Source organism: Babylonia areolata, chromosome 35, assembly GCF_041734735.1.
Source record: "Babylonia areolata isolate BAREFJ2019XMU chromosome 35, ASM4173473v1, whole genome shotgun sequence".
NCBI lineage: Eukaryota > Metazoa > Mollusca > Gastropoda > Neogastropoda > Buccinidae > Babylonia > Babylonia areolata.
In genome coordinates, this window is record NC_134910.1 from 13,480,257 (window position 1) to 13,550,256 (window position 70,000).

General features: G+C 43.9%; 1 protein-coding gene and 2 long non-coding RNA genes across 5 annotated transcripts; 1 reads left to right on the top strand and 2 right to left on the bottom strand.

Moving 5' to 3' along the window:
- Positions 1 to 5,326: 5,326 nt before the first annotated feature.
- On the bottom strand, positions 5,327 to 6,335 carry LOC143278081 (uncharacterized). The gene is made up of 2 exons (XR_013053823.1): positions 6,196 to 6,335; positions 5,327 to 5,505 (listed from the first exon to the last, which is right to left on the bottom strand). It is a non-coding gene; the product is annotated as an uncharacterized LOC143278081 (long non-coding RNA).
- Positions 6,336 to 6,767: 432 nt separating this feature from the next.
- Positions 6,768 to 17,057, bottom strand: LOC143277803 (uncharacterized). Its single transcript, XM_076582705.1, has 7 exons — positions 17,038 to 17,057; positions 16,201 to 16,232; positions 14,138 to 14,430; positions 12,081 to 12,260; positions 10,484 to 10,735; positions 8,514 to 8,866; positions 6,768 to 6,779 (listed from the first exon to the last, which is right to left on the bottom strand). The coding sequence occupies exons 3-7, from the start codon at positions 14,376 to 14,378 to the stop codon at positions 6,768 to 6,770; spliced, it is 1,038 nt and encodes a 345-aa protein (XP_076438820.1). The 5' UTR covers positions 14,379 to 14,430; positions 16,201 to 16,232; positions 17,038 to 17,057.
- A 14,792-nt stretch (positions 17,058 to 31,849) lies between these two features.
- Positions 31,850 to 59,112, top strand: LOC143278095 (uncharacterized). 3 transcript variants are annotated; one of them, XR_013053827.1, is made up of 4 exons: positions 31,850 to 32,012; positions 48,871 to 48,985; positions 50,514 to 50,733; positions 51,312 to 59,112. It is a non-coding gene; the product is annotated as an uncharacterized LOC143278095 (long non-coding RNA). The 3 variants fall into 3 exon arrangements; XR_013053825.1 differs by lacking the exon at positions 51,312 to 59,112 and having other exon boundaries at positions 31,852 to 32,012; positions 50,514 to 50,774; XR_013053826.1 differs by lacking the exons at positions 31,850 to 32,012; positions 51,312 to 59,112 and adding an exon at positions 34,646 to 34,977 and having other exon boundaries at positions 50,514 to 50,774.
- The last annotated feature ends 10,888 nt before the right edge of the window (positions 59,113 to 70,000 follow it).

Sequence of the window (70,000 nt, forward strand, 5' to 3'; positions counted from 1 at the left end):
TTTGTTGTTGTTGAGGTTTTTGTTTTTGACTCACTTGTGTAAACAAAGTGAGTCTATGTTTTAACCCGGTGTTCGGTTGTCTGTGTGTGTGTGTGTGTGTGTCCGTGGTAAACTTTAACATTGACATTTTCTCTGCAAATACTTTGTAAGTCGACACCAAATTAGGCATAAAAAATAGGAAAAATTCAGTTCTTTCCAGTCATCTTGTTTAAAACAATATTGCACCTATGGGATGGGCACAAAAAAGTAAATAATGAAGCCTAATTATATGCAAACTGCATTTACTGTTATGTTTATAATTTTTGTATTCTCTAAACTTGGCACTTTGATCTGATATTCTGACCCAACAACAAGAGCAGTCATAATTATCATTTTTTGTTCAAACAGGAACTTCTTTTGCTAAGCATGGAAGTTTTATTTATTTTGCAAACAGTTAACGTTTTGGTGCAGATAGTAAAAAAGGGAAATTACTCTGTAATTAATGCTAGGGGACTTAATTTGCTTTAAACTGATCTTTCTCATCTTAAACATTACATTTTGAAATTATACTCAATACATAAAAAGCTTGGATTTTTATTTTATTTTATTTTATTTTATTTTTTTAGTGTATCACAAGTGAGTCTTGAAGGCCTTGCCTCTCTTGTTAAGTTTTGGTATGAAAATGTCAGGTCAGGGCCATAGCCCTTGCTACTGGTACCATGTAACCCAGTACTACCTGCCGCATGTGAAGTCTCCCAACGACGGACCAGGCGGAGGAGGAAATCTTTCCCAACGGCTCTGTGAAAGCGGAAGAGGATGACCAAAGGGCAGGGGGAGATGGAAGTCCCCCTAGGAGACGGAGCTCCAAAGAAAAAAACCTGCACCTGCCGAGGCCGTCCTACACGTGGCAGTATCTGCACCTGTGGGACTGTGAGACGTCGGTAGGCGAGAGAGTGGGGAAGGGACTGCACAACTCCTCCTCAAGGCAGAGAGAGGGAAAGAGACAGAGAAAAAACAACAACAACATGCATACATACATACATACAAGAGAGAGAGAGAGATAGACAGAAAGACAGACAAGAGAGAGAGAGAGAGAGAGAGAGAGAGAGAATACATACATGCATGCATACATACATATAAGAGAGAGAGAGAGACATACATACATACAAGATATATATAGAGAGAGACATACAGACAAGAGAGTGAGTGTGTGTGTTCGTGTGTGTGTGTGTGTGTGTGTGTGTGTGTAAAGCATTGCCGAGATTTCGCACAGCAGATTTTTTTTCATAATCACTAGGCTGCAGAATGACAGACAGACAGACAGAGAGAGAGAGAGAGAGAGAGAGAGAGAGAGAGAAAACATACATACATACATACATACAAGATATATATATATATATATATATACACACATACATACAGACAGACAAGAGAGAGAGAGAGAGAGAAATACATACATTCATAGATACATACATACATGCATACAGACAGACAGACAGACAAGAGAGAGAGAGACATACATAAGTAATACATAAATACATACATAAATATCTCTGTGTGTGTGTGTGTGTGTGTGTGTGTGTGTGTGTGATAGGGACACACTGTTCCACACGGCAGACGCCACGTCCTACTACAGTCACTTCCTTTGTCTGCGAGGTGCGGTTGCCGTGGACGTGGACTTGATCGTTTGAGTTTTGTTGTTGTTGTGGTGGTCGTTGTTGTTGTGGTTGTTGTTGCTGTTGTTATTGTTATTATTATCATTAATGTTATTGTTGTTCTTGTTGTTATTATGGTGATGATGATGATGATTATTATCATCATTATTATTATCATCATCATCATTGTTGTTGTTGTTGCTATTATTATTATTATTATTATTCTTGTTGTTGTTGTATTTGTTGTTGTTCTCGTCGTCGTCCCTGTTTGGGGGCCACTTCCTTTCCCTGTTTGGGGGCGACTTCCTTTCTCTGTTTGGGGCTCTAGCCACTTCCTTTCCCTGTTTGGGGCTCTCGCCACTTCCTTTCCCTGTTTGGGGGCCACTTCCTTTCCCTGTTTGGGGCTCTCGCCACTTCCTTTCCCTGTTTGGGGGCCACTTCCTTTTCCTGTTTGGGGCTCTCGCCACTGCCTTTCCCTGTTTGGGGGCCACTTCCTTTCCCTGTTTGGGGCTCTCGCCACTTCCTTTCCCTGTTTGGGGGCCACTTCCTTTCCCTGTTTGGGGCTCTCGCCACTTCCTTTCCCTGTTTGGGGCTCTCGCCACTTCCTTTCCCCGTTTTGGGGGCCACTTCCTTTCCCTGTTTGGGGCTCTCGCCACTTCCTTTCTCTGTTTGGGGGCCACTTCCTTTCTCTGTTTGGGGGCTCTCGCCACTTCCTTTCCCTGTTTGGGGGCTCTCGCCACTTCCTTTCCCTGTTTGGGGGCTCTCGCCACTTCCTTTCCCTGTTTGGGGGCCACTTCCTTTCCCTGTTTGGGGCTCTCGCCACTTCCTTTCTCTGTTTGGGGGCCACTTCCTTTCCCTGTTTGGGGCTCTCGCCACTTCCTTTCTCTGTTTGGGGGCCACTTCCTTTCCCTGTTTGGGGGCTCTCGCCACTTCCTTTCCCTGTTTGGGGGCTCTCGCCACTTCCTTTCCCTGTTTGGGGGCCACTTCCTTTCCCTGTTTGGGGCTCTCGCCACTTCCTTTCCCTGTTTGGGGGCCACTTCCTTTCCCTGTTTGGGGCTCTCGCCACTTCCTTTCTCTGTTTGCGGGCCACTTCCTTTCCCTGTTTGGGGGCTCTCGCCACTTCCTTTCCCTGTTTGGGGCTCTCGCCACTTCCTTTCCCTGTTTGGGGGCTCTCGCCACTTCCTTTCCCTGTTTGGGGGCCACTTCCTTTCCCTGTTTCGGGCTCTCGCCACTTCCTTTCCCTGTTTGGGGGCCACTTCCTTTCTCTGTTTCCGGCTCTCGGCACTTCCTGTCTCTGTTTGGGGGCCACTTCCTTTCTCTGTTTGGGGGCCACTGCCTTCCTCTGTTTGGGGGCTCTCGCCGCTTCCTTTTTCATTTTGGGGGCCACTTCCTTTCCCTGTTTGGGGGCCACTTCCTTTCTCTGTTTGGGGGCCACTGCCTTTCTGTGTTTGGGGGCTCTCGCCACTTCCTTTTTCATTTTGGGGGCCACTTCCTTTCCCTGTTTGGGGGCCACTTCCTTTCTCTGTTTGGGGGCCACTGCCTTCCTCTGTTTGGGGGCTCTCACCGCTTCCTTTTTCAATTCGGGGGCCACTTCCCTTCCCTGTTTGGGGTCCACTTCCTTTCCTTTCTCTGTTTGGTGGCTCTCACCATTTCCTTTCCCTGTTTGGGGCTCTCGCCACTTCCTTTCTCTGTTTTGGGGCCACTTCCTTTCTCTGTTTGGGGCTCTCGCCACTTCCTTTCTCTGTTTGGGGCTCTCGCCACTTCCTTTCTCTGTTTGGGGCTCTCGCCACTTCCCTTCTCTGTTTGGAGCTCTCGCCACTTCCTTTCCCTGTTTGGGGGCCACTTCCTTTCCCTGTTTGGGAGCTCTCGCCACTTCCTTTCTCTGTTTGGGAGCTCTCGCCGCTTCCTTTCCCTGTTTGGGAGCTCTCGCCACTTCCTTTCCCTGTTTGGGGGCCTCTTCCTTTCTCTGTTTGGGGCTCTCGCCACTTCCTTTCCCTGTTTGGGGGCCTCTTCCTTTCCCTGTTTGGGGGCCACTTCCTTTCTCTGTTTGGGGGGGCTCTACCTACTTCCTTTCCCTGTTTGGGGGCCACTTCCTTTCTCTGTTTGGGGGGGCTCTACCTACTTCCTTTCCCTGTTTGGGGGCCACTTCCTTTCTCTGTTTGGCGCCACTTCCTTTCCCTGTTTGGACAGGTTCTCAACCTCCTGCGGGCGCTTTGGACTCACCATCAGCCTCAGCAAGACCGAGTCCATGTACCAACCAGCGAGTGAAGGAAGCAGGGCTCAATTTCAGGAGATGTTTTCCCTTGCAACACCTGTGGGAAGTGCTGTGCATCCAGAATTTGCCTATTCTCCCATATGAGGACACACATTGACTGATAAACCTGCCTGCCTACTCATCTGTCGGCCGACGGGAGACTCCATCATCAAGAGAGGACAATTAAATAATCATAACTCCTCAGAAGTAAATCAAATAATGTTAACACCTATAGAAAGTTGAAACAAGAAATTATGGTAGCATTAACAGCAACAAAACTGTAATCAACTGAAACAGACACACACACACACACACACAGATTCAAAGATATCTTATTCCTGTAATCCCTTTAGGAGCATGGAGGGTGTAAAAGCTATCTGTAACAAAAGAAATTGTAGAAATGCTCAACAATGCAACAAGCACAAGGGATCACCGAGATTTTATTCCATACTAAAATTAAGTGGCCACAATTGCGACCTTACACAACTTTACTTAACTTGATCAATTTACTTAAATATTTAATGAATCATTTTTGTTCCATAAAAACAGTTTACAATAACTGTTAATAATAGGTATAATATCAATATCATGGCCTTCTGTCTACAAGTCAAGGGGGGTGAAGGAGGGGGAGGAGGAGGGGGTCAAATTTTAAAGGACTGTTTGGGAAAAAAAAATACAGAGCAAGTTGTCTGAAAGTATCAAGGTCATTTGTCTTCATAACGTGTGTCACACACACACACACACACAATGTATGTATGTATGTTTGTGTGTGTGTGTGTGTGTGTGTGTGTGTGTGTGTGTGTGTGTGTGTGCATGCTGTGTATATGTGTGAATGTTTCAAGCGTTCACACTGTATGTATCTATACATGCGAGTGAAAGACGGTGAAGGGTCACAGTTCCAGAGAGGGAAGGTGGTGCAGACAGCTGTTACATCTACATGAAGGTTGCTAAGATAGGGGGCTTGAGTGTCAGCAAGTATGCAAATGGGAGGTGGCGTCTGGTGGAAAGAAGCAAGAGGAGTGAGTGAGGGGTGTAGTCTAGAGAGGGGATGAGAAGGGAAGGAGGAAAATTGAGGTCGTGTCTGTGTTGACTTGATTTTAGTTAAGAATATACTTCTACAGAATGGCTGTTTCCTTTTTTTTTTTTATCAGCACACAGAACCTTAACACTGAGATGAGGGGAAGAGAGAGTGAGAGAGAGATGGGGAGAGAGACAGAGGCTTGAGAAGAGAGAGAGAGAGAGTGGGGGAGAGATCGCAAGATTGCAATCAAAGTACAGGTGGTGAGGGGACCAGGATAGCACTGTAGTGATTTTGACAGCTCTGCCAGTGGGAGTGGAAGGATGAGGTGGGGGTGGAGGAAGGTTTGGGGGGGGGGGGAGGAACTGCACACTGTCTTAGGATGGAAGAATTACACCCATGGGTGTTACTGTGGTGTAATGTGGGTTTGTCCCAAACTCAGTGATGCCTCCTTGAGAAACTGAAACTGCAGTTACGTGGACCGTTTCCTCTCTCCATAAGCGGCTTCACGTCTCACTTCCAACCACATGTGAGCCAGCTTGCCATCTTCTGGGAAATTTCACAGTCCATTGCATGAGGAGCATTCCTTCGGATAGCCTCTGAGGAAAAAAGAAAGGAAAAAAAAAAGACCAAATTAGAATCAAACTGAGCTTTTGTCAAAAAGTCAATAATATCTGCCTGCAAAGATTACAAAAAGAATTTCTGCTGCATGTCTGCTGTGTGTGTGTGTGTGTTTATTTACATTTATTTTATATAGTATTGAACATATTTGCTGCATATCTGCTGTGTGTATGTATATGCATGTTTATTCCCATTTATCAATTCTATCATTATTGTTACTCTTATTATTCATATCATTTTTTGGTCTTGTATATTCATTTGTTCCACTTATGTTCTTTTTTTAATATGCTATTTGAATTTATCAAATCATTAATTTAATTACCTATCAATGGGTGGTGGCGGGGGGACAGAGAGAGATGATGAGAGGAGCACACTCATCAAAAAACTTTGGGCAGTGTGGGAGTGGGGGGGTGGATGCGGGGGTGGAGTGCACGCAGTAGGTTGGGGAGATGGGAGTCGGGGGTAGGGTGTGGGGCCTGGGGGGATGTTAGTGGTGGTGGTGGTGGTGGTGGTAGTGATGGGAGTGGGGCAGGGGTGGTATGGAGGGAGACAGACGATGAGGAAAAGGCACCACGAGAAGAAGGCAGGGCGGGTCCACCCCTCCCACCCAGGGACCACCCACCCAGGGCCCCGCCCAACCACCCAGGGCCCCACCCACCCACACTCACCAAACGCGACGCGTCGCAGGGCAAGCTTCTTGAAGCTCTGCTTGCCGTTCCTGCCGTAGTGGCTGCAGCAGAGGGCCAGCTGGGTGGACAGCAGGCACGACATAACGCGGAACACAGCGTGCCCCAGGTTCCTGCCACCCACCAACGCCAGGGTGGCCACCTGCAGACCAACACAATCATAACAGTTTGACACGACCAGATCAGGCCCACCCTGGAGGTGCTCACCTTTTGGGCCAACACAATTATAACAGTTTGACACGACCCCGATCAGGCCCACCCTGGAGGTACTCACCTTTTGGGCCAACACAATTATAACAGTTTGGTGGAGGTGCTCACCTTTTGGGCCAACACAATCATAACAGTTTGACACGACCCCGATTAGGCCCACCTGGGGGAGGGAGGGGGGTGGAGTTCATTTGTCATGAATGCCTTGATCTATTTATTCATTCATTGATTTGGCCACTTTCGGGCCGACATATATATATTATATAACAGTTTGACGCAACCCCGATCAGGCCCACCCGGTGGGGTGCTCATTTGTCATGCACGACTTGATCTATTTATTCATTCATTTACTTGGCCACCTGCAAGCCAACATAATCATAACAGTTTGACATGACCCCAATCAGTACCAGGAGGTGCTCATCTGTGAAGCATTTATTTTTTTGTTTAATCATTAATTAATTAATTCATTTTATTTCTATTTATTTGTTTTTGTTTATCTGTGTATTCATTCATTTGTTTATCTATTTATTCGTTTATTCACAGCCTAGACAACCACACAGCCGTTTGTTTATCTATTTATTTCTTTAGCTATCATCATTGTTGCTTACAGGCTTCTGCCTAGATGACCGCACAGCATTTATCTATCTATCTATTTACTCATTTGTTTATCCATTCATTCGTTTATTTATTCATCATTGTTGCTTACAGCCTAGAAAAAAACACGGTGCTGAAAACAGTGGTAATTATAATTGATCCCATGGAACCTGTAGAGAGAGAGAGAGAGAGAGAGAGAGAGAGAGGAAGAAAAAAAAGCGGCGTGGGAGTAATGCCACTGAAACAGTGCATATGATGGGGCAGGAAAATAATCAAAAATTTTTTTTAATGAAAAAAAAAAAGCAATCATACAAAAATATAATAATGACAACAATAATCATCATAAAAGAAAATAAAAGAAATTTTTTTAAATTTTGATTCATCATCGATTATTATCATTAGTATTCTTCTTATCATTATTATCATCATCATTATTATTATTATCATTATTTCCCCCCTGCCTTTTTTTCACCACTGGTAAGTAGTTTCATAGAAGGCTAGGGCTGTACCCGTTGGGTGTATTCCCAGGGACCGCTATGGCAGCCAGACTGGCCTAGCTGGAGATGCGAACACACCAACAGACTGCAACCCATCTCCCCAATCAACTAATAACACATCCCTTGGCAACCGTGTTAATGCATCCAAACAGCAGCCTTCCACAAAACGAAAATTTTTCATCAACATATTGATGTTGGTCATCAAGTGGAAGAAGATTATCATTATTTTGATTGTTATACTGTTACAAATATTTACCAACGCAGCCACGCTCACCAGGTTCATTCATCATTGTTATCATTATCATGATTGTTACACTGTAACTTATCTACCAACACAGCCACGCTCATCAGGTTCATTCATCATCATTATCATTATCATGATCGTTACACTGTAACTTATCTACCAACACAGCCATGCATCATCATCATCATGATCGTTACACTGTAACTTATCTACCAACACAGCCATGCATCATCATCATCATGATCGTTACACTGTAACTTATCTACCAACACAGCCACGCTCACCAGGTTCATTCATCATCATCATCATCATCATGATCGTTACACTGTAACTTATCTACCAACACAGCCATGCATCATCATTATCATGATTGTTACACTGTAACTTATCTACCAACACAGCCACTCATCAGATTCATTCATCATCATTATCATAATCATGATCGTTACACTGTAAGTGTAACTTATCTACCAACACAGCCACGCTCATCAGGTTCATCCATCATCATGATCATGATCGTTACACTGTAACTTACCTACCAACACAGCCACGCTCATCAGGTTAATCCATCATCATTATCATTATCATGATTGTTACACTGTAACTTATCTACCAATACAGCCACGCTCACCAGGTTCATTCATCATCATCATCATCATCATGATCGTTACACTGTAACTTATCTACCAACACAGCCATGCATCATCATTATCATGATTGTTACACTGTAACTTATATACCAACACAGCCATGCTCACCAGGTTCTGCCGCAACTTTGGGTCCTCAGCCAGCTTCTTCTCCAGCTTCCTCAGCTCCTCAAAGGAGTTCAGGGGAAGGCTGACGCCCTCAGGCAGCTCACCAGCCTGCCCTGCAGCCGCCACAGGTGGTGCTGATGGACCGGAACCTTGGGAAGCCCGGCAGCTGCAGCTGCACCTCCGGCTTGGGGCAGATTGCTGACGCAGTCTTGCCATGCCGGTGTGCACTCCCGTCACGGCCTCCACGTCTTCCTCCTTCATGGCCACGCATTGGCGAATGTTGTTCACCATCGCTGCCATCATCATTGGCGTCACCATCGTCATCGCTGCAACTTCTCCTCCTCCTCTTTGTTCCTCTGCAGAATTTCAACAACAACAAAAAAGTTAATAATTTTTTTTTTTCATGAATTAGATAAGTCAACAACAACGACCACAACAAATTAAACTGCAACGAGGGTAAACAAGACAAGAGATTCTAGGGCCACTGCTCATCGCCTGAATTAAAAAAAAAAATATATATTAATATATATATAATAATATATGTACATAATAACAAATACATATAAAATTTTATATACATATATATATTTTATATAATAATATATGTACATAATAACAAATACATATAAAATTATACACACACACACACACAGAAATTCACAGATAGATAAAATGAAAAAAAAAAAAAAAGAAATAAAACAAACGGACAAACAGAGAGAGACCATCTCTCTGTGCCTGCCTTCAGAATAATTTTTTTTTAGAAAGACGGAAAAAAAAACATAAAACATTCAAAAACAAACACAACGGAACAAAAACTGACTAAACAGAACCAACTGTTGGACTATCATTCCCAAGTGCCTCACGGAGATTTTCTGTATCATGGAAAAAGAAAAAAAAACAAAAAAACAAAAAAAAACCCAGGAATTTTAAACAGGATAAAGAGGCAACTGATTCTAGGACCATTGCTTTCTCCTGACCCTGAGAACTAAAGAAAGAAAATTAAAAAAGAAAAAAAAAGAAAGAAAAGAAGAAAAAGGAAAACAAAAGAGCTAACCGATGACCATTATAGAAGGCACTGTGGCCGGGGTTTCAGAATTACATGTCCAACACTTTAACCACTGAGCTGCTGCACCCATCATGCAGCAAAACAATTTCTGCTTCAAGTTGTCAGAGCACGCAGACTGTCCTGATCCATACTTGCTACGCAACATCACTGTAAAAAGAAAAAAATGAAAGAAAGGGAAAAAAGGCAGCAGATGCATGGCCTGTACAAAAAACCTTACACAACAATCAGACCTTGCAAGCCTACCATAGAAGCGTCTTCTCTGCTTCTTCGTTCGTGGGCTGCAACTCCCATGTTCACTCATATGTACACGAGTGGGCTTTTACGTGTATGGCCGTTTTTACCCCGCCATGTAGGCAGCCATACTCCGCTTTCAGGGGTGTGCATGCTGGGTATGTTCTTGTTTCCATACCCCACTGAACACTGACATGAATTATAGGATCTTTAACATGTGTATTTGATCTTCTGCTTGTGTATACATACAAAGGGGTTCAGGCACAAGCAGGTCTGCAAAAATGTTGACCTGGGAGATCGGAAAAATCTCTTTCCTTTGCTTACCAGAAGCCATTTCCGAGATTCAAACCCGGGACCCTTAGATTGAAAGCCCAATGCTTTAACCACTCGGCTATAGCGCCCATCCTACCATAGAAGCAAAAACAATGTGTGAACTGTTAGCACCAACACTCTCCAAGCCAACAAAAGATTTCAGAATATATTGATGATTACTCATCATTTCCCTAAGTACGACTGGCAATCAAAGTATGGTGGGAAAATACCAGATCAGTTGAAATTCATGGACTGGATAGAAAATGACAAAGGAGGTTTCTTTTTCTTTGTTCTTTTTTAAAGGGTTGCATGCAGGGAGGGTTTGTACTAAATGGGATATAAAGCTACACAAATCGCAGCTCACCAGCCTGCCCTGCAGCCGCCACAGGTGGTGCTGATGGACCGGAACCTTGGGAAGCCCGGCAACTGCAGCTGCACCTCCAGCTTTGGGCAGATTGCTGACGCAGTCTTGCCGTGCCGGTGTGCACTCCTGCCACGGCCTCCATGCCTTCCTCCTTCATGGTCATGCGTCGGCGAAAGTCATTCATCAGCTCTGCCATCATCATTGGCGTCACCATCGTCATCGCTGCAGCTTCTCCTCCTCCTCTTTGTTCCTCTGGAGAATTTCAACAACAACAAAAAAGTTAATAATCTTTTTTTCATGAATTAGATAAGTCAACAACAACAACCACAACCAGTATCAGTAGCTCAAGGAGGCGTCACTGCGTTCAGACAAATCCATATACGCTACACCACATCTAAATGGGATATAAAGCAATACAAATCGCCGCTTATTCAGGTAAGCAACCTGCCATGCATTCTGAAATGAAGTTGTCTAAATCGGTATAAAAAGCTCCCCTCTTTCGCTGGGTCCAGTTTTGATGTGGATGATGGGTTGAACATATTGGGAGAAACGTTTAATAAGACACCCGTTTTCATATCCTAAGAGTGATCGATCGCTGTCAGACTGAAGGAATCTTAACGAGAAAGAAATTACCCTTACCTTTCACAGAACAACGCCGAGTCGAAGGGAGTGGAAATGAGAAAGAAATTACCCTATCCTTTCACAGAACCACCAGCCCTGTCAAGGGGAGTGGAAATGAGAAAGAAATTACCCTATCCTCTCACAGAACCACCAGCCCTGTCAAGGGGAGTGGAAATGAGAAAGAAATTACCCTATCCTTTCACAGAACCACCAGCCCTGTCAAGGGGAGTGGAAATGAGAAAGAAATTACCCTATCCTCTCACAGAACCACCAGCCCTGTCAAGGGGAGTGGAAATGAGAAAGAAATTACCCTATCCTCTCACAGAACCACCAGCCCTGTCAAGGGGAGTGGAAATGAGAAAGAAATTACCCTATCCTTTCACAGAACCACCAGCCCTGTCAAGGGGAGTGGAAATGAGAAAGAAATTACCCTATCCTCTCACAGAACCACCAGCCCTGTCAAGGGGAGTGGAAATGAGAAAGAAATTACCCTATCCTCTCACAGAACCACCAGCCCTGTCAAGGGGAGTGGAAATGAGAAAGAAATTACCCTATCCTCTCACAGAACCACCAGCCCTGTCAAGGGGAGTGGAAATGAGAAAGAAATTACCCTATCCTTTCACAGAACCACCAGCCCTGTCAAGGGGAGTGGAAATGAGAAAGAAGTTACCCTATCCTTTCACAGAACCACCAGCCCTGTCAAGGGGAGTGGAAATGAGAAAGAAGTTACCCTATCCTTTCACAGAACCACCAGCCCTGTCAAGGGGAGTGGAAATGAGAAAGAAGTTACCCTATCCTTTCACAGAACCACCAGCCCTGTCAAGGGGAGTGGAAATGAGAAAGAAGTTACCCTAACCTTTCACAGAACCACCAGCCCTGTCAAGGGGAGTGGAAATGAGAAAGAAGTTACCCTAACCTTTCACAGAACCACCAGCCCTGTCAAGGGGAGTGGAAATGAGAAAGAAATTAAACTAACCGTTCACAGAACCACTACTCCCGTTGAGGGGAGTGGAACTGGCCAGAGAGGAGAGGTGGAGGTCCTCCCTAATCCTCCGCTCTATGGTCACCATCATCCTAGATATGTCACCGCCGTTGTCATCTTCACTGCGGTCATCCTCTCTGTATCTTGGTCTTTCGCCCTCCGTTTGCCCGTGTGCTGAAACAGACACAAACTACTAATGCACAATCGTGAGTGGAAACCGTCTCCATGCAGGCTTGATCCCGTAAGTCAGTCACTGCTATAATTCTCTGAAGAAGGGGAATGAGGAAGAGGAGCAACCAGACTCACCTTTTATTCAATCAATTTTTTTTTAAAGTGGTAGTGATTCACTGACTTTTTATTGAATCTTTTTTTCTTTCTTTTTTTTTAAGTGGTATTGATTTCTTATTGATCTTGCTATCATGTCTGTCCAATATGTTGTGCGTCTGTAAACATTAAAGGCAATTTTCTTCCTAAAATTATGTTTAACTACCATACTTACCATGACCCACTTGTGCAGGCTCCGGCAGGGGTCTGACATTCCTGTCCTGAGCCTCCCCTTTGCCCCCCTGACTAGCACCCTCTTTTTACGGCAAATCACCGCAACCAGCGCAGTGTGCAGGGAGAACAGAAAACGGGATGAACGGGAGGGTCTTAAATGTGGGTCACAGTAAGTATGTTAGTTAAATGTAATTTTAGGAGGAAAACTGACTTTTAATTACACATACTTAACCATGACCCACTAGTGCAGAATGGCACGACAAAGTGGAGGGCTCATCTGTTCTATCACCAGTGCGCTGCAATGGCCTGTTGTGTGACCACTGCATAGGCAACGCCTCTTGAGCCGCCATCCCTAAAGCGATAGACATCCCTCAAGTAGAATTCGATGAAGGTAGAGTGTACTGTGTCACCTAAGGATATTGGTGCAGGCAAAGAAGACTGAGGTCCACAGCTGTATTGTGTAACACAAAGAAAATCGGGTTGGTGTGTTGAATCCACACTTTACTGACAGCCCTTTGAATCAAAGGGAGGGAAGGAAACACGTACTCTATAGGGTTGTCTCACTTCAGCGTGGTTGAGCGTCAATGCAAGGAGGTGCACATGTGGTTTGACCTGATGATTCCACATCGGTTGTGGGCCAAGAGTGGAAGTGATATATGTGTTCGAAGGAAACTGTGGCACAAGACAGAGGTAGCCCACCATGTTGGGCTTGCCTTAGGCATGACAGCCGGATCTGTAGAGCAAGCTGACAGTTGATGGCCCCCCCCCCCCCAACCCCAAATGACAGGCCTCTGGCTGTGTGTGGTGCGCACTAAGTCTGGGATGGAGCCAAATGGGGGCAGGGAGGAAAGTGGCTCTAGATGTGCTGTACTGGCCATTTACATCAAATCACTGATCTGACATACGTTTACAGTATGGCCAACAGCAAAGTGAGAGCTGTATTATCAGTGGTTTCTAAATTGCAAAGGGAAATCATTTGCAGCTTAGTCTTTCATGAAGGACTATGCCTCTCACACTAGAAGTCAAACTGCACTGGGACGTAGTGCTGTAGCCTTGGGGGCTAACTAGTCTTTGGGATCCATCCCAATGGTGAGTCCTAAGGCCCTCTTGATCGAGGGAGTGGGGATGCAACTTGGGCAAAACACTCTCTACTATAAACTGTATAATCAAATTCCAGCCCGGATAGTCGGGACAGCAGTTGCCTCCTCTGCTGTTCTGATGGCCACTGTCGTACATGACTGATTAACATATACTGGTCCTAGAAGGACACCAACCAGCATGGAAAGGTACACCAAGGGCAAGTCTATATGCTTTACAGTCTATGCTTTGAAGTGTGTGTCTGTGTGTGTGTGTATGTGTGTGAGAGTGTGAGCATGTCTGTGTGTGCTGTTGTTTTGGGGCTGTTTTGTTTTTGTTGTTGCTGTCATTTTGTGTGCCATCTTTTACTGTTCGGCTCATGATCTCCAGCTAAGTGCCTGAGAGTAAACCTCCACCACTCTTTAACTCACTCAGATGAATTCTCCCCCCCCTCTCTCTGTCTCACACACACCCACCTCCACACAAACACTCCCGTGTACACCAGCGAGCATGGCGAAGAGCACAGACTCTGGGTGAAGGAGAAATCCTCGACGAACGTGACATCGGGAAAATCCTGGGCCGGCCACCGGCAGTCTCAGGAACTGCTCTATGTGTTGTTTTCCGTTCAGGGGTGGAAAAACAAAAGCGGGGGCGGTGTCTTTCTACTTTCCGTGGCACCGGGCAAGAGAAGGGGGGGTGTGTGTACGTCATTGTCATCAAGTCTTTGTCGTCTCCCCTGGAATCAGGCAGAGTAGACTCGGTGATGAGACTGAAAAAAACAAAAAAACAAAACAAAACACTAAGGCATAAGTTAAGATTAAATGCATGTGTTTATCACTATATGTGAGAGAGAGAGAGAAAGTGTGTGTGTGTGTGTGTGTGTGTGTGAGTGTGTGTGTGTGTGGTGTGTGTGTGTGTGTGTGTGTGTGTGTGTGTGTGTGTGTGTGTGAGTGTTTTAAGAGTATGTGTTTGTATGCCTGCGTGCATGCATCTTTGTGTGTGTGTGTGATGAACGCACATGTATGTGTCTGTGTAGGTCATGTTGCATGGTAGGGAAAAGAGCGGTGTATCATCCTGTAGGTGGCATCAAGAAAGGTTTGACCAGCCAGTGTCAGTCCACGTGGGTGGTGACACCACCACAGACCAGTGGTCACCACTCAGCTACTACATGAACATAAAGAAACCCAATTTAGCATCATGTGAAAACAGTGAAGACAGTCACTGCAGAGGTTTACATTAACCCTTTTTCAGCCCTGGAAATATTTGTAAATTCATGCACACAACTTCCATTGATGAAAATACAAGTCTCTGTATTCCATAGTGGAAATGGTACTGAAATATTTGCTGTCTTGAACATAACAACAAAGAGCAGTTATGTTCTCCTTCTCCACTGTTGTTTAAAACACAAACAATGAAACACCCACACTGTTATACAATAGTATACATAGTACACGAAACCCCAAAATGAAGACTCCAAAGCTAAAATACTGAGGCATCAGAGAGGGAGTGTGTGTGTGTGTGTGTGTGTGTGTGTGTGTGTGTGTGTGTGTGTGTGTTGAGGGTGGAGGGAGAGGGTGGACGGGGTGGAGGGTGAGGGTTCCTGCACCCACTTCCACCACACAACCATGCCCCCTACCTGTCAATGACAATGATGATGATGATGATATGGATAGTTATACAGTGCCTTTCCTCGGACGGTCAGAGACCAAACTACAACTTGTACAAGCGCTTTACAAACACAGTCACTAGCACAACAGGCTGCTTAGTTGGGTAGAGCCGACTGACAGAGCTCTGCCATTCGGTGCTTATCATTTGTTTCCTGAGTCATTCAATCAGGTTTCGGTCACATGTACACACACACACACATAAACTCTCACACAGGCATGTGCGTAACGTTTTACATGTACGATGATGTACTTAGTAGGGTGTAATCCTCATCAGAATCACTTGGGTTAATCAGTAACATCACTTTTGTTTTCAACCACATTTTTGTTGTCGCCGCTGTCATTGTACAGCAGCTAATAAAAAAAATTCTAGCCACCTTCTGCTGCAGAGTACACAGTGGCACTTGTGTGGCAGCCATGTTGACATGCTCAACAATTTTTTTACTTCATAAAACAGAAGCAGAAAAAGCATCAACACTGATCCAAACCTTGCCGAGGAATCACCTCAGACACCCTACCAGGCAGTCATCATTTTCAAAAGAAGATTCAGTAACCATGTGACCAGCTTGACTTCTGATTATTCAATGATCCCTGAACCCATGAGCTATGGTTGGGAGTGAAAGGATTATAATTTAATTTAGGATAGAATTTTGAAAAAAAAAAAAAGTAAGTCAGGTTACGAAACCCAAATAATTTCTAGAACACACAACAAGCAGCACCAGTACATTCCCCCAACCAATCTCAAGCTTTCTAACAGAGAAGACCAGTGTCATCAGGGGTAAAAACAGCTGCCGCATAACAATTCTGAAATGAAATTCTGAAACGGTACAACTAGCTCTGTGTTATACAAAATAAATCAAACAAAATAGACTTACTTTTCTGGTTTGGGCTCCTCATCAGACCTCCACTGTTCAAACATACAAAAAAACAATTCATACATCAATAACTAGTATCTGTCTCACTACTTTTCCATCAGGTATCAATACAATTAAAATTACTGACATGATTGAAACTTGAATACATGCAACCCACCATAACATGTTACAAAAATAGAATCCTTCACATTCCAAAATTCCATAAAACAATATTCCACATAGCAATGTACAACTCCTATAGTATAGCATTATATCATTAGCCAAGAGTATCTATTCTATGTGAATATAGAAAGGAACACTTCATAATACAAAGCAAGAGTATCACAGTCACTACAATGTGGTAACCAGTTCTCAATGCCGAAAGCATAGATCTGTTACACTTGCATTTAGTTGCAAGAAATTTCACACAAAACAATTTGTTATGCCAAGAACTGAAGAAATATGAAAAAAAAATTACAAAAATGCAAAATATATTACATATATCATATGTAAAGTTATAAATATATTGAATTTTGAATGAGTTAATACAATGACACAATGACCAAATGAGTTAATTAACTCCATGTTATCTTGAATACAAAGTTCTCCAAAACACCATAATACAATGAGTTGAACAACTCCATATCCTGGCTTCTCAGTTTTCTATGTATTGTTATAACTTTATGATAGAGGTTTTTTCAATATAGAAAAAAAAAAAAAAAAAAAAAGGACAGAGAGAGAGAAAGAGAGAGAAAAAAACACAAACCATCAATATGCCAATCCAGAAATTTCCACCGCCCATTTAAGTGCTTGCAAAAGCTTCACCCACAGAAGCATAAAAACTGACAACCAACTTACCACCCACTCTCTCGATCCCAGTGTCTCTGTCATTTCTCTGTCTCCGCTCTGTACACTGCTTATAGGTTCCTGATCACAGGTCTCCGAGCTGCTGTGCTTCCAAATGTTCAGGGCATTCTGCAGGGGATCATAAAGTTTTTTCATCAGAAAATGATGACAATGGTGATGATGATGATATCAATACTTATATAACATAGCATCTATCCTCGATCAGTAACCAAGTTCTGATCGCTTTATAAACACGGAGTCATTAGCACAACAGGCTGCCCACCTGGGTGGACCCAACTGACTGCTGCCATTGAGCACTCATCATTCGTTTCCTGTCATTCAACCAGGTTTCAGTCACACACACATACACACTCATAGAGACATGTAACATGTTACATTATGACCATTTTCTTTATTTACCTCACCATGTAGGCAGCCATAATCATCAAACACTGACATGGATGACAGGATCTTTAACATGCATATTTCATCTTCTGCGTGAGTTTTCACATGAAGGGGGTTCAGGCACCAACAGGTCTGCACATATGTTGACCTAGGAGATCAGAAAAATCTCCACCCTTTACCCAACAGATTTGAACCAGGGACCCTGAGATTGAATGTCCAACGTTTTGACCACTTGGCTATTATTGCACCAATCTAAAAACAAACTTGGCAATTTTGTTATGATTTCTTGAAGCCAAAAATCTGTGAAGAAGGCAAGGAAAGTCTGAAACTTCGATAGATAGATCTGTGTATATCAATGAGGCTTTATCCACATTTCTCCCCCTCCTCTCTTCTGTATGACTGGCAGAGTGAACGTCTGTGCCTTGTCATGAACACTACTCATTCCGTCTTAGGGGAAAAAATGTGGATATTGACATTAATGAATGTAAAACAATGAAATGCTGATCAATGCAGGCTGCTTCTGATTGGAAATAGCTCGGTTTCAAGCAGTTGCACACAACTTTTGACTGAAGAACAAACACTTGTTTCTAATGGCAGCGAATGAGTGGTGGTGAGTCAAAAATATGAATGGTGATTTGGAGCGTTATGACATTATCAGATTTGTTATGGTTGTACAGCAGGAATTGCTTATGAGCTATAAAGGCTTTAACTCTTGATCAAAACAGTAATTTACTCTTCAATTCAGGTGGAAGATTTCACTGCTGTGGTTTGACCAAAAAACCATGTTTTTTGTTAGTTTGCTTTTTGTTGTGATTTTGTTTTGTTTTGTTTATCAAGAGAGCCAAAATTGAAAACTGTAATCAACCTGGGTGGGGTTTTTGTTGTTGTTTTTTTAATGTCAATACATGTGGCACACATCACCATCAGCCATGACTGCCGCCATTCACTGATTTGGTTCTCAATAATAAATGAATCAAATCCCAGCACTTGCAGGATTCTTTAGCTGATCTTTATTCTGACTGACGTTCTGAGTTGACCTCTTAGCTGATCTTTATTCTGGCTAATGTTCTGAACTGACCTCAAGCTGATGGTAAACGGTCGTTTCGCCCCATTGTCAGTTCACCTCCAACCAGTTCGCCCCAAGTCAGTTCACCCCCTTTGCCAATGTTTCGTTCCTAGCTGCCGGGTTCAGACATACAGTTCTATATCACTAACAGACTGTGAAACCGCATGCATGATTGATACCAATGAAAGCAATGTGTGTGTGTGTGTGTGTGTGTGTTCCTCTAATAAAGACAAAAACAGATTGCATTTATGTTTTTATTTGCATACATACACCCAGGATTAAAAAAAAAGGCGTATTATAGTTTAATAATAACTATAGGCCTATAAATACATAGGACTATACATAGGGCAATATTCCTATTATCAGAAAGTGAAACCCAAGATTCCATGCTGTGGGTTTCTGCTATTATCCTACTGTCTGGGTTTGTTCCAATGTACCTTTTATTTACCTGTGTGCTAGCTGAATCGGTTGTGTAAGCATCACTGACTTGAAGTTATGTACCTTGTGTAATGGAGAGAGTTACCACTCTTTACTATTTGTTAATCATATCATCTCCTGGCCTCATTATTTGTATAATTTCACTTGTGAAAGTGTGTTATATGACCACGTCTAAAATATGTGATGATAAATGAATAAATAAATGTCATTTTATGCTTGCTATATTTTATTTAGACCTCTATTCTTTTTGTTTCAGAACCTGAATGGAGGGAAATGGACACAGACTTATGAATTCATGAGGAAACAACAACACCCAGGGAACAAAAAAGAGTGAGAGTGGGTGGAATGGGATTTTGGAGTACTTATGTGATAAGATGATGATCCTTTTTTAAAATGTTGTGATGGAAGCTGTGAAATGAGAGGGTGGTGGTGGAGGGGAGAGTGGAGGCACATGATAGGAGAGGAGAGAGGGTTATGAGATTTGGTGTAGGGGGTGGGGTGGATGGCTTGGATGAGATGGGATCAGAATGATGTGTGTGTTTGTCTGTCTTTGTGTGTGTGTCAGTCAGTTAGTCTCTCTCTCTCTCTCTCTCTGTGTGTGTGTGTGTGTGATTATATTTTAATGTACATACTTTCTTAACTTACCCATAACTTTATATATAAGTACTTAGCTTTAGCTTCTTATTGACATTTTTTAAATCAATTAATGAAATAATGTTTGCACATGTTAAAAAGTTAATATCTGTACATGTGTTTCAACAATTGATGAACCAGTCATGAGTCTTGAATCTTTTGTGACTGAACAGTTCTGACACAAAAAATTGTTTATGATTCACACACACACACACACACACACACATGAACATATATATATGTATATGTATATATATGTTCATTCAGCCAAAGCGGAACTAATGCACTGTGCATGCATATATATGCATATATTTAACAAATGTTTATGTTGTAACGTTTGGTCATGATGGGAGGAACTAAAAAGCCAATATCCAGTAAACTGTTATGCCTTTGGATTATTTTACACGAGAAAGTTGGAATATGTCTTCCCACATTTTGCACCAAAGAAGAAATTTTTTGCCTTTATGTTTGTGTTTCCATAAAATTTCAGCTGCACAGTCATCAGAATGATACCCAAAAGACATCAGACCCTGAAAACAAGAATGAGCAGGACAAGATCCACCTGCCAGAGGAGCACTGTTCTGGTGTTTCCTCCAGTCAGCAGCAGTGGTAAGTGATACAAGTCAGTTAGGAGAGAGAGATTTTTTAAAATATATTTTTGCCACTGGGAATGGTTCTTTTACAAGCCTGAGCTAGCCGCATAGGGAAAGTATTGTAAGTAGTTTGCACAGGACAGGAATGTCAGACCCCTGCCGGAGTCTGCACTAGTTGGGTCACGGTTAAGTATGTGTAATTAAATGTATATTTTTGGTATTAGTGTAACTATAATTGTATTACACTATCAGTCTACTGAAAATACTCAGAGCTTGTGGAAAGAAAGTGTTGTATGAAGAAATTACCCTGTAATTGTATCACACTGTCAACTGAAAAGTGAAAATAACTGGCCATTACAAAGAAAGTAACACACTTATAATCTGACAGTAATGACACCTGTAATCAACTAACATCCATACATTTGCAATATACTAATAGATAAAGCTATCTGCTTATATATATATATATATATATATATATATATATACTGGCTGTGAGTGGTGTGTGTGTGTGTGTGTGTGTGTGTGTGTGTGTGTGTGTGTTAGTCATTTAGTATGTGTTTGTGCATTTGGTGTTGGAGTTTGGTGTTGGTGCGTATGTAAGGCCAAATTAAGACAAAAGGTGTGTGTGTGTGTGTGTGTGTGTGAGTGTGTGTGTGTTATCTGTCCACGTCTAAAATATGTGATAATAAATGAATGAATAAATGTCATTTTGTGCTTGCTATATTTTATTTAGACCTCTATTCTTTTTGTTTCAGAACCTGAACAGAGGGAAATGGACACAGACTTATGAATTCATGAGGAAACAACACCCAGGAAACAAACAAACAAACAAACAAAAAAAACCCCCAAAAATGCTGAGCCAATTTTCAAACGTTTGGGAAATATAACAGATCTGTTACACAGTATTATCACGAAGTTCACTCAAATGTCTCATGCTCATGAATGCATGTAAGAACTGTAGTGATTGAAAAAGAGAGTGAGTTATCAGATCCATTGTACATGAACCAGTACTCTTTTTTTCCCCCCCAATATTGTATACCAGAATCAGAATCAGAACACTTTTATTATCTCAGAAGAGAAATTATCAGATTTTCTCCAATATGTGTTCATCTTGTGTATTCTTATATGTCACCATACTTATCAACTGGATTTCAAAAGCTTTTCACACTTTTTATTTTATTTCTTATTTTTTTTTTTATGCAGTGAAACAATTGTTCACAATATAGTCTTTCAAGGTTAAAGAGAAATGGATTTCACTTAAGTAGCTTTATTGTTAATACTTGAATAATGTTTTCCAGTAAATATAAACAATATAAAGAACTCTGTGGAAGGAAGCTTGGTCAGACAGTCAAGATAGATAGACATATAGTCATGTATGTATGTATAGATAATGTTAAGATGTATATGTGCTGAGTGAGAAATCCAGGACATTTGCACTGTGACAAAATTCACAAGACCTATAAACAATCAAGTCAAGATACAGCACAACTGATTCTCCACTTGAGATCTGTGAAAATGAGCATCCTTTTAATAGTTGTTTCCACTCATATTTCACCAAAATAACTTATTAGAACAGAACTGCATTGGGAAATGTAAATATCTTTAATGCCAGGTCACCAAAATAATTTAACCACAATTTCATATTGATTGAATTTCACACTCTGGCACATCCCAACTATCATTTATTTATTTATTTATTATTTATTACTACTACTACTACTACTTTTTTTTTATTATAATTATTATTTATTTATTTATTTATGTACGCTTACAGTTGACTTCATCAAGTTTTTGCGCCTTATACATATTATTAGTAGTGGTGGTAGTTTTTTTTTTTTATGGTTTTATCTATTATTTATTCACCCCTTTTTTCTTCTTTTTTTTTTTTCTCAAGGCCTGACTAAGCGTGTTTGGTTATGCTGCTGGTCAGGCATCTGCTTGGCAGATCTGGTGTAGCGTATATGGATTTGTCCGAACACAGTGACGCTTCCTTGAGCTACTGAAACTGATACTGAAACTATCAACTGACACAGATGAAAAAAGAAAAAGAAATTAAAATAAAATGATAACCACTTGCTTCACAGGCTGCATGTATGGAAGATACTTTCCTTTTCAGTCTTCTCTGTTGACGGGCGCAATAGCCGAGTGGTTAAAGCATTGGACTTTCAATCTGAGGGTCCCGGGTTCGAATCACGGTGACGGCGCCTGGTGGGTAAAGGGTGGAGATTTTTACGATCTCCCGGGTCAACATATGTGCAGACCTGCTAGTGCCTGAACCCCCTTCGTGTGTAAATGCATGCAGAAGATCAAATATGCACGTTAATGATCCTGTAATCCATGTCAGCGTTCGGTGGGTTATGGAAACAAGAACATACCCAGCATGCACACCCACGAAAGCGGAGTATGGCTGCCTACATGGCAGGGTAAAAATGGTCATGCATGTAAAAGCCCACTTGTGTACATGCGAGTGAACATGGGAGTTGCAGCCCACGAACGCAGAAGAAGAAGAAGTCTTCTCTGTTCAAGTGCATCTTTGAGAAGATCTTTAGTGGCTTGGATTTATGACATCTGTATATCTTTATAGGTTTATGCATGCTTTTGTTGTTGTGTTTTTGTCTCAAGCATTTCCCCAATGTGATAGAGTTGTAGCCAATGCTATGCGCACACATGCACGCATGTGTGTGTATGCATATGTGTGTGTTGTGTTGTGTGTGTGTGTGTGTGTGTGTGTGTGTGTGTGTGTGTGTGTCTGTGATCATAATTAATACCAAAATACCACAGGGACACGGGGAAAAACCACCAAAATGCCACTGGGACACCACTGGGGACATGGGATAGCCCATCAAAATACTCATTGCACAGCTGCCATCACAACATTAAATAAAATGAAAAAAAAAAAAAAAAGGATCATGAAAGTTCTAAAAACAATAATCATCGTATCACATAGTACTCCACAATCCCATTCATCCAGACACACACGCACAAAACCCAGTTCATTGCTGCTCCAGTGAGAAGTAAACAAGATAAAAGTGGGATACATATATATATATATGTGTATACAAGAAATATTAAATCTAGGCTCAGATGTCTTTGTATTTTCATAATGGAATGGCGAACACAACAACAACAAAAAACAGTCTTGGTTAATTCTTTAACCTTTAAAACTGTTTTTGTGTTTGGGGTGGGTGGTAGTTTTAAAAAGCTCTCATTTGTCTATGTTGGTCCTAAGTACCTTCAAAAGGAAGGTTGATTTGCACAGCAAGCGAAAGCTGTTTCACACTTGGGAGTGCTCATTGGGCTTAGCAACCCGCTCTTGACTGCGAATCAGAGAGAAACCACTACTCAAGCAAGGAGAAATTATCAATTGCTAGGTAGGGGCTTTTTTACAAAAAAGAAAAGGTCTCCCAATAACAAACTTGAGCATAACATGACAAGAAAATATATGTATGTATATGATACACATATAAAAATAATGTAACCTGGTAAATAATCAAAATTATCAAGTCAATGAATGAATACACAAGTGATAAAGAAATATAAACAATATACATATTCACATAAACAAACATAGAATACCAAGACCAGTGGATGACTATGCGACTGATCACAAGCGGACAGTTCAATAATAAAATATTGTATTGCACAGTAAGAATCATAGGTGTTTTTGAGTCTGACTGCCATTCAAACACACACACACATTTCCTCTGTTATTTTTTTTTCTCTGATAATATTTCTCCTTTTTTCCAGAATGGCATCACTCTAAACCATAACAAACAGCAACAAAAATAAGAAAAGAAACAAAAGAAGAAGAAAAAAAAAAGATAACAAGAAACAGCTGGTCAAAATGTTTCAGAACACTCACCGTTCACTGGCAACTAGCTTCAGCACCTGCCAAGACTTGCAAGGGAATGGAAAAGACGCTCGACTTCAACCAACCAAAACTGTTGGACAGGGGACTGAGAAGACAGTTTGTAGTGTGGTGTGCTGACTTCAAATGAATCATGTGGCCTTTGACACAGTTTGCCTTGTGGGAGTCCTTCTGCAAACATTTAAAGTAGGGCAGTGGTCACGTGTGAACTAGGCTCGGGACGAGACACAAAGGCAGTGTAGGCTGGATTGGTGCATTAGATCCAGTGGAGAGAGAGAGAAAGAGAGAGGAGGGGAGAGGAGTGGGAGGGGGCAGCCGGTGAAAGGCCACTTTCAACCCCCACCCATTCCCCTTTTTTTGTGCCGGATTACATAATGGCATGACTTCACCTACCGGCGCTGAAGGGAGAGGTTAGATGGGGAGCTTGGGGTGGAGGGGGGATTGGCAGGCTGTGTGTGTGTTAGGCCAGGGAATTTAGATTAAAATTTGCGTTAGGTCAAAATGTCTGCAACAAAACCGTTCTTTTTACGATAAAATAGAATAAGTCATACTGATCACACTGATATCTTGTATAGTTATTATTTATTTATTTATTTATTTATTTATTTATTTGTGTAAGCTTATCTATTATTTATTCACCTTTTTTTTTTTCTTTTTTTTTCCTCAAGGCCTGACTAAGCACTGCTGGTCAGGCATCTGCTTGGCAGATGTGGTGTAGCGTATATGCATTTGTCCGAACGCAGTGACGCCTCCTTGAGCTACTGAAACTGAAACTGAAACTGATATAAAGTTGACCACTATAGGGGGGCGGGAACATAAGTAGATTTTGATTTTTAATGTCCATAATCGAATATTTTTATTACTTCTGCCTGTGTGAGAGCGCCTTACAAAGGGTCGCAAGGCAAGCACAGGCGAAGGTTACGCAAGCGCGGTATAAGGGGTCGCCAGAGGAAAGCGTTCAGCGCGGTACAGTACATATGACTGACAGCTGCCGCGCTGATGCTGATCTGTGAGCAGTTCACTGCGGCAGACAACTGATTCTGAACAGTAAGCAAGGAACAGAGCTCTTTGGGGTTAAAAGGAAAGAAACATTTTCAATTTCATGTTTTTTATACTTAAGTGGTTGAAGACGCAAATCCGCTTTTATGAATGTTTTCCAGTTTCCTACCATTCATGACATATCATAACGAATGAAATCGGTATTATACCGACTGCAAAGGTGAATTTACGAAGGCAGCACGGGATCATTAATTTTAGTTTGCAAGTACAATTTTGTTGATATTTTACGCAATGCGCAACGTGGACCGGATATACTCCATGCTCTGCTTATTAACGTGTAGAATATAAATATCTAAATATGTGTTAACCCGGTTCGGTTTCAATGAACATTATCGGCGCTCTGTCCAGACAATAAATTGGGAAAATACAGAGGGCAGATGATAGCAAAATTGAATATCATGTCTTGATGTGAAAAGAAGAGTATGAAATACATATTTTTCTTTGGAAATGAAGTGGTATTTGCAAATGTGACTCACGAACCCTGACTCAGTAGACGTCGATTTAGCGTGGGATGTAAATAATCATAATGATAAAAATGGATCATAAATTTTATTAATGATTATGTAAAACTTTGTTGTAACACGTGTAACATTGAATCCAAGTTACCTAAACTAACTTTCCCGACGCAGATGTTTGACTGAATTACTGGATTTATAATAATGATAGTAATGAATCTATCATGCGATCTTTAGCCAATGCAGTGCATTCAAACAAAGCCTGTGCAAAATTATGTATTTTATTAATGATTACCTAAAACCTTATGACATATGTAACATGGAACCCAAAATACCTAAAATAACTCCCCCACCTTGGATGATTTTATTTTTCAGAAACACTGCAGGCACTCCATTTTTACATCTATTCTCCCCAGTGTTTAACTGTTTAAAGTACTACCGTTCATCTTATTATGAAATGGGAATTGTATTATTTATATCACTTGACAAGAGTTTTCCTCTTTATCTGAAGAATTGTGATCAAAACACCGAATTCTTTGTATCTTTCTATTCGGTCAATCAACAGAAAACTAATTAGCGTTATCCTCACAGTGAACAAATATGTAGGATTGCAGAAAAACAAAATGTAACAAAAGTAAGACTTTGAGAAAAAACAAAACCAAACAACAACAATACCAACAACAAACAACAACTAAAAATAAGGAATTTTATTATCTGCGTAAAGCAGAACCAAAGAACGTGTTCCGTGTCCGAATGTGACACCTGACTTCATCTCAAGCACAACTAAACGTGAAATGCTTCAAACTTAATTAATTTTAAGAAATTCTTTCACAGTCAATGGATACTTTGGTTTTTCAGAACTTGTGTGATGTAAAATGTGGCTGTTCTAATCAAATTTTGCAAAACAATAAGCGTGTAGGGACTGACATTTTTCGGATACAACAATTTTTTTCGTTCCACACTTCGTCTGTCCTGTGAACTGATAAACTACATCATTTCGTGATAAAACTTCACCAGACAGCAAAAGCCAAAATCAAGGTAATTTAAGGGGGTGATTTTCTACTTTGAACTTTGTTGTTTGGAACTTTTGATGCAACAAGTCTTCAACTAAAAACTGTCTTACTGAACTACATGCGTTGACTTGGTTCGAAATCTTACGCCAGTATCCGCATATTACCGCATCTCACCATGTGTCAGAAACAGTGATTGTGTTTAAACTTAATTGGATCAGAGATAAATGTACAAACAAATCATAACAAAGACAAAATTAACATACACAGTTTTGTCTTTTTTTTTTTTTTTAATATAGCAACCACGGGGTGCGAATGAACATATCGGAGATTTCCGTGTAACATATGTACATCATTCCACGCTGTTGGAAGCAACACATTCTCTGAATATGTGTTCAAACACACACGATTGAAGGGTGTTTGTCAAACCGATTTACGCTTTCCCATGATGAATCCGCATGATTTATGTGGAAACAGTTCTAATTTTGTTTACATGTATATTTTTATTGGGTCGTTTACATGCACAGAAGTAACACAGAAAAGCAGAACTGAAAATTAATATACGACGTCGATTGCATTTAAATAGTTGAATAGACTTTTATTTTCCCAGAAAATGAGTGTATGTGTCTGTTTCAGCACCTGGGCAAACGGAGGGCGAAAGACCAAGATACAGAGAGGATGACCGCAGTGAAGATGACGATGGCGTATATAGGATGACGGCGACCGCAGAGCCCAGGATTAGGGGGGACCACCACTTCCCCTCTCTGTCCAATTCCACTCCCCACTCCCCTGCTCTTCTCCGTGCTCACCCGTGCAAAGTGGAGTGTTTGTGTGGAGGTGGGTGTGTGTGAGACAAGAGGGAGGGGGCAGAGTTCATCTGAGTTAGTTAAAGAGTGGTGGAGGTTTACTCTTAGGCACTTAGGTGGAGATCATGAGCCAAACAGTAAAAGATAGCACACAAAATGACAGCAACAACAAAAACCAACCCCAAAACAACAGCACACACAGACATGCTCACACTCTCAGACACACGCACACACACACAGACACAAACACACACTCACACAGACGCACACACACACACACACACACACACACACACACACACACAAGTACACACACACAAGCACACACACTCACATGGACGCACACACACAAGCACACACACACATGCACACAGATGCACACACGCGCACGCACATACACATGCATGTACGTACGTGCACATGCGTGTGTGCACACACGCACACATATACAAACGCTTATTTATGGACACACACACATAGCCTGCATGGAGACGGGTTCCACTCGGTTGTGCATTAGCAGTTTGTGTCTGTTTCAGAACCCGGGCAAACGGATGGCGAAAGACCAAGATACAGAGAGGATGACCGCAATGAAGATGACGATGGCATATATAGGATGACGGTGACCGCAGAGCCCAGGATTAGGGGGGACCACCACTTCCCCTCTCTGTCCAATTCCACTCCCCTGTTCTTCACCGTGCTTAAAAGCCTTCACCCACTCCCTTCAACTCGGCGTGATTCTGTGAAAGGTTAGGGTAATATCTTTCTCATTAAGATTCCTTCAGTCTGACAGCAATTGATCGCCCTAAGGATATGAAAACGGGTCTCTTATTAACTCTCTCCATACGAACGGCGAAAGAGACGACGTTAACAGCGTTTCACCCCAATTACCATCATCAAAATATTGCAAGCGGAAGGCTCTTATACTGAAGAGGTGAATGTTGACAAAGAATACCACAATTCTGACGACGATTGGGGTCGTGTCAAACTGTTATAATTCTGTTGGCTTGCAGGTGACCAATGAATGAATAAATAGATCAAGGCATGCATGACAAATGAGCACCCCACTAGGTGGGCCTGATCGGAGTTGCGTCAAACTGTTATATATATATATGTGTGTGTTGGCCCGAAAGTGGCCAAATCAATGAATGAATAAATAGATCAAGGCATTCATGACAAATGAACCCCACCCCTCCCTCCCCCAGGTGGGCCTGATCTGATCGTGTCAAACTATTATGATTGTGTTGGCCCAAAAGGTGAGCACCTCCAGGGTGGGCCTGATCGGGGTCGAGTCAAACTGTTATAATTGTGTTGGCCCAAAAGGTGAGCACCTCCAGGGTGGGCCTGATCGGGGTCGAGTCAAACTGTTATAATTGTGTTGGCCTGAAAGGTGAGCACCTTCCAGGGTGGGCCTGATCTGGTCGTGTCAAACTATAATTGTGTTGGCCTGAAAGGTGAGCACCTCCAGGGTAGGCCTGATCGGGGTCATGTCAAACTGTTATAATTGTGTCAGTCTGCAGGTGGCCACCCTGGCGTTGGTGGGTGGTAGGAACCTGAGGAATGCTGTGTTCCGAGTTATGTTGTGCCTGCTGTCCACCCAGCTGGCCCTCCGCTACAGCTACTATGGCAAGAACAGTAAGCAGTGCTTCAAGAAGCCCACCCTGCAACGTGTCGTGTTTGGTGAGTGGGGCCCTGGGTGGATGCGTGGGCCAGTGGGTGGGCCCGCCCTGCCCTGCCCTGCCCTGCCCTGCCCTGTTTTCCTCCTGTACCACCCCTGCCCCACTCCCATCCCACCATGTGCTCTCCACCTCTGCACCCACTCCTACACTGCCCAAAGTTGTTTGATGAGTGTGCTCCTCTTATCATCCCCCCTCCCCCAACCCACTGATAGATAATTAAATTAATAATTTGATAAATTCAAATAGCATATTAAAAACAAGAAAGGCAGGGCCTTTAAGACTCACTTGTGATACACTTTAAAAAAAAATCCAAGCTATTTATGTATTGAGTATAATGCATTTACTGTTATATTTATATTTTTTGTATTCTCTAAACTTGGCACTTTGATCTGAAATTCGACCCAACAAAAGATCTGTCATTATTATCATTTTTTGTTCAAACAGGAACTTCTTTTGCTAAGCATGGAAGTTTTATTTATTGCAAACGTTTTGGTGTAGACAGTAGAATAAGGGAAATTACTCTGCTGGGGAACTTAGTTTGCTTTAAACTGATCTTTCTCATCTTAAACATTACATTTTTAAATTATACTCAATACATAAAAAGCTTGGATTTTTTTTAAAAAAGTGCATCACAGGTGAGTCTTGAAGGCCTTGCCTCTCTTGTTTCAAAATGTAATGTTTAAGATGAGAAAGATCAGTTTAAAGCAAATTAACTCCACTAGCATTACAGAGTAATTTCCCTTTTTTTACTATCTGCACCAAAACGTTTGCAAAATAAATAAAACTTCCATGCTTAGCAAAAGAAGTTCCTGTTTGAACAAAAAATGATAATAATGACTGCTCTAGCTGTTGGGTCAGAATATCAGATCAAAGTGCCAAGTTTAGAGAATACAAAAAATATAAATATAACAGTAAATGCAGTTTGCATATAATTAGGCTTCATTCTTTATTTTTTTTGTGCCCATCCCAGAAGCGCAATATTGTTTTAAACAAGATGACTGGAAAGAACTGAATTTTTCCTATTTTTATGCCAAATTTGGTGTCAACTGACAAAGTAGTTGCAGAGAAAATGTTAAAGTTTACCACGGACACACACACACACACACACACAGACAACCGAACACCGGGTTAAAACATAGACTCACTTTGTTTACACAAGTGAGTCAAAAATGAATTACCTGTGGTTAAAAGTAACTCGCAATAACTAGACCACCTTTACTGGTGTTCAGCAATAACCGCTCACATCAGGAGTGACTGTCTCTGACAAGCGGTGGAGACCCTCAAGTCTCATGAGACCCCTCCACCATGGTCAGAGGTGCGGTGGTTAAAAAATGGTCAGAGCGGTGGATTCTCACCCGATGTTCCTGAGTTCGATCCTCGTCACACCTGTTAGGTTAGGAGTAGAGATTATTCCGATCTGCCAGGTCAAACCCCCTTCGTGTGTATATGCACGCAAGAGTTTATCCAGCATGCACACCCGGAAAACAGAAACAAACTGATGGTCATACATGTAAAATGTTGCATGTCTGTGTGAGTGTGTGTATGTGTGCGTGACAGAAACCCGATTGAATGACACAGGCAACAAACAATGAGCGCCTAAGGGCAGCTGTCAGTCAACTCTACCCCGGAAGGTTGCCTGTTGTGCGAATGACACCGTGTTTGTAAAGTGCTTAGAGGTTGGTCTCTGACCGAGTATAGGCGCTGTATAAGTATCCGTATTGTATTGTTTGTCACAACAGATTTCTCTGTATGAAATTCGGGCTGCTCTCCCAGGGGAGAGCGCGTCGCTACATTCAGAGCGCCACCCTTTTTTTCTTTGTTTTTTTTTCTCCTTTTTTTTTCTTGTTTTTGTTGTTTTCTTTCCTGTCTGTAATTTAATTTGTTTTCCTATCGAAGTGGATTTTTTCCACAGAATTGTGCCAGGGACAACCCTTTTGTTGCCGTGGGTTCTTTAACATGCGATATGGTTTTATTATGTAAAGCACTTAGATCTTGGTCTCTGACAGAGCATAGGCGCTGTATAAAAGTATCCGTATCATCGTCAGTCAAATGAAAGCGAACTGACCGACGTTTAAAACGAAGAGGCAGTCATTACGATGATGACAGTGACAGTGCTGTCGATGATGATGATGACGACAACGATAATGCGGACTACGATGATGGTGATTATCTTACCATTTTGAAAAAGGATTTTATTCCATGACTTACCACCCACTTAGTTTTCGTCGTGCTTTGGCGTGCATCAAACTGCACGTCTGAAGAACAGAAGAGGTGGACAGTGTGTGTGTGTGTGTGTGTGTGTGTGTGTGTGTGTCCGTGCGTGCGTGCGTGCGTGCGTGTCTGTCACAGTGTGTGTGTGTGTGTGTGTGTGTGTGTGTGTGTGCGCGTGTGTTTTATCTATAGATAGATAGACAGACATATTGATAGACATATATATATATATATATATATATATGTGTGTCTGTGTGACTCTGTGTGTGTGTGTGTGTGTGTGTGTGTGTGTGTGTGTGTGTGTGTGTGTGTGTGTGCGTGCGTGCGTGCGTGCGTGTCTGTCACAGTGTGTGTGTGTGTGTGTGTGTGTGTGTGTGTGTGTGTGTGTTTTATCTATAGATAGATAGACAGACATATTGATAGACATATATATATATATATATATAAAGGACATAACGTGGTGTATGTGGATGATCAGTCCGAATACATTGAAACCTCGTTGAAACTGAAACCATCTGAACTGAAAAATAGATCCTACTTTCGGTTTCGATCGTTTTCCAAGAAAACGGAGAAACTAAATTCCGCTGAACCCGGAAAAAAACCCAACTGGAGAACAGACTGTGGCGATTTGCTGAGACGGATACAGTCCTTGTCAGTGATCGTTCCAACTGTCTTTCAAATCAAATTTTCAAGATTCTGACTGTCCACCGGATATTTCTCTTCGCTTGCCTCTTTGACTAAGAACAGGTCGAACATGTTGACAAGTGAGTAGAGTTTTTATGTTTCAGAAATACGCTTCCTTTTTTGAGGAAGTGTCTGGGTTTGTTCCAATGTACCCTTTATTTACCTGTGTGCTAGCTGAATCGGTAGCGTAAGCATCACTGACTTGAAGTGGTGTACTTTGTGTAATGGAGAGTTACCACTCTTTACTATTTGTTAATCATATCGTCTCCTGGCCCATTATTTGTTAATTTCCAATGGGTAAACTACCGAGGCAACCATGTATGTGTTCTGTATTGTCCATGTGTTCTGTGTGGCTTATTCAGGATTAAAGAGGCTATGCCAGTCTTGAATAAAAGCTAATTTATGTTTGCACATTTCTTCTGTCTTTGCTGCTGTGTGCACATGTCAAATGATTGGTATAAGGACAGGCCCGGCGCCCATTTTTTTTTTTTTTTTTTTTCATTTCATTTGAAATGGGGCAACATTTAGATATAACTTGCTTTTGTTGTTTTATACTGTTTGTTTCTTTATTTTCTTTTGACGTTTTTTCAAACACATCACCATGTTTCCTTGAATTTATTCATCGCACACCCTATCCAGTATATCTGTTTATTAGTTATTATTCAGTCACTTTTCCATGCATGATATTGATATTCATTGCAAAATCAATCATTTGATCAATCATTCAGTCACTCACCAGTCACTATATTAATTGTTACATCAATCAAATGATCTCTCATCTGTTAACTGTCTCAAACAATGTAATGAAATAAAATCTGTGTTGTTTAGCATGCCATTTTGTTTGTCTATTCATTCATGCAGTTAGATAGACTGGATAAATTTATCGTAATTCATACTTACATATTCATTTATATGTATTCGCTGATTTCATTTTATTCACTTCATGTATAAGTCATCAACATTTTATTTATAAACATGAAACTGCATTTATTCATTACTTCATTTTATTCGTTTACTACTAAATTGTTGACCTGTTTTAATTTTATCACTATTTTGCTTCTTTGCCATCCAGTTTTCACTGACCCTTTCTTTCAGTGAATATATTCTGCATCAGCTGTAATTGTTTATCTAATATTGTACTATTCATTATACAGGTCTATCTGTCCAACTGTCTGTCTGTCCTTAATAATTTGTTTAATGATTCATGCGTTTACTTCTTAATTTACTTGTACTTAATCATTCATTCCAAATATTTGACATGACAAGATGAACTATAACAATTTATACTCTTGACTGATTGTTCATTTATTTCATCTTTCTTTTTTAAACTCGTTTATTTATTTTAAGATTCTTTTCCTATCACACTAGAAATAACAAAAACATTACATGGTATGCAAAAGACATTTGGCTACAGTATTTTTCTGTCTTGGTGACCAGACACAGCCATAGTGTGCAGAATCACAAATAAACAAATCTAGTTTTACACACACACACACACACACACACACACACACACACACACACACAAAACAAAACAAAAAAAAGAGAGAGAGAGAGAGAATTGGTGGACTTATCTTTTGACTGGAGAGTGTGAGAGAGAATATGTGTGAGTATATATATATATATATATATATATATATATATATATATATATATATATATATATATGTATGTGTGTGTGTGTGTGTGTGTGTGTGTCCTCTATGTGTTGATGTTTACAATCAGATACAAAAGTGTATATATACTATATATAAGAAAATGTAATAATTTATTTAAAAAGAATTTTACATTGGAACCAAACCTGGTTGTTGCATCTTTCATTCACATTAGTGTTGATGTGTGAGAATCCTGTACATGCAACTGTGACAGTTCTTTTCTTCTCCATATCAGTTGCACAGCTTCATAAAATAAATAAACTGTGCCTGTTATAACTGCAGATACAATCAGATTCCAACATTTTACAGTTCCAAACAAAACGGTTTGAAAAGAAAAATAAGAAATTACAATTGCAATCAGACCATGAATGATAAATCAATTATGTAAGCATGTATTTGTGTTGAACCAACAGTTCTCCAATATGAAGTAACACAAATTACAATTGAAAACATCAAAACACACTGATATTATACAATGGTGTGTAAGTTATCAACAGTGTTATTAAAACACATATACATAATTACAAGTCATTTGGAAAACTCTGTAAGAACAAACTGCTGGGAAATGTTTATTTCAGCTGAAGCTGAAATAAGACAGATAAGTATGATAGGTAGGGAAGTTAAAATGCTATCTGAAATAAGTTGCTTTCCAAACAACAATCATACTGTTAATATTTGTGATTTGGATGAGAAAATAGTCACACTTAGCTGCAGTCTGCATTAATCCCATGATATTTGTATACAGTGAGCATGTGGATGAAGAACACGAAGGAATGACTCTGTGTGTGTGTGTGTGTGTGTGTTTGTGTTTTCAGTAGTGTGTGTGTGTGTGAGTATTCAGTAGTGTATGTTCAGTAGTGTTTGTGTGAGTGTTTAGTATTGCTTTTGTGTGTGATGGACGCGAGCAGACGACCGTTCAGTGACTTTGTCAGCGTGTGTGGGAGACGGGCCACACATGGCAGGCTGACCAATCATACCATTCGATTGTGGAGTGACCCAGAATAGCGCACTCTGCTTGGCTAATCACAAAATCACGTGTACAGCGCGTGATGGATTTTTATTTCTTGAAAATGCTTTTCCATTCCGTCGTCTGAAACCGAATACATTTTATGTAGGAATGCTCACGCATTCCTTCGTCCGGAGAGAGATAAGTGTTATTCTTGATAGTTTAACTCTCTCCTACGAACGGCGAAAGAGGCGACGTTAACAGCGTTTCTTCCCAATTACCACCATCAAAATATTACAAGCGGAAGACTCTTACACTGAAGAGGTGAATGTTGACAAAGAATACCACAATTCTGACGACGGAAGTTAAAGGTTGGATCATTGAGACACCCACTGGACATCCGAGGGGTCTGTGTAGAGGAGAAGAGAGGACTGGCCGTACTGAGTGAGTTAAAGCGGCACTGCTGTACTTGTGCATTCATGCATACAAAATAAAAACAACAACAAAAATTCAGTTTTTACAGGCCATAAGACCTATTTGAACAATGGGTAGACGATAGCAACAGCAGGGTATTCAATGTTTTTCATATTCAACTACGCACTAAAATATATATGGTTTTTTTGATTGCTAGAGGTAACCTTGCAGTTACGCATTCCGTTATATGAATTCCTAATTTAATAATCCTACCATGAATTTGACCAGAGCGACTGGATCTTGAAATTTGAATGGAATCTGTAATGATAGAGGGGAACATACATTTTTTACTCAAGAGTGTGTGTGTATCTTGGGTGGACAAACAAGGCATACGTCTTTCATTTCGCATCTGTCACACTGGACAAAGAATGGGTTCACCACTGGTTTCCCAACACGAGCTATACTGTTCAAAGGTAGTTTATTGCGCCGTCGATACTCCCCCGTACACACGTGTGTATGTGTGTGTGTGTGCGTGTGTGTGTGTGATAATTATAATTGGTGAAATTTTGCTTAAAAATTGAGATTACAATAAAACATCCTCAGAACGAAATGCTAATGATAATAGTAAGCGAACTTGACTAATCAACAAAGATTTGAATCGGTATGATTAGGCATTAATAACCAATATAATGTAATGCGATTAGCAACATATAAACAGGTAAAAAAGATATTAATTAATTGTATGATTTATTTACGGCATATGGTTTTGACGGGTGGGGTTATAACATATTGCGGCATATAATACACACATTTTCAAAATTCGTATGAGGTTCAGTAATGATGCAAAGAGCATATATTACGTAATTTTGAAAACGCACTCTCTAACTTAACAATACCACATTAAATACACATAATTAAAATACCTGTCTGAATATCTGTTGGACTGTATCATAGACTAGTGCCTACACATGTGTACACTCCAGAAGCTTGATTATTGGGTGTTTGAAGTGATTTATGAATATTTTTAATCTGAAAGTGCTGTGTCAGGAATATAGCAAATTAAACACAATAAAATGGAAATACAATCAGTGTACATTATATACAGTTGCACTATTCATTGGAAACTATACCAGCATCACCATCTGTCTGCCTGTTTATCCATCCATCTCACTCTCTCTCTCTCTCTTTCTTTCTTTCTCTCTCTGTCTCTCCCTCTCCACCCCCCTCTCTGTCCTTTTTGCCAGGATGAAATGAAACTGAATACCACTTATTGTTTGTTATATGTACATTGGCTTGCGGATGAATATCTTCAAGACTGTTTAAATATGTTTCCAAGCCCACTTCTCCGATCAAACAACAAGCAGATGAATTGTCAAGTATCAAAATTTATTTTCCACGTTATCAAAAGGAGAAACAATATACTCAGACATAATTTAGTAAAATGTCACGTCCATGAACAGAATAAAATTGTGTGATGCTGTTCAAGTATCATAATACCCCTTCCTGTGCCACCCTCCAGTCCCCTGGTTTTGAATTGTGGTCCATAGCCAAAGTTTATTAAAAACATTTTCGTCCGCTCGTTAGTTCTCTCTTTCCACTCACCGCACTGTTTCTTCTCTAGAAGCCACATCAGTCCAATGATATATTCAACTCTGTCTTTGTCTGTCTCTGTCTCTGTATCTCTCTGTGTCTCTGTCTGTCTGTCTGTCTCCCTCCCTCCCTCCCCAATTGATTTACATGATATTTAACTACACAATTCATTTCAAACTCCACACCCCTCTCTCTCACTCTGTCTCTCTCACTGTGTCTCTTTCACTGTATCTCTCTCTGTCTCTTTTTCTTTCTCTCCCTCCTTCATTTTCTGTTTCTGTCTGTCTGTCTGTCTGTCTGTCTCCTCTCATTTTCTCCACCAGATCAACAATCTATTAACGAATATAAGGACCAACAATATGTTTCGAAGGAACACAAAGCAGAATGTTAAGGTCGTAAACTAGTTTCCCAAATTTACTACATTTTCAAACACACACACACACACCAAAGAAATTATATATCTTTCTCCATTCCTTCCTCGCCTCCTATCTCTTGCTACAAACAAACACACGGATATTCTCTCTCTCGTCCAACAAACTGCCCCATCTCCTCCTGTCCTACTCTCCCTCAACCAGTCTCCCCCATCTCCCTCCCCCCATCTCTCTCCCTGCCACCCCAATCTCCTCCCCAGTCCGACTTTCCCATCTCCCTCGCCCTGTCCTACTCCCCCCTCCTACTTCCCTCAATTTCCTCCCCCACTTTCCCCTCTCCTGCTCTGCCATCCCCCTGTCCTAACCCCCATCTCCCACATGGGAAATGAAAAGAATTGAAATGTGAAATATGCTAAAACTTGCTAAGTGGATACACCAGGACATTATGGGTATTTTAGTTTGGTAGGGTGGCATTGTAGCGGGAAAATGTCTGCAAAAACTAGCTTTGAGTTAGGGCGATCTCTGTGGGGATCACACCCAATAACTCTACTCCTCTGTTCTTTGGAGGAAAATGTGTGGTCTTTCTTCTTTTTTTTGTTTTGTGCCCTGTGTGACAGGTCAGATGGAAGAGGTTAGGCAGTGGAGGAAGGGAGAGAGAGTAGGATAGGGGGTTGGAGTGAGGAAGACAGTGTAGGATAGGAGGGTGGGCAGTGGGGAAGGTTTGGGGGGAGTAGGATAGGAGGAAAATAGGGCAGGGGGTTGGAGTGGGATAGGAGGAAAATATTGGGGGTGGGGGGTTAGCAACCAGGGAGAGTAGGATAGGGGACAGTGGGGAAGGATTGGGGGGGGGGGGGGGTTAGCAACCTGGGAGAGTGGGATAGGAGGAAAATGGGGGGGGGGGGGGAGCCAGTAGGAGAAGAGAGTGTAGGGGAAGGTGGGCGGGGTTAGAAATCAATACTTTGGAGGAAAACACCTCATCCTTTTTTACTGTTCGCAGCTCATTGTGTCAGAATAACCTCCGACCTCTGCAGTAACAATCACCTGCAGACGCTTCACAAAAAAGAAAAAGAAAAAAAGAGCACACATTTTCATCCAAAGAATGGGGGAGTAAAATTATTGGGTGTGATCCCCTCCCACCCATCTCCCCTCCCCCACTCTCCCTGTCCTACTCTCCCTACCACCCCCATCTCTTCCTCAGCCTACTCTCCCCCCCCTTTCCCCTATCTCGTCCTCATCCTAATCCTCCCTCAATCTCTTCCCCCTGGCCTATCCCCCCACCCCCCTGTCCTACTCCCTCTCCTCCCATCCCCCCATTTCCCCCGTCCTACTCTCCCTTACCCATTCCATCTCCCCGCCTGTCCTACTCTCCCTTTCCCCTACCACCCCATCTGTCCTAGTCTCCCATTCCCCACCCCATATCTTTCACCCGTCCTACTCCCCCTATTTTCCCCTCTCCTACTCTCCCTTCCCCCTACCATCCTAGCTGTCCCATTCTCCCATTCTCCCCTATCTCTCGCCTGTCCTACTCCCCCTATTTCCCTCTCTCCTACTCTCCCATCACCCCATCTCTTCCCCCTGTCCCATTCTCAGTTTCCCCCCATCTGCTACCTGTTCTACCTCCCCTGTCTTACTCCCCCTTTTCCTATTTCACCACCTGTCCTACTTCCCCTTACCCCATCTCCTCCCTTCCTACTATCCCCCTCTTACATGCTCCTACTCCCGTTACCCTCAGTCTGGCTACCCCCTCCACTGCTGGACCTCCTACCCCCTGCAGTAACCCTCTATTTGACCTAATCACCTGCAGATGCTTTACACAAAAGAAAGACAAAAGGGCACATATTTTCCCCCCCTTGTCATACTGTCCCTCCCCCACATTTCCCCAACCTACTCATCCTCCCCCAGTCTCTCATGCCCATCCCCTGTCCTACTCTCCCTTCCACCCCGCCACCCTGTTCTACTCATCCATCTTCCATCTCACCCTTGTCCTACTCTAACTCCACCCATCCTAGTCTCTGCCCCCTGCGCCCCCCCCCCCACCCCCCGTCCTACTCTCCTTTTCTCATATCACCCCATCTATCTTAGTCTCCCATCCCCCCATCTCTCACCTGTCCTACTCCCCCCCATCTCCACCCTGTCCTACTCCCACATCCAACTTTCCCATTGGCTTTTTTTACCCAAACAACATAATCCTTTGATTTCTCCGCTTCACATGCAGATTGACACGATGGAAAAGCATTGTTTGCTCATGAGTATACACGCTGAGAGCAGCTGAGTAACTTTAGTGATGTATCACACCTTATCTTTTTGTCATGGAATGTCTTGTGTTTGTAAGATAATTATGTAAGATTTGCTTTTGTAAAAGGGTGAAAAACGAAGAAAATATGGTAATCATGCCCTATCAAATTATGCAAGAACATTGTATGAAATGAATATAGGGCTTTAGTATCATTGGTAAAGCAGTAAAAACTCGGGAAATGAAAAGAATTAAAATATGAAATACGCTAAAGTGGATACACCAGGACATTATGGGTATTTTAGTTTGGTAGAGTGGCATTGTAGCGGGAAAATGTCTGCAAAAGCTAGCTTTGAGTTAGGGCGGTCTCTGTGGGGATCACACCCAATAACTCCTCTGTTCTTATGAGGAAAATGTGTGATCTTTCTTCCCTTTTTTAATTTTTTTCTGTGAGAAGTGTCTGCAAGGTCAGATGGAAGATGTAAAGCAGGTGAGGGAGGGTAGAAGTGGGGGAGTAGGACCTAGGGGAACATAGGTGGGGTGGGGTGGAGGATATGGTGGGTAGAGATATAGGGCAGTCTGGAGAGGGGACAGGGGAAGGGCAAAAATGTCTTTTTCTTTCTTTCTGTTGAGAAGAATCTGCAGGTGATTATATCAAACACAGGATTACTGCATGGGGCAGGAGGGATAGGAAGGGAGAAACATTACATTGGAGGAGGGGTAAGGGAGAATAGGACAGGCGGAAAGATAGGGAAAGGGAGAGTAGGACATGTGGGAGAAGGGGTAAGGGAGATTAGGATAGGTGGTAAGATAGGGAAAGGGAGAGTGGGACAGGGGAGGTAGGACAGGTGGGAGATGGGGAAAATGGAGACTAGGACAGGGGGGAGAAATGGAGGGATGGGAGAGTAGGAGAGGGGGAATAAGGGGAGCAGGACTGGCGAGAGATAGGGGGGATGGGAGACTAGGACAGGTGGGGTGGTAGGGGGAAGAGAGAGTAGGATGGGGGGGGGGGGGATCGGAGAGTAGGAGAGAGGGAAACAGGGGGAGTAGGACAGGCGACAGATAGTGGGGGGGGGGGGAGTCTAGGATAGTTGGGGTGGTAGGGAAAAGGGAGAGTAGGACGGGGGGGGGGGGGGGGGGGGGGGCGCCGGGGGGGGGGGAGACAGGAGAGTAAGACAGGGGGGATATGGAAGGTGGGTGAGTAGAACGGGGAGGAGGGGGGGAGGGAGAGTAGGACAGGGGATGGGCATGAGAGACTAGGGGAGGATGAGCAGGTGGGGGAAATGGGGGCAGGGACAGTATGACAAGGTGGGAGGGGGCGGGGGTCTTTTTTCTTTCTTTCTGTTGTGAAGAGTCTGCAGGTGATTATATCAAATACAGGGTTACTGCATGGGGTAGGAGGTCGAGCAGTGGAGGGGGTCGCCAGACTGAGGGTAACGGGAGTAGAAGCGTGTAAGAAGGGGATAGTAGGAAGCGGGAGGGGGGAGTAGTCGGAAAGGAGAACAGGACTGGGCTGGGAAATGGGGGGATGGGAGAGTAGGACGGGGGTAGATGGGCATGGGGGAGAGTAGGACAGGGGGAAGATAGGGGGTGGGAGAGTAGGACAGGGGGAGATGAGGGAAGGGAGGGTAGGACAGGGTGGAGGGGGAGTAGGATGGGGGAGATGGGAGAGTAGGACAGGTGGGAGATTGTTTGATGGGAGAGTTGGACAGGGAGTGGGTGCACGATAAGACGATATCCTAAAGACTGAACACAGATTTTGATCTTGATGAAGAATTAGACAGACCCACACGGGGAAGGGGAGATAAAAGAATCCCCAAACAAAGCCTGCCTCACCTAGTACCTAGTAGGAAACCGCACCTACTTGAACATCCAACACTAGCGGTCGAAAACAACAGAAGAAAAGAACCAGGAGTCATGCCCTGACTGGGTGCCTGGAATGTTCGCACCCTTTGGGACAGAGACGACAGACCAGAAAGGCACACAGCGCTCATTGCTTGAATGCTAGATCGCTACCAGGTGGACATAGCAGCCCTGAGCAAAACCAGGTTTGCCGGTGAAACCCAGCTGGAGGAAGCTGGAGGGAGCTACACCTTCTACTGCATTGGGAAGCCAGATGGCACCCCAAGAACCTGGGCTTTGCCATACGAACCAAACTTGCACGACAGCTTGACAGCCTTCCACGTGGGATAAACGATAGGCTGATGACCCTGCGTCTGAAACTGCCCGAGGATCGCTTCACCAGTTATCAGCTGCTATGTCCTGACGATGACCAACCCTGATGACATCAAAGAAGCTTTCTACGAGGAGCTCAGCCGCACCATTTCAGCGGTAGACAGAAAGGACAGGCTGATTATCCTTGGGGATTTCAATGCCCGCGTCGGCGTGGACGTCTCCTCGTGGCCAAAAGTCCAAGGACAGCACGGCACTGGCAAGTGCAACTCCAACGGACTGCTTTTGCTCTCGCTCTGCGCGCAGCATGGACTGACCATCACCAGCACCCTCTTCCAACAAGCGGACAAGTACAAAAACATATGGATGCACCCCCGCTCCAAGCAGTGGCACATGCTGGACTATGTGATTGTCCGGCAGAGGGACAGAGGTGATGTTTCCAGTACACGCTGCATGAGAGGAGCAGTCTGTTGGTCGGACCATCGCCTTGCACGCAGTAACATCAGACTTGCACGCAAGCTCCAGCCAGCCAGGCAGAAACCCCCTAGGAAGCTGAACATCCACCGCCTCCCCATCACCAAAGACGTGCTGCATCGCCGGCAAGATCTTCGCCCGCATCATACTTAACAGACTGGTTGACCATGTCTCCAACACTGTCATCCCTGAAGCACAGTGCGGCTTCCGCTCAGGCAGGGGAACATGTGACATGGTGTTTGCCGTACGCCAGATGCAAGAGAAAAGCCGTGAGCAGAACAAGGAGCTCCACGTGGTCTTTGTAGACCTGACTAAGGCCTTCGACACGGTAAACCGCCGTGGTCTGTGGAATATCCTCCTAAAGTTCGGCTGCCCAGAGACCCTAATCCAGCTGATTGCGTCATTCCATGATGGCATGCAGGCGAGAGTACAGGAAAATACTGACATGTCAGATCCGTTCCCTGTGGTAAATGGAGTGAAGCAGGGCTGCGTCCTGGCACCCACACTGTTCTCCATTCTCTTCTCTGCCATGCTGATTGACGCCTTCCAAGACTGTGACCGGGACATCTACATTCAGTTTCGCACAGATGGCAATCTTTTCAACTTGCGGCGATTCCACGCCAGGTCTATGGTGTTTGGGGCAATGTTGAGAGAGTTCCTCTTCGCTGATGACTGCGCGCTTGCTGCACACACCCATGAGGACATGCACTTCATTATGGACAGGTTCTCAACCTCCTGCAGGCGCTTTGGACTCACCATCAGCCTCAGCAAGACCGAGTCCATGTATCAACCAGCTAGCTCACAGAACGCCAGTGCCTGCCCCCCACCTGCAATCAAGATCGATGACGCAGAGATCAAGTCAGGCGACAAGTTTTGCTACCTGGGCAGCACCCTATGCAGCAACGGAGCCCTTGATGCAGAAGTGACGCTGCGCATCGCCAAGGCCAGCTCCGCCTTTGGCAGACTCAACAACAGGCTGTGGAACAACAAAGGCATCAGGCTCAGCACCAAAATCAAACCTACAGAGCTGTTGTGCTGACCACCTTGTTGTACTGTTGTGAAACATGGACGACGTATCGCCGTCACATTCAACAACTTGAGCAGTTTCACCAGAGATGCCTATGAAAGATCCTCGGCATAAAGTGGCAAGACAGGGTCTCCAACCTCCAGGTCCTAGAGAGGAGCGGCCTGCCCAGTATCGAAAGCCTGCTGATCCAGTGCCAGCTACGCTGGACAGGACACGTTGTCCGAATGACAGACAGCAGGATCCAGAAGACGCTACTGTATGGCCAGCTGAAGGAAGGCCACCGCGAACTTGGAAGACCCTGCAAGCGCTTCAAGGACACCTTGAAGACAAACCTCAAAGCCTGTGACATAGACATCGCTTCCTGGGAAACTGATGCCCTTGACCGCTCTGGCTGGAGGATGCAGTGCTCTAGTGGCATAAAGACGTTTGAAAACAAGTGAACGCTGGCCATTAAGAGGAAGCGTGAGCGAAGGAAGCAGGGCTCAACTTCTGGAGACGTTTTCCCTTGCAACACCTGTGGGAAGTGCTGTGCATCCAGAATCGGCCTCTTCTCCCATATGAGGACACACACCGACAGATAAGCCTGCCTGCCTACTCACCCGTCGGTCCGACGGGAGACTCCATCATCATCATCATTATGTTCTCCCAGGTCAACCTTGGTCAGTGACCAGTGGTGGTCTGGTGGTCAGCGACGGTCAGTGGTCAGCAATGGTCATTGATGGTCAGCGGTCATTGGTGGTAGATCTTCAAGTGACCATAACCCGCCCCCCCTCACACACACATACACACCCCTTACCCAGGCGGGAGGGGGGGGTTCATAATGATTTCCCGAAAGTTTTATCAATTTGCCATCCAAATATACCTGTTTGCCAAAACGATTTACAGTATGAATATACCAGGGTATGATTAAAAAAGACACTGTTTTTATATTGTCGAGAAAGTGTGTGATCAACAAAAATGATATGTTGTTATTAAAGAAGTGTCCTATTTGATTAAGATTAGGTTTGTAGAGATTCATTTTATATCACTCAATCATTTACTATCAAGAATGACCAGCTAAAATGTACCCTAGCGTTACAGGCATTCTGTTACTGACCTATTTCTTTCCAGTGGTATTTTTCTTTCCAGTTTGAACTTATTCCATAAAGTCCTTCTTGGATTTCTTTGTAAATTGTGACAAATTACATTGATTAACTTTAAAACCATCATCAATACTGAATCTCATATCGCGGCGAAACAGTGTGAATGTGTGTGTGTGTGTGTGTGTGTGTGTGTGTGTGTGTGTGTGTGTGGTGTTCACCGAATAATTTATTTACTGTGTGTCAGCGGGATGCACACAACGTATATGTTTGTGTTTAAGTGTGTGTGTGCGGGCAGAGAGACAGAGAGAGAAAGAGACAGAGACACACACACACAGAGAGAATAAGACAGAGAATTAGAGATAGTGGCAGAGAGGGGGAGCGATAAAGAAACAGAAAATGAGAGACGGAGAGAGAGAGAGAGAGAGAGAGGGAAGAGAGAGAATGAGAGATACAGAGAGAACTCAGAACTGTTTTAATGTACATCGGCCTTGGGCCACAATACAAAAGGACTGGGGTCCGGAGAGATAGACAGAGAGAGATAGAGTGGCCGAGAGGGGGAGACAGAAAGACAGACAGAGAGAAAGAGAGAGAGAGAGACAGAGAGTGGCAGAGATGGGGAGATAGAGAGAGAGGCAGAGAGGGGGCGACAGAGAGAAAGAGAGAGAGAGAGAGAGAGAGAGAGAGTGGCAGATAGGGGAAGAGACAGAGAAACAGAAAATGAGAGACGGAGAGAGAGAGAGACAGAGGGAAGAGAGAGAATGAGAGAGAGAGACTGACAGAGGGAAGAGACAGAATGAGAGAGAGAGACTGACAGAGGGAAGAGAGACAATCACACACACACACACACACACACACACAGAGAGAGAGAGAGAGAGAGAGAGAGAGAGAAACTAGCAGAGAGACAGAGAGAGAGAGAGGCAGAGAGGGGGAGAGACAGAGAAACAGAAAATGAGAGACGGAGACGGTGAGAGAGAGACAGAGAGAGAGAGAAGAGAGAGAGAAAGAAACTGACAGAATGAGAGAGACAGAGAGAGAGATGCAGAAAAGGGGAGAGACAGAGAAACAGAAAATGCCGAGAGACGGATAGTGAGTGAGAGAGAGAGAGAGAAAAAAAAAACTGACAGAAAGAGAGAGACAGAGAGAGAGTCAGAGAAAGAGAGAGAGAGAGTGGCAGAGAGGGAGAGAGACAGAGAAACAAAAAATGAGAGACGAAGTGAGAGAGAGAGAGAGCGTTTCCTCGCAGATACACTGAGTCGTGATGAAAAAGTCCACTCCACACAACAGCGGGCCCAACACACAAGTCGCTGCTCAACTGTGAACGCGGACGGCTGGTATGAAGAGAACACATAACACATTCATCATTCCACAACACATCTTTGATCAAGCAGAAAGCATTATCAGTCACAAATGTATACATACATCTGTATTTGACTGGGTTTTTTTTTATCTTTGTGAGAGGGAGTATCGACACGGGGGAGTATCGACACGGGGGAGTATCGACTCGGGGGAGTATTGACGCGGGGGAGTATCGACACGGGGGAGTATTGACGCGGGGGAGTATCGACTCGGGGGAGTATTGACGCGGGGGAGTATCGACTCGGGGGAGTATTGACGCGGGGGAGTATCGACTCGGGGGAGTATTGACGCGGGGGAGTATCGACACGGGGGAGTATCGGGCTGACCCCCTTCAGAACAATCAACAAGTGGCCGCCCATTTCCATAACCACATGTAGCATCTGGGCCTTCATTGTGTTCCAGTCAGCAGATCAGGACTATTCTTCCTCTCCAAAAACTGACAGTCATAAGACCAGAGGGTATGCAAAAAAGCAGTATCAGCGGCCATCATAACATCTCCACCGTACAAAGCAAACATTCTCGAGAAACCGGCAAAGATGACTTACTGAGGCCTTTCATCTCTTCTGGAGTGTAGGCCGTCAACAACAGACCTACACAATCCCCTATCCTGGCTGTATCCTTGCCTCTGTCTGGCTCATCTTCTTGGTGTCTGCCTGGAGGTGTCTTCGTCAAGTGTTTCTCGGTCAGCATATCTTTTTCTTCCTTTGGTGGTTCCATTTTAGGGTCGGTGTGGTGATGCTTTACGTGATTTTCGTCTGGCGTTTGCCTGATCCATCTTCAGTTTCTTCTTCCAATTCCTTTCAGCTGATAATAGTGTCTTCTTCCATAGGTCGACGTTGCTGATCTTGTGTTGTCAGTGGATCTGGAGGATTCTTCTTCGACAGCTGTTGATGAATATCGGCACTTTGTTAATGCAGTCTTTTTTTAATCCTCCATCACTCATTACCACACAACAGCACATACTTCACGTTGAAATAGAGAAACCGAATTTTTAGTTTATTTATGCAGCACTCTGGAGCTCCAGATGTTCATGAGCTGTATTAAAGCTGCTCTGGCCTAGACAATACTTGCTTTGACACCTGCATCTGCGCCATCCTGCTTGTCGACGGTGCTTCCAAGATAAGTGAATGATTCTACCTCATCCAGTATCTTACCTTCAAGTGTGACAAGCTCAGCACTGGTTGTATTTGTTCTCATGATCTTCGTCTTGTCCTTGTGGATGTTGAGGCCTACTTGAGGTAATGTGGTGTCCGCTACTCCTGTTTGTTATGGGACAGCAGGGAAAGATCATTCCCAAAGTCCAGGTAATCCATCTGGTTCCATAGTGTCCATTGTTTCTTTTCTGTTCTGTTAATGTTTTCGTAACACAATCAATGACAAGTGGGAATAAAAACATAAACAGGCAGTTTCGCCTGACACCAGTCTTGACCTGAGGCTGTATGGTGAATGAATGTAGACGACACTGCAACTCATTCAGCAAAGAAGACTTCTTCCTGGAAATAAATGTCACCTAGGCAGCAGAGCAGCACGGTTGAGACAAGGAAGAAATCTGGAAGAACCGCCAAAAGAAAACTGGAAGAGGTGAACGAGGAAGAAGAGGATTGGTCCTGTTTAATATGTCGTCAGCCACGTGTGACAGTCAGTCGTTTTCAGCTATGACCATCAGAACAGCAGAGAAGGTTACAGCTGTCCTGACTATCTGGGCTAGAATTAGAGAGTGTCTTGCCCATGTTACATCCCCACTCTCTTGGCCAAGAGGGTTTTAGGACAGTCTGTGTTGGGATGGTTCCCACAGGCCAACTAGCCCCCAAGGCTGCAGCACTAAGAGCCAGTCAATTTTGCCTCCTAGTTTGAGAGTCATAGTCCTTCAGAAAAGACAAAGCTGTAAATGATTTCCCATTGTAATGAAGAAACCATTGTTTAACTACGCATACTTCACCGTGACCCAGGGAGTCCAATTCCTGTCCTGTGCAAACTACTATCCGCCTATTTGGAGAAAACGAAAGTAGCTACGCCCGATAACCTCCTGGAAGTACTCTTTTTCCGGCAGCCATCTTGACTCCTGATCCTGTGCTCTTCATACTTGGTTGCAGCACGGTCCGTTGGAGAAATGCATGTGGAGATTGCCCCTCTGTAACCACAGCAGTATTTGTGTCAAAATTGAAAAAGGTCAGGCAAGGAAGACCAGGTGGGCTGAAACTGAGTTCCCATTGCATTGGAGAAACCATTGATAATACAGCTCTCACTTTGCTGTTGGTCCAACTGTAAACTTGTGTCAATCTGTGAGATAAGCGTCCATGTGCTGTGTTCGTTTTATCTGTTAGGAATCTGTTAAGATAAAAAAGTAAAGATTCCATAGCCTTTTTACAGCCGTTGTGGCAGCGAAATCGTCGTTTACTGTGTCTAGGGCTCGGGATAGGTATTTTTGTATTTGTATTTCTTTTTATCACAACAGATTTCTCTGTGTGAAATTCGGGCTGCTCTCCCCAGGGAGAGCGCGTCGCCATACTACAGCGCCACCCATTTTTTTGTATTTTTTCCTGTGTGCAGTTTTATTCGTTTTTCCTATTGAAGTGGATTTTTTTACAGAATTTTGCCAGGAACAACCCTTTTGTTGCCGTGGGTTCTTTTACGTGCGCTAAGTGCATGCTGCACACGGGACCTCGGTTCATCGTCTCATCCGAATGACTAGCGTCCAGACCACCACTCAAGGTCTAGTGGAGGGGGAGGAAATTTCGGGGGCTGTGCCGTGATTCGAACCAGCGCGCACAGATTCTCTCGCTTCCTAGGCGTACGCGTTACCTCTAGGCCATGGTATGACAGTCAGTTGTGTCCGACTATGACCATCAGAACAACAGAGGAGTCACCTGCTGTCCCAATCATCTGGGCAAGGATTTTATCATAGTGGAGAGTGTCTTGCCCAAGTTACATTCCCACTCTCTCGGCCAAGAGGGTTTTAGGACAGTCGGCTTAGGGATGGTTCCAAAGGCCAACTAGCCCCCAAGGCTGCAGCACTAAGAACCAGTGCAATCTTGCCTTCTAGTTTGAGAGTCATAGTCCTTCACAAAAGACGAAGCAGTAAGTGACTTCCCATTGCAATGGAAGAACCAATGATCATACAGCTCTCACTTTGCTGTTGGAACTGTAAGCTTATGTCAAACATTGATAGTGTTGGGCTCGGGAAAGGAAGGCGAGAACAATTCCCCAAGAACCCCTGCCGCCGTTTTAACCTTCCACGACGAAGATCTCCTTCCACCATTTTGATATCCCCTAACGCAGCCAATTACCGCCCATGCACACCACATTAAATGAATGATCCTCAAAGGCCAGCCAGCCCCCAAGGCTGCAGCACTTAGAGCCAGTGTAATTTTGCCTCCTAGTTCGAGAATCATAGTCCCTCAGAAAAGACTAGGCTGAAAATGAATTCGTATTGCGGTGGAGAAACCATTGGCCACACAGCTCTCACTTTGCTGTTGGCCCAATCGTGAGCTGCAGTCAACCTTTGACACAAGCCGAGCTTTGGACGAGTAATTGTTGATTGTTTATCTGTTCATAGGACAGTGTTTGGATCATCGACCACATGGGTAATTTTTCATGTCTTTTGTTTTTCCTCTTCAGGTCCTTCAACGGTCCATGAGCGGGGGTGAGTCACCTTGAGACGTCCTTGAACTTCCAGTGTGTGGCATTGACCAAAGGGCAAAGAGATGGTTGTCGGTGTCACTGTTCTGTTCACGTAAGTTGATGATTTTGGACTAATGTAATGGCTTACAATGCTGCTGTGATTTGCACTGTGTGTGTGTGTGTGTGTGCGCGCGCGCGCGTGTGTGTGTGTGTGTGTGTGTGTGTGTGTGTGTGTGTGTGTGTGTGTGCTTGCGTGTGTGCATGCGTGCGCGCGCTAGCGCGTGTATGCGCGCATATGTATGATTTATGGAAGTTCTCAATAAAAATATTGACAGACAGAAAAGAGAAAGGGGCAGTAAGGAGGGAGGGACACACACACACACACACACACACACACACACACACACACACACACACACACACACACACACACACACACACAAGTGGAGTGATGGCCTAGGGGTAACGCGTCCCCCTAGGAAGCGAGAGAATCTGAGCGCGCTGGTTCGAATCACGCTTCAGCCGCCGATATTTTCTCCCCCTCCACTAGACCTTGAGTGGTGGTCTGGACGCTAGTCATTCGGATGAGACGATAAACCGAGGTCCCGTGTGCAGCATGCACTTAGCGCACGTAAAAGAACCCACGGCAACAAAAGGGTTGTTCCTGGCAAAATTCTGTAGGAAAATCCACATCGATAGGAAAAACAAATAAAACTGCATGCAGGAAAAAATACAAAAAAAATGGTTGGCGCTGAAGTGTAGCGACGCACTCTCCCTGGGGAGAGCAGCCCGAATTTCACACAGAGAAATCTGTTGTGATAAAAAGAAATACAAATACACACACACACACACACACACACACACACACACACACACACAGGGATAGAGAGAGAGCTCATCCGATATATGCAGAATGTTATTTTGACAGGAGAGCTCCTCTTATATATACGGTTGTCTGATATATTTTTATCTATTGATTTATTATTATTATTATTATTATTACTGTTGTTGGTGTTGTTGTTACTATTTTCTTCTTTTTTTCTTTCTTTTTTTACTCAAAACTTCATCCAATGTCTTCAGAATATCACATTGCAGGACAGCCCTGACTGATTTTGGACCACTTTGTAACAACAGAATTGATCCGACATCATCGGAATAATCATCTTGTTGACGGGCGCAATAGCCGAGTGGTTAAAGCGTTGGACTTTCAATCTGAGGGTCCGGGGTTCAAATCACGGTGACGGCGCCTGGTGGGTAAAGGGTGGAGATTTTTTACAATCTCCCAGGTCAACACATGTGCAGACCTGCTAGTGCCTGAACCCCCTTCGTGTGTATATGCAAGCAGAAGATCAAATACGCACGTTAAAGATCCTGTAATCCATGTCAGCGTTCGGTGGGTTATGGAAACAAGAACATACCCAGCATGCACACCCCCGAAAGCGGAGTGTGGCTGCCTACATGGCGGGGTAAAAACGGTCATACACGTAAAAGCCCACTCGTGTGTATATGAGTGAAAGTGGGGGTTGCACCCCACGAACGAAGAAGAAGAAGAAGAAGATCATCTTGTTGAAGGAGAAAATCAAAGCAGGATACAGTTGGCATACTATCTTTCGGAAAGTTTTCCAACTGCTTTGTTTCAGGATACGCCAGAGGCTTTTTCCTGTCCCGCCGGTGCTGTTGGACTGAATGTGTTGAGCTCCTCCCGGCGACGTTTCATCTCAGAACCTCACCAACAGAACAACGTCCATGCTGATAAGATTGAAACATTCCCGCTTTGTCCAGCATTCATCCTGCACCAGCTGTCTCCAGACGGTGTGTAATGCTGATCAAATCAAAAGGAACTGACATTTCAGGCTCGGTGTAAGGAACTGTGTTTTCGTTAAAAAAAAAACACACACACACACACAAACAAACTTTATTATCGTGTAAGTGTAAGGTTAATTAGTGAACTTGTGTGTATGCGTGTGTACACACAGGGCAAATGCTTCCCGCTACGTTTGAACAAACGCACAGAGTGAATTGTCCCATCCTGAACTGAAATGGACTTGTTTTTGTGCTCTAGAGGTTATTGATCCTAAATGATTGATTAGTTGATTGACTGGTTGATTAACACACAAATTTATTGACTGGGCAGTTCATTCATTTAATCATTCTGAAATCCTAGATGACACTTTCATAAATTTACAAGTTCAAGTTTGTTTAAAAGAGATTCTGAGCATATTCATCTCCTTTTTGTGTTTTGACAGGAGCAATATCCTTTATTCCTATGTTTTGTGTGTAGGAGAATAATGGTGATGCACATACTTCATAATTCACATCACTAACCTATAAACATTTCTGTACTGCTTTCCTGATTCTTGACACACAAATTTTTTACCCAAGGCTTAGTTCTGATTTTTTTCTTCTTCTTCTATAATCATATTGGCGTTACTGGGCAGGTGTCTTCATTCCGACCGATCTGATTTGCTTCCAACAACTCCATGGCGTGCAGCCCTCAGCACAGCACACCCGAACATCATCTGACTGACCAGCTGCTGCCTGTTTCCATAATGGAGAGTGGTTTTGAGGACACGGTGCTGGATTTCAGTGTCATGCTGTGGAACACTCACAGCAGTGATTCTCTCAATGGCCAGAAACGCAAAACGAACGAAAAGAAACTCGCTTTTCGGCACGTGATCAGATCTACCAAGAGGGCCACGTGTACTCCGCTCTTCCTGTTATGCCAGGAGAGGATTTGTGACTGGAAACATAAGTTAATCTGCAAGGAACTGGAACTGGATCATAACCCAAACTCATCCCCCATAATGGAGAGGAAGCGAACATCTATTACATCAACCTAAGCGATGATGAAGTTAACTACATCCACACTGGCGGAGATGATGGCAGACAACTGTGGAATGAGGCAGACAAGTTACAAAATACGATGGGAATGAAGAAGTTCATGAAGCCTCCAGTGGGCTCTGGCGAAGGCTCAAGCAGCGTTGAGGCAAAACCTTCCAAATGGGGAACAACCGAGGCGTATGGCATAACAGTGGATACATTGTTAAAACGTCTGCATGCTTGCGTGTTTCACGCTCGTACAGGCAAGGTGCTGATCATATCTTGGCACGGGCCACATCTGAATGAGAAAACTGTCAAGAACCCAGCCCAGACAGTCAACAAAGAAACGGAATCAACAAGCGCGAAGCCAAACAAAAATGAAGGGAGAATGAGCCTGGAAAATAAAGCAGCGGTGTTTAGAACAGTTGTTTGTTTTGCCGAGGTGCTCAGGGAGCGAAATGTCTGCGACATGGCTGTGATCGGCGGAGATTTCAACTTTTCGTCCAAAGACGCAAAAACATGGCTCGACACAGTCAAAATTAGAGCCAAAGTCTTTGACGAGTACAAGCAACCAAAAGACAGACGACATGCGACCGAAAATATACCAGATTTCATTATTGTTTTGCCCAGAGATGACTTGAACTATGAAGTGGTGGAGACATCCGTTCATCACCAGTATTACAAAAGGGAAAAGCCAAGAATGTATGACCATCCCCTGGTTAGGTTTCGTCTGATCATCAACAAAGAAGAAGAAGGAGGAGAAGGAGAAGAAGGAGAAGAAGAAGAAGGAGAAGAAGAAGGACAAGAAAGCGTAGGAGGAGAAAGTGAAAGAAAAGTAGAACAAGCAACAGCAATTAAAGAAGAAGAAGGAGGAGAAGGAGGTGGACAAGAAGCAGAAGAAGAAGGAGTAGGAGGAGCAGAAGAAGAAGAAGGAGTAGGAGGAGCAGAAGAAGAAGAAGAAGAAGGAAACGTAGGAGGAGAAAGTGAAGGAAAAGAAGAACAAGCAACAGCAATCAAAGAAGAAGAAGATGACGATGATGATGATGACGATGAAAGCGAAGGAGAAGAAGAAGAGAAGGAGAGGAAAATGGAGGAGAAAGAGGAGAAGGAGAACACACAGCGACAGCAGTAACTGAAGAGATTACAGAGTGACCGTGATTGCTTGCTTTTCGGGAAATATGTAACAAGATAGGAACTTCTCCAGAAAGGAATTTGGAGGATAACGTAGTATCAGTTGCATTACATAACTTTGTTTCTAGAGTTGGTGAGCAAGAAAGGTTTGATACTAACCTTGAAACTCCACCTCTTTTCTGCAATAAAAAGTATTGTACTGGTGAAGGATTTCGGACAGCCTTGTGCTCCTAGAATTTTACAGAACCTTGTGCAGTTCGATTCTGGAATAATAGATATAGCAAAGAAATAGATAAAAGTGTATGGAAGATCACTCATTTACGTACCGTGGAAATAAGACTGAGAGTTCTACAGTGGAAAATTCTCCACAACATTTATCCTACCAATATAATGTTATGTAAAATGAAAATAAAACATAACAGAAATTGTGCATATTGTAATGATGAAATTGATTATATTGAACATTTCTTTTTCTTTTCTTTTTTTATTGTCCAGTGGTTAAATCTTTTTAGAAATTTGTTAGCCAGTATATATTAACATATCAAAATGTTAGAATAACCTTTTCAGATGAAAATGTGTTGTTTGGAATACTAATGCATGAAAACATTGACAAATTCACATTACAAAAAAATCAATCACAATGTTTTAATTGCAAATATGTGTATTAGTATACACACACACACACACACACACACACACACACACAAAAACGGAATCAAAAATGTTAATGTCAGTTGTATTTGAAAATCAGTTGCAACTGAGAAAAATATTAAGCAATTTTTTTTTCTTAATTTTTTTACTCTCTCCCTCTCTCTGTCTATCTTTAAATATTTGGCTTTATCTCCACATCTCTTTCCATCTCTCTTGATCTATTTCTCTCTCTGACAGTAAACACACACACACACACTCTCTCTCTCTCTCTCTCTCTCTCACACACACACACACACACACACACACACACACACACATATGCATACACAAAACAGATAGCCAGTTCTTGTGTTCCCCGTTCTGTAGTCAGGAAGGTGACCACAAGCTGGACACCCCTCTTCTCTGACCACTCATCTTGTACTCTCTTGCACCTTTTCGCTTTCGATCGTGTAAGGTGTACGGTACATTTTGGGGGAGATGGGCATTGAAGAGGATTACCCACCCATCTCTCTCTCTCTCTCTCTCTCTCTCTCTCTCTCTCTCTCTCTCTCTCTCTCTGTATGCTTTTGTGTGTGTAAGTGTACCGCGTGTGCGAGAGAGAGAGAGAGAGAGAGAGAGTATTCGTATGTGTGTGTTCTGTTCGTTGGTTTTTGTTGAAGTTTTTTAAAAATTATTATCACTATTTTTTATGTCCATTATTATTACCATGCTTGTGCCTTTGTGTGTGTGTGTGTGTGTGTGTGTGTGTGTGTGTGTGTGTGTGTTATTTTTACCACGCTTATGCCTTTATGTAGTATAGTATTCGCATTCTATGACTTTAAGTAGCATTATGTAGTGCATGCAATGGCATATATAATGTAGTTTTGTGTAGTGTAGACCCTGTTTCAGGGCGGGTACTGGATGGAAAAAAAAAAGCGCCAGTGCTTATCTATTATCCTAAATAATAAAGAATTTGTCTTGTCTTGTCTTGTCTTGTCTTGTCTTGTCTCTTGCGGCGTCCGAGGTTGGTGTCTGTTTCTGATTGTTTTGCTTTGAACATAGATACATTATTATCAGTCGATTATGACGCTATTATTGTTGATATGATTGTAGTTAGTGCTGTTATTAAGAGTTGTCATGACAGTGTGGAAGTGGCGGTGATGGCTGTGAATTATAGTTGTGGCTGTCGCTGGTGCTGTAGTGATCAATGTCATTGTCATTGTCTCATTGCGGTTGTTATTTGTTGTTGCTGTGGTTATCAATAAGGGCAGACGTGTTGATAAAAATGATATAGTTCTTGGGTAGATACTTTCTCTTTTTCTCTATCTCTCCCCCCCTCTCTCTCTCTCTTTTATTTAATTTTTTCCCCTACATGCAGTTTTTTTTTAAATTTGTTTTCCTATCGAAGTGAAATTTTCAACCCAAATTTTGCCATGGACAACCCTTTTGTTGTCGTGGGTTCTTTTACGTGCGCCAAGTGTATGCTGCACACGGGACCTCGGTTTATCATCTCATCCGAATGACTAGCGTCCAGACCACCACTCAAGATCTAGTGGAGGGGGAGAAAATACTGGCGACAGTGCCGTGATTGGAACCAGCGCGCTCAGATTCTCTCGATTCCCAGGCGGACGCGTTACCTCTAGGCCATCACTGTCGAGAAGCTGATAGATGAGGTGCTTGTGATTCGTGTAGAATGTTTAAATAGACCACTTAAGAGTTTCGTGTTTTCATGACTTATAGAGGCGCGTCACATGATCTCTGCTCTCGAAGTTGATTGGCCCTCCGAAATTTCGAGCAACAGAGGTGATCGAGAGAGGCAGAACATGCGGCGGAACAGAAGGCTTCTTTTTTTCGACTTTTGCTTCATATTTTCTTCTTCTTCTTCTTCTTCTTCTTGTACATATAATTATTGTACAGAGCTTGGCTGTAGCTAAGGAGGCTATCAATTGAAGAAATGGGGTACAGCACATGTTTACTGCTTTTGGTATTGCCAATCGCCTTTGACATTACTTGCGATTTCGAGTAAAAGTTAGATGCGCATGCGCATGATCCAAGATGGCCGCGGAACTCTCCAGCGGTCTATTGGTGGATGTGTTTCGTGCTCTGGATCACGTGGTGGCTTGTGAATTTTGGGAGTGAACTGGTTAAGGTTCATTTAACCCTTCATGTTCTTTTCTTTGGATGATGTTCGTGTCGGACTTCCGTACTTTTAAATTTGTTGCTTGACATGTTCCTTAATTGTGACATTGTGCGGACTTTGTTTCCAAAATCGATCTTTAATTTTTGTAAGGTCGGTGTTCACAGGAGGCAAAAAAGTCATTTTAACTGTTAGTGTTATAGTGTGCCAGCAGTGTCACGCGTGCGGTTATGTGACGTCTGCCACATTCCCCGTGTTCGAAACGGACCGTGTGGCGGCCTGTCTTTCAAGTCGTTCCCCTTCTCCCCGTTCACAAACATGGCTGAGGTAGATGGCCGGACTTCGGAACGTAAGCTAGGGAGAATTTATGCTAATGTGAACTTTGATCATGCCGGCTAACATGCCCAGAGTTGTATTGTCCCGTCTCCCCATTCTCTTTGTGACGTAAACGGGTGAACCTGTCATCACAGAATGTTGTAGAAACAAGTGGAATGAAATGTAGCGAATCGGATCAATCTGTTGAATTGGACAAACTGGGATTAAGCAGTGAATGTCAGTCATTCACATAGCGTTACTAGGCCAAGCAAAGATTGGTTATTTCAGTTCAGCTAGTTGGGGGAGTGAGTGTTGTAGCTTGGATTAGTATACACAGTATGTTGTGGGAAGGGATAAAACCAGTCAGCACAGCCAGTTCTTAGCTGTCTCCCAGAAGAACTGACTGACACAGGGTGACTGACTGATCAGTGATGTGAGGAACAAGGAAATCCTTGTTGGGCTGTGAGTACACAACTTGTAATGGTTTTATGTTATGTTGATAACTTAGTTGTGTTGGGAAACTATATTTTATGTCAGTGGACAGCCAGTTTAAGTTGATCTTGTGGCTTGTGGAAAGAAAAGGGGTTAACGTGTGAAAGCTACCCATTAAGTGAGGGAAGTACTGCCTATAACTTTTGAGTTCCCCCCCCCCCCCCTTTTTTTTTGTTACAGATATCTTGTTCTGTATTCTTGATGTATTACTTGTTTTGTATATAGTAGGTGGTGTTGGTTCAGTGTGGACTGAACAGATCTATGGGCTAACACACTGTCAGTGTGTGTTGAGGGTTTTTCATGTGTGTGTGCACATGGGGGTAACAGCAAGTGTTGTGGAACACATGTTTGATTTGTTGGTAGTTGTGGTAACATGTGTAGGAGTTGTGCTATGTGTCAGTGGTTTACTTTGTTCAGACAAAGTGGGAAAGCACATTTTAATGAGATTAATGAGTTGGTTAACAATGAGAGCACTGAGGGTCAGTGCTATATGGTTGCATATTGCTGTTTACCAGAGGTATGTTGGAAGTAATGATTTCCACACATGTGCTTGTGGCAGTTGGACACTTTGTGAAGGCAAAGAGATTTTGTTTGGAAATGGTAACACACAGTTTAATTGAATGATGGGTAACATGAGTTGGAACACAGGGTTGTATTGGTCAGTGATATGTTTTGTACACAGTATGGTAATTGGTATGTCATGCTGTGTTGTTGTTTTCCTTCATTCCAGGATTTGAGGTCGCTGATGTGTGTCAGCTGGAACTCTATTGATTTTTGCGTTGTGTAGCTCTGTTTGATTTTTTTTTGTGTATGCTTTTCTGGGTTATGGTGTTCTGTACAGCTGTATCATTTTGAAATGTATTTTTGGTGGTTTCTTTTGTCCTGTAATGCCTTCATTTTCACATGTTTATGTTTTTGCTAATTTTTGGGTAAGAGAACTAATCTCCCCATTAGCATTAATTGATGATGGCAGTCGTCAGCATGTGGTCAGCAGCAATGAGGACATTGCATTCAAAAGCCGGGTGTGGGTGTTATAGTGTGCCAGCAGTGTCACCCCCCACCACCCACACTCTGTCCCCTTCCCCCCCCCACCCCTCCTTCTTATCTCCCTTCCCCGCTCTATCCCAAGTCCAGTCTTTGAGGTTGGGCCGACACCACGCCATCCTCCCCCCTTCCACCCCTCCACCTCCTCACCCCACTCCCTAGTCGGTGCCTTTGGTCCGCGACACCGCGTCACCAGTCCCAGTCGTTGAAACGCGTGCGGTTATGTGACGTCTGCCACAGTCCCCGTGTTCGAAACCGACCGTGTGGCGGCCTGTCTTTCAAGTCATTCCCCTTCTCCCCGTTCACAAACATGGCTGAGGTAGATGGCCGGACTTCGGAACGTAAGCTAGGGAGAATTTATGCTAATGTGAACTTTGATCATGCCGGCTAACATGCCCAGAGTTGTATTGTCCCGTCTCCCCATTCTCTTTGTGACGTAAACGGGTGAACCTGTCATCACAGAATGTTGTAGAAACAAGTGGAATGAAATGTAGCGAATCGGATCAATCTGTTGAATTGGACAAACTGGGATTAAGCAGTGAATGTCAGTCATTCACATAGCGTTACTAGGACAAGCAAAGATTGGTTATTTCAGTTCAGCTAGTTGGGGGAGTGAGTGTTGTAGCTTGGATTAGTATACACAGTATGTTGTGGGAAGGGATAAAACCAGTCAGCACAGCCAGTTCTTAGCTGTCTCCCAGAAGAACTGACTGACACAGGGTGACTGACTGATCAGTGATGTGAGGAACAAGGAAATCCTTGTTGGGCTGTGAGTACACAACTTGTAATGGTTTTATGTTATGTTGATAACTTAGTTGTGTTGGGAAACTATGTTTTATGTCAGTGGACAGCCAGTTTAAGTTGATCTTGTGGCTTGTGGAAAGAAAAGGGGTTAACGTGTGAAAGCTACCCATTAAGTGAGGGAAGTACTGCCTATAACTTTTGAGTCCCCCCCCCCCCTTTTTTTTTGTTACAGATATCTTGTTCTGTATTCTTGATGTATTACTTGTTTTGTATATAGTAGGTGGTGTGGACTGAACAGATCTATGGGCTAACACACTGTCAGTGTGTGTTGAGGGTTTTTCATGTGTGTGTGCACATGGGGGTAACAGCAAGTGTTGTGGAACACATGTTTGATTTGTTGGTAGTTGTGGTAACATGTGTAGGAGTTGTGCTATGTGTCAGTGGTTTACTTTGTTCAGACAAAGTGGGAAAGCACATTTTAATGAGATTAATGAGTTGGTTAACAATGAGAGCACTGAGGGTCAGTGCTATATGGTTGCATATTGCTGTTTACCAGAGGTATGTTGGAAGTAATGATTTCCACACATGTGCTTGTGGCAGTTGGACACTTTGTGAAGGCAAAGAGATTTTGTTTGGAAATGGTAACACACAGTTTAATTGAATGATGGGTAACATGAGTTGGAACACAGGGTTGTATTGGTCAGTGATATGTTTTGTACACAGTATGGTAATTGGTATGTCACTGCTGGTGGCAGGTAAGCTTGATGAATCTTGTATTTCCTCACATAGATCTATGTGTGAGAGGAGTGCATACTGGTGAACATGTGATGAAAGGTGCTGAGAGGGTATAGGCCTTTCATGTCAGTGATGTCAGGATATTTTGAGATTTTACCTGACCTGGGTTTTGGTTGTGTGTTTGTGTTCCAGGTGTGCTGCTTATAGGTGCTGCTTTAGGTGTAGGATGATCTTTTTACTGTGCACTGCTTGTAGGAAGTACTGGAAGTAGGCAGTGTGTGCTGCCTTAGTGTGTGATGCTTTTGCTAAGTAGGGTGAACTGCTTAGTGTGTGTGCTGTATTGTAAAGTAAACACTCTATAAAAACCACTCCATGTGGCCCTGCTATTGATGTGAGGAGAGAGTGAGTGAGTGCATGATTAGTTGATCCTATATCCCCCTGTCTGCTCCCCTCTCTCTCTTCTATCAGAATCGAACAACAACCACAACACCTTTTTACATTAGCAGATGTTGTCTACTCGTTTGGGGTCAACAGACTTTTGTATTTGTCAGCTTCTGTGTGACGCTGGTGTGCATTTGGAAATAAATATTTATTCTGTGCTTGGAATCTTGGTTTTGTAATTGTTCTCCATACTACCATAGGTGTGAGACAATGATTAAAACTGGAATCATAAAACTTGAAACGCGCGCGTGGAGGAAAGGGGGGGGGGGGGTAATTCCCAATGGCCTCGGATATCATTTTCTTTCTCTCGTTTCAATTTCTTTTCTTTCATTCTTGACCTAGTTATTTCTTTTTCTTTTTTTTATATTTTATTTCCCTCCTTCTTCACCAAATCAAATCAAATCAGATCAAATCAAAAACATTTTATTAACCGACATGGAAATTAACTTGAAATTAACTTGAGCAATCACAGGCCCGTTGTAAACACCAACGTAAAATGAACATGCGGAACATAAAAAATATTAAAACTGGTCAGACACTTTTAGGGGAAGGGAAGACAGAGACAGAGACAGAGACCCGGCAAACAGTGGAGAGAGAGAGAGATGTGGGGAGACAGAGATAGAGACTTGGGAAACAGTGGAGAGAAATGTGGGAAGACAGAGATAGAGACCTGGCAAACAGTGGAGAGAAAGATGTGGGGAGACAGAGATAGAGACCTGGCAAACAGTGGAGAGAAAGATGTGGGGAGACAGAGATAGAGACCTGGCAAACAGTGGATAGAGATGTGGGGAGACAGAGACCTGGGAAACAGTGGAGAGAGAGAGATGTGGGGAAACAGAGACAGAGACCTGGGAAACAGTGGAGAGAGATGTGGGGAGACAGAGACCTGGGAAACAGTGGAGAGAGAGAGATGTGGGGAAACAGAGACAGAGACCTGGGAAACAGTGGAGAGAGATGTGGGGAGACAGAGACCTGGGAAACAGTGGAGAGAGATGTGGGGAGACAGAGACCTGGGAAACAGTGGAGAGAGATGTGGGGAGACAGAGACCTGGGAAACAGTGGAGAGAGATGTGGGGAGACAGAGACCTGGGAAACAGTGGAGAGAGATGTGGGAAGACAGAGATAGAGACCTGGGAAACAGTGGAGAGAGATGTGGGAAGACAGAGATAGAGACCTGGCAAACAGTGGAGAGAGAGATGTGGGCAAACAGTGGAGAGAGATGTTGGGGAACAGAGACAGAGACCTGGGAAACAGTGGAGAGAGATGTGGGGAAACAGAGGCAGAGACCTGGGAAACAGTGGAGAGAGATGTGGGGAGACAGAGACAGAGACCTGGGAAACAGTGGAGAGAGACGTTGGGAGACAGAGATAGAGACCTGGGAAACAGTGGAGAGAGAGATGTGGGGAGACAGAGATAGAGACCTGGGAAACAGTGGAGAGAGATGTGGGGAGACAGAGACCTGGGAAACAGTGGAGAGAGATGTGGGAAGACAGAGATAGAGACCTGGGAAACAGTGGAGAGAGATGTGGGGAGACAGAGACCTGGGAAACAGTGGAGAGAGATGTGGGGAGACAGAGACCTGGGAAACAGTGGAGAGAGAGAGATGTGGGGAAACAGAGACAGAGACCTGGGAAACAGTGGAGAGAGATGTGGGGAGACAGAGACAGAGACCTGGGAAACAGTGGAGAGAAATGTGGGAAGACAGAGATAGAGACCTGGCAAACAGTGGAGAGAGAGATGTGGGGAGACAGAGACCTGGGAAACAGTGGAGAGAGATGTGGGAAGACAGAGATAGAGACCTGGGAAACAGTGGAGAGAGATGTGGGAAGACAGAGATAGAGACCTGGCAAACAGTGGAGAGAGAGATGTGGGCAAACAGTGGAGAGAGATATTGGGGAACAGAGGCAGAGACCTGGGAAACAGTCAAGAGAGAGAGAGATGTGGGGAGACAGAGATAGAGACCTGGGAAACAGTCAAGAGGGAGAGAGATGTGGGGAGACAGAGACCTGGGAAACAGTGGAGAGAGATGTGGGGAGACAGAGACCTGGGAAACAGTGGAGAGAGATGTGGGGAGACAGAGACCTGGGAAACAGTGGAGAGAGAGAGATGTGGGGAGACAGAGATAGAGACCTGGCAAACAGTGGATAGAGATGTGGGGAGACAGAGACCTGGGAAACAGTGGAGAGAGATGTGGGGAGACAGAGACCTGGGAAACAGTGGAGAGAGATGTGGGGAGACAGAGACCTGGGAAACAGTGGAGAGAGATGTGGGGAGACAGAGACCTGGGAAACAGTGGAGAGAGAGAGATGTGGGGAAACAGAGACAGAGACCTGGGAAACAGTGGAGAGAGATGTGGGGAGACAGAGACCTGGGAAACAGTGGAGAGAGATGTGGGGAGACAGAGACCTGGGAAACAGTGGAGAGAGAGAGATGTGGGGAAACAGAGATAGAGACCTGGGAAACAGTGGAGAGAGATGTGGGGAGACAGAGACAGAGACCTGGGAAACAGTGGAGAGAGACGTTGGGAGACAGAGACAGAGACGTCGGAAACAGTGGAGAGGGATGTGGGGAGACAGAGATAGAGACCTGGGAAACAGTGGAGAGAGAGATGTGGGGAAACAGAGACAGAGACCTGGGAAACAGTGGAGAGATATGTGGGGAAACAGAGACAGAGACCTGGGAAACAGTGGAGAGAGATGTGGGGAGACAGAGACAGAGACCTGGGAAAGAGTGGAGAGAGACGTTGGGAGACAGAGATAGAGACCTGGGAAACAGTGGAGAGAGAGATGTGGGGAGACAGAGACGTGAGAAACAGTGGAGAGAGACGTGGGGAAACAGAGATAGAGACCTGGGAAACAGTGGAGAGAGACGTTGGGAGACAGAGACAGAGACGTCGGAAAGAGTGGAGAGAGACGTTGGGAGACAGAGATAGAGACCTGGGAAACAGTGGAGAGAGAGATGTGGGGAGACAGAGACCTGGGAAACAGTGGAGAGAGATGTGGGGAGACAGAGACAGAGACCTGGGAAACAGTGGAGAGAGACGTTGGGAGACAGACACAGAGACGTCGGAAACAGTGGAGAGAGATGTGGGGAGACAGAGATAGAGACCTGGGAAACAGTGGAGAGAGAGATGTGGGGAGACAGAGACAGAGACCTGACAAACAGTGGAGAGAGATGTGGTGAGACAGAGATAGAGACCTGGGAAATAGTGGAGAGAGATGTGGGGAAACAGAGACCGAGACCTGGGAAACAGTGGAGAGATATGTGGGGAAACAGAGACCTGAGAAACAGTGGAGAGAGATGTGGGGAAACAGAGATATGGGAAACAGTGGAGAGAGATGTTGGGAGACAGAGATAGAGACCTGGGAAACAGTGGAGAGAGAGATCACGGATAAACAGAGACAAGGAAGCCGCACACATACTGACAGACACCGGGAAAGACGGAGACACCGTGAACTCAAAACAGGGGACAGGGACAAAGAGAACGTGGTGCCACAGACACGGTGGACACTGACGTAGAGACAGAGAGGACACTGAGACAGTGGCAGACACAGACCGCCAGACGGTGAAACAAGAAGGAAACGAAGATAAGGCCCAGGCAGGGCACTGCGAAGAAGAAATCAGAGACTCAGACTGTGGAGACGGAAGACAAAGACAAAGACAAAGACAAAATATTTATTATCGAGGGTAATAGATAAGCAAGTAACATGCTTTTTTTTTTTTTTTTACATCCAGTCCTCGCCCTAAAGAGGGAATAAAGCTAAAGAAGCGAAACTAAGCAACAAAAACCAAAAACAAACAAACAAACAAACAAAAATCAAAACACAATCAAAATACACCATTATATCACAATTCATAGCCATTCCGCAAAAAAGAAGAAGAAGAAGAAAAGAAATGAAAAACTAAATCATGATACACACACACACACACACACACACACACACACACACACACACACACCAGAAAAAATACACAAAACAGTAACTACCACCAGAATTAGTCATCAAAGAACTAACTTTGGGACTGAAGATAATCACCACACAACACACAATCCAAAAAAGAAAGGGGGGTGGGGGGGGGGGGCGGAGGGGGGTGCGGGGGGAGGGCGGAGGGGGGGGGGTGTATTTATATATCTTTCACTTGACACGTAGACATTGCAACCAGAACAGAGAAAGTATGATTTGTTCCGGGGTTATGAAGACGAGAGGAGCGGCCTGCCCAGCATCGAAAGCCTGCTGATCCAGTGCCAGCTACGCTGGACAGGACACGTTGTCCGCATGACAGACAGCAGGATCCCGAAGATGCTCTTGTATGGCCAGCTAAAGGAAGGCCACCGCGAACTTAGAAGACCCTGCAAGCGCTTCAAGGACACCTTGAAGACAAACCTCAAAGCCTGTGACAAAGACATCGCTTCCTGGGAAGCTGATGCCCTTGACCGCTCTCGCCGGAGGATGCTGTGCTCTAGTGGCATAAAGACGTTTGAAAACAAGAGAACGCTGGCCATTAAGGAGAAGCGTGAGCGAAGGAAGCAGGGCTCAAATTCTGGAGACGTTTTCCCTTGCAACACCTGTGGGAAGTGCTGTGCATCCAGAATCGGCCTCTTCTCCCATATGACACACACCGACAGATAAGCCTGCCTGCCTACTCATCCGTCGGTCCGACTGGAGACTTCATCAACAACATGAAGAAATTGAAGCACCGTGGTAGAATCAGTCAGGGAATGCCTTTCTGATCACCAGTGATCAGAGGTCAGGCCCCGTTTCGGCATAATGTTATTCCCATGGGAAAAGCACTTTACTCCGATTTTCCTCATGCACCCAGCTGTGACTGGGAACCTGACTTCGGTCGGGGAAGGTCAACAGCAGCTGACAGAGAGGACTGGTCAGTATCAGTAGCTCGAGGTGGCGTCACTGCGTTCGGTCAAATCCATATACGCTACACCACATCTGCTAAGCAGATGCCTGACCAGCAGCGTAACCCAACGCGCTTAGTCAGTCAGGCCTCGAGAAAAAAATAAAGTCATAGCACACAATCGTAAATAGTACACAATCCAAAATGCAACCAACAATTTCTGAAACTATGAAAACTCACTCACTCACTAATAATCATTTTAGTTCATACTGGAAAGGGATGAGCTGTTGAGAATTATTCAGGAGAGGAAAATGTGGGTCTTGAGACTGTATTTGAAAGGTTTACAGCGAAGATGAGTGACGGAGAGGCTGAGGAAGTTGATCCAGAGAAAGAGGGCTTGGTATGAAAAACTGCGTTGGCCATACGTTTTAGTTTGAGCAGGGGGGGGGGATCCTAAGCATACGGGTGTCAGAAGTAGAGCGGAGCTGGCGTGAGGGTATGTAAGGATGAATGAGATCAGAAAGATACTGTGGACCAGAAGCCTCAATGGACTTGAAACAAAGAGAGACGACTTTGTAAGTAATTCTTTCTTGTAATGGGAGCCAGTGTAAAGCATGAAGGAGAGGAAAGACGTGATCAAATTTAGAAGAACGAAAGACAAGGCGAGCAGCATAGTTCTGAACGTTCTGAATAATACAATAATCCAGGCGGGACAGCACAAAGACACAGAGGAGAGTTTTTGTTGCACCTTCAGTCAGGAGATGACGAATGGATGCAATTCTGCGAATTTCAAAGTAACACAGCTTGCATATATATTGACGCTGTTCTTTGTAATGGATGTTAACACGGAAGTCCCTCCACCCCCACCCCCCCACCCCCCACCCCCTACCCCTCCCTCCCCACCCCCCTTACCCCTGTTGTCACGGGTAGAAAGGCCTAAACAATAAACCATTCAGACTTCAGACTACAGACTTCTCTCTCTCTCTCTCTCTCTCTCTGAATACATACATTCATACACACATACAGACAGACAGACATATGCGCAGACAGTTCACCAATTATAGCTAGCTCCAACACGGACCACATGACTTCATCCATTTCTTTCTCGTTGTGCTAGAGGGTCAAATGATATGACGAGTTGTTGTTGTGCCGTGTTGGCATTTCCCTGGTACGAAAATAGGTTCAGCGAGACGACCTTTGAAAAAGTGTGCCGTCCAATGTTAGCCTACACAGTTTCACTGCCTAGACCTTCAATGCATTGTTCTCTCTCTCTCTCTCTCTCTCATGTGTGTGTGTGTGTGTTGTGTGTGCGCGTACACACGTACACACACACACACGCGCACGCACAAACACACGCGCGCAAACACACACACACACACACACACACTCACAAACGTAAGAGAGAGAGAGAGAGAGAGAGAGAGAGAGAGAGAGAGAGAGAGAGAGATTAAAGCCCCATTGAATTCGTTCATCAAAATGATGGAGTCGGAGGTTTGGAAAGACGGCAAGAAACCTGTACAAGGGTGTGTCTCATACTTTTCTGTTTTACACCAAGGAGGAAAGCCGGACACTAGGAGTCTCGTCATTGCCTTCAATGTGAGATACAAACAAACGATGACCACTGAGTCAAAGATGAATAAAAGTTTCTTCCGCCTTAAGAAGAACCTGACGGTTCGAAACGTTGATATATACAATTATTTATATCGATGTGTGTGTGTGTGTGTGTGTGTGTCCGTGCGCTCGTCAGTGTGGTTGTTCTTGTGCGTGTATTTGAGTGTAAGTGTGCGTGAATGAGAGAGAGTGACATTCAGATTGAGAAAGAGAGGGGTATGGGTGGATTGCTGGGGGGGCGGGGGGGGGGGGGGGGGGGGGGGGGGGGGGGACGGGGGGGACGCGGGGGGTGGTGGGGTGGGGGGGGGGGGGGGGTATCGGGGCTCTTGGTTACTGGTAGTGCCGTTTGCCAATCATATACGGATATGTTTTCTCCAAATTATAGTGATGGGGAGTTTCATGAATAGACCTGTGTGTTTAGAAGTGTTGAGAAGGAGTACAAACCCAAATCTGCATGTAAATCCAAGCACACCATCATGTATGAATATATATATATATATATATATATATAGAGAGAGAGAGAGAGAGAGAGAGAGAGAAACTGTGTGTGTGTCACAGTGTGTGTGTGTGTGTGTGTGTGTGTGTGTGTGTGAGTGCGTGCGTGTGTGTGTGTGCGTGTGTGAGTGTGTGTGTGTGTGTATGTGTGTGTGGTGCAGTAATTGATGGACAAGAACACACGGTACCCACCACGGAATAGATGAAGACTTGAGGCCAGCGTGTAAAAAAACGAAAAGAAATTTATTAATACTCCAAGACAGTGTGCAATCTTTTCATCAAAAACATATCATCATTGACATTTCATATAACAATCACGAAATTACCATTAGCCTTTTTTATGTGTATAATGAACGCATGATGAGAAACATGTAATACGATTACGATCATAAAATACAATATCTTTGTCATCAATTATTGATACATAATAAAATGCTGTAACCACTCACAGTCACAAATACAATCTTTGATAATCAATCAACACATGATCAGATGTGCAATATGCGCTCAGAATACTCTCTCTCTCTCACTCTCTCTCTATATATCCTCTCTCTCTCTCTCGTATATATATATATATATATATATATATATGAGTATATATATATATATATATCCCTCTCTTCTTTTCTCTATCTCTCTCTGTGTCTCTATCCATGTATATATATCTCTCTCCTCTCTTCTCTCTCTCTCTGTCTCTCTCTCTTTCTCTCTCAAGTATCCCTTTTAATTTCATTTTCTCAAGGAGGCGTCAATGCGTTCGGACGAATCCATATATGCTACACCGCATCTGCTAGAAAGGTGCCTGACAGCAGCATAACCAGAATCGCTAGTCAGGCCTTAAGTGCTTGCACACACACACACGCGCGCGCGCGCGCGACACACTGTGTGTGTGTGTGTGTGTGTAGCTATCAGAGTGGATTTCGTCTGCAGAAATTTTGCCAAACGGACCTCATTAATTATCGTCTCACTCGAATGACTTGACGCTCTGTAGGATTATCCAGTCAAATGTGGGAGAAAGGGCGAGCCTGTGTCCTCACGGGCATTGTATTTGAAAATAAGCGCCTTAACCATTCTGCTACATTTCTCCTTGCACCTGTGTATGCATATAAGCGTGCGTGTATGTGCTTTTGTACTTATGTATGTGGAGTGATGGCCTAGAGGTAACTCGTCCGCCTAGGAAGCGAGAGAATCTGAGCACGCTAGTTCGAATCACGGCTCAGCCGCCGATATTTTCTCCCCCTCCACTAGACCTTGAGTGGTGGTCTCGACGCTAGTCATTCGGATGAGAGGATAAACCGAGGTCCCGTGTGCAGCATGCACTTAGCGCACGTAAAAGAACCCACGGCAACAAAAGGGTTGTTCCTGGTAAAATTCTGTTTTAAAAAATCCACTTCGATAGGAAAAACAAATAAAACTGCACGCAGGAAAAAAATACAAAATAAATGGGTGGCGCTGTAGTATAGCGACGCGCTCTCCCTCGGGAGAGCAGCCCGAATTTCACACAGAGAAATCTGTTGTGATAAAAAGAAATACAAATACAAATGTACGTATCTAAGTATGTTGTTGTTGGAGTGTTTTTTTTATATACAATTTTCAGATGTTATTCCCATAATCAATTTCTGATAGCTCGATAGATGTAAACAGAGCGATACGGAGAGACACAGATAAACACAGATGCGTGTTCACATACATACATTCACATACATACATTAACACTTGACAAAAACGTCCGCATTTCCATGGGACCTACGCCTCATTATTCAATCAACTGTTCGACTGATTCATTTCTTGATTCAACGACTGCATAAACCCAGTACGCACATGAGGAATGAAATTGAATCATATATCCAGCATTACGACAATGATGGTTCAGATTCAAACCGGCACATATCGAGGAACTGTAGAATGAATTTTCATGATGAATGATTTCTAACTCAAAGGGGCGCTGCTGACATACAGCGTAAGTCTGTGTAATAACCCTGTGTTTCGGTTGTCTGTGTGTGTGTGTGTGTGTGTGTGTGTGTGTGTGTGCTACCTGTCACATGCGGGCAGATGGAGCTCGACAGCCCGGGAAGGCAGTCCATCTAAGACAAGGAAAAGTCTGAAGTAAAACCCATGAAGTGCTAAGGAATGCAGGACAGTCTCGACATGCATTGACCCTGGGTCCATGGCCATGTCCCGACTTTCAGTAGCCGCGCCCCCGTGCCTCCGAGGAAGGTTTTTGAGCCAGAGGCTAGGACAAGGACAGTCTGATATAAAACCTACGACCTGAGGACCTCACTGTCACCGTCCCAGCTTGCTAGGCTATGGCAGATGAACCACGGGTGTAAAGGGTGGGGCCAGTACTGCGCACACTGCACTCCACCTAAAAATTCCATTGCGCAGGCTTGAAGGACACGTCCACGTCCGCGCCACCAACTATTCCAAGCCCTGTAGCGATGGGAAAGGGGCGAAAACGGCAGGTGGAAGATGTCACTGGAAGCCGCAGTTCCATGAGGCGGCTACAGGCCCACACCAAGACACTGGAGCAACTCATCAGAGAGCTTCTGTTTGCCGACGATGCTGCCCTCGTCGCCCATACAGAAGCGGCCCTGCAGCGTATAACGTCCTGCTTCGCAGAGGCTGCGCAGCTCTTCGGCCTAGAAGTCAGTCTGAAAAAGACGGAAGTTCTCCACCAGCCTGCCCCACAGGAAGAATTCCACGCTCCTCACATCAACATCGGTGAGACAGAGCTGAAGTCGGTCCACCAGTTCAGCTACCTAGGCTGCACCATCTCGTCTGACGCCAAGATCGACAAGGAGATCGACAACAGACTTGCAAAGGCAAACAGCGCATTCGGCAGGCTGTACAAGAGAGTGTGGAACAACAAACACCTGAAGAAAGACACAAAGATCAGCGTGTACAGAGCTGTTGTACTGCCCACCCTGTTGTATGGCTCCGAAACCTGGGTCACCTACCGGCACCACATACGACTGCTTGATCGCTTCCACCAGCGCTGCCTTCGCACCATCCTCAGCATCCACTGGAGTGACTACATCACAAATGTCGAGGTCCTGGAGCAGGCAAAGACTATCAGCATCGAGGCAGTGCTGCTAAAGACCCAGCTACGTTGGGCAGGGCACGTGTCCAGGATGGAGGACCACCGCCTGCCCAAGATCGCGCTGTATGGCGAACTGTCCACTGGCCACCGTGACAGAGGAGCACCCAAGAAGAGATACAAAGACTCCTTGAAGAAAGCTCTCGGTGCCTGTCACATTGACCATCGCCAGTGGTCCGCAGTAGCCGCTGATCGAGAGACCTGGCGACGCACCATCCACCAAGCTGTCTCCTCCTTCGAAAACAACCGCAGGGCCAGCCTTGAGGACAAACGCAGAAGGAGGAAGAACCACGACGCTGCAGCCGCGAACCCAGACCAGACTTTCCCTTGCAACCGCTGCGGCCGACTCTGCTTTTCCCGCATTGGCCTTGTCAGCCATGAGCGTGCCTGCATCAGACGTGGACAACGCCCTTCCTAGATCTTCGTTAGCGAAGCCAGGCCATGATGACTTTTTTCTTAATTCTTTTTTTTAATCAGCAGAAAATCATACGTGAGCTATGAATGCTTCGCCAACGTTTTGTTCTAGTATTGTATCGCGTGAGCTTCGTTCTCTAAGTTAAGAGAAGTAGTAGTGGTAGTGGTAC

Bases quoted from the DNA above. Each gene is read 5' to 3' on its own strand.
- LOC143277803 (XM_076582705.1), bottom strand. From the start codon at position 14,378: ATGACAATGACGTACACACACCCCCCCTTCTCTTGCCCGGTGCCACGG. The intron at 12,261-14,137 runs GTGGGTGTGTGT...TGTCTGTTTCAG, and splicing joins ACGGGAGTGTTTGTGTGGAG to CACACGGGCAAACGGAGGGC. The intron at 10,736-12,080 runs GTTAGTTTAATT...GAAATTCTCCAG, and splicing joins GAGTAGTGGTTCTGTGAACG to AGGAACAAAGAGGAGGAGGA.